This window comes from Lygodium microphyllum, chromosome 17, assembly GCF_053477565.2.
Source record: "Lygodium microphyllum isolate KBCC chromosome 17, Lygodium_microphyllum_v1.1.10, whole genome shotgun sequence".
NCBI lineage: Eukaryota > Viridiplantae > Streptophyta > Polypodiopsida > Schizaeales > Lygodiaceae > Lygodium > Lygodium microphyllum.
Window position 1 is genome coordinate 56,312,994 of NC_141151.1, and position 72,089 is coordinate 56,385,082.

General features: G+C 39.6%; 1 protein-coding gene across 3 annotated transcripts; it reads left to right on the forward strand.

The window, feature by feature from the left end:
* Nucleotides 1–26,654: 26,654 nt before the first annotated feature.
* Nucleotides 26,655–57,803, forward strand: LOC148021914 (cytochrome b-c1 complex subunit 6-1, mitochondrial-like). 3 transcript variants are annotated; one of them, XM_087697429.1, is made up of 4 exons: nucleotides 26,655–26,807; nucleotides 27,941–28,031; nucleotides 56,435–56,524; nucleotides 57,441–57,803. In XM_087697429.1, coding segments are annotated over exons 1-4 (267 nt in total). In that variant the 5' UTR covers nucleotides 26,655–26,805; the 3' UTR covers nucleotides 57,525–57,803. The 3 variants fall into 3 exon arrangements, with proteins under 3 accessions (XP_087553555.1, XP_087553557.1, XP_087553556.1); XM_087697431.1 differs by lacking the exon at nucleotides 57,441–57,803 and adding an exon at nucleotides 56,654–57,003; XM_087697430.1 differs by lacking the exon at nucleotides 57,441–57,803 and adding an exon at nucleotides 56,608–57,003 and having other exon boundaries at nucleotides 26,656–26,807.
* Nucleotides 57,804–72,089: the final 14,286 nt, after the last annotated feature.

A 72,089-nucleotide genomic window follows, 5' to 3' on the forward strand; every position in this document is an offset into this window, starting at 1 on the left:
TAGAGTAAAATGAATATGTACACATTAAAGAAGATTTTATAATCCAAAATAGGGAATATTATGGGATCAGGGGACAATAATATCTCTCTCAATCTCTCAGCTCCAAATAGAAGACCAACCTTTGCTGAAAATGTATCTTTATACTAATCCACACATCCACCCTAATGTGTTGAACCGATTGAAAGTTGTAGAAAATAGGAGTATTCATTTATGCATTAATTACAAATTTCCACAACAAACTTTCATAAAGCGTGTTGTTGAAGCTCTGGCCTCTTAGATCCCACCATTCGAGAGATGCGAAGGATTTGTTCACTAGTGATTAGCCTAGCTTTGGTGTGACCATCATCAGCCTTGTAAAGTTCATAGGCTTCGATAGTTACCTTCTCAGTTACTTTGAGCCTTCTTGCTAGTAGTAGTTGAAGCGCATCAGCATATATAGCCTCTCGCCAATATCGCACACCATTGATGTGTAACTCCCCCTCCAAAAACTTATTAATCTCTGAATTTGAAAGCGTCTTCACCACTTGAAGATTAGGCTCCTCATGGAGTGTCTTTACACTAGACACCAAGCACTCAACACAATGCCTTGACCTAGAGACTTGATGAGAGCAAGATTTATCTTGAAGCAAAGAAGAAGGGTGTATGTAATTAACTTGCTTTACCCGCATACATGCCATTTACTGATAAAGATTCTTCTTCTCTTGAGCTTCTTTTGGAGACCATAGTGATACTCTTAAGCAATGAATCCCTTGAATAGGGTTTGATGAAGATTCCTTCTTAGTGATCCCTTGACAAACACTCATTGAAGAAGATGACAACTCCTTAAATGTTTCTTCCTTCATAGAAATTGTAAAGCATAGCTTGAGAACTCCTTAGTGGGGGTACCAAAAATGAGAGCTGAAAAGATGAATGGGTTGTCTCTTACCCACCCAGCCTCTAATCCTCACTAAGAGAGCTAAAGAGGGGCACCACCTAGCCAAAGGAAGGATGGGCTAGGACATCCATTTCCTCAAAGAGAATGGAAAGAACCAAAAACACAACTTCACGAGAGAGAATTTGTAGCCCATCTTAATAGAAATGAAGATGATGGAAGGTTAAGAGAGGTAATGGCTCCTAAATTCTCCCATAAACATATATATAATATGAGAAAATAAAGATTCCCCACCAATAGAGCATATGGCAAGTCTTACTTAATAAGTTTAAGTATGAATGTAGAGAGAGAATTAGAAGAGTACATATGATTTAGACAACATATTATAGTATGAGAGAGAGAGAAAGAGAGAAGAGAAGAGAGGGAGACAAAAGGAGAAGAGGTAGAGGAAGCTTGCCATTATGCTATATAATAAAAGAGACTCACTCATAACTTACCTCAAAGAGATGGACTAGCATGAGGGTATTCTAGAGTGCTCTCATGTACTTGTGATTATTTGTCTCTTTACATCTCCATGGGCTCCTTATATATCCTCCATGAGGGATTAGATTAAGCTAATTTTTTTGATTAACATAATCTTAGATTATGTATGGCGTCTTTGAAAATATGAAGAATAGTGGATGGGACAAGTCCCCACCTTGGTCATCATGCAAGAAGCCAAGGGTAGTGGTAGACAAGCTAGAGAAAGGGAGCTAGATTACAAGAGGTAGATGCCCAAAGCACATTATTATAATATATTTACAAGAAGGATAAAAGGGGAAGTTGATGGGGTGAAAGAGAGAAGAAAATTGCATATACCCAGCAGTCTGCACCTTCATAACTTCAAACCGATGAAGAATCTGAAAAAAGTTTCTTCTGTAACTTTGTAGCCCAGGTCGAAACCGATCAGGTAGCGTAAGAATTTTCTTGAAATTCACTTTTCTTTGGGATTTATTGAAATGATAAAAAATGGCTTCCAAAAGCTACTTTGACTTTAGTTCCTCATATATATATATAAATACATATAAGCATGTGACATAGGGGGTCCATGCTTGTAAGCTTTTGTATAAGATCCAAATGACACCATGATGTGGATATTGACTTGTGTACAAGGATGAGGTGTCCTCTAATGATGGTGATAGATTCTAAATTTTGGTGATGTAGGTGGAACCCACGTGTAGTTGGAGGCTAGTCCTTTGAAAAAATCTATGCACTCACTCAACCCTTAGGTGTAATCCATTTTCATCTTCACTAAGATAGCCCATCCCTTTTACCCTTTACATTGACATCCCTCCTAAGAACTTGTTCCCTCATTTGCTAGAGTTATCATGATCGAGAAGCAATAATGTAGCCTACCTAGCTTGAAGAGTAAATCCAAAGTGATATGGTAAGGCTCTTGGCAGGGATTTTGGCCAAATTTTGTGGTAGAAATCCAGTTTGTAAAAAACCTGAATCAGGGTTTTCCCATGTCCCTTCGGTATCCTACTCCTTATGTGACCTTTTTGGCCAGTCATGGCTTCAATTCATGCTCGTAGACCTCATTACTTGACTAAAAATTGACTAATATAGTTTTAATATTTAAAACTTCTAGAATAGAATGACATGCAGAAAGAAAGTGTCTTTTCAACCAATTTTAGGAGATCTCATGCAAAAAGAAGGGCTTCCAAAATTGCGCAGCATATGTGATCACAGTTTTTAGGGAGCAAACAACACTCTAAAGGGGGAGAAGAAGAAAGATTGACCTGGAAGAATTTTGACCAAGCATACTAGGGTTTTACCCCCTTTTGGAACTAACAGAACTATCAAATTTGTAGTCTGAGTAGCAGAGAAGAAGCTAATGTCTGGTGCACATTTTTTGTCAACTAGGGAGCTTAAAGAGATCTAATGCTTGGAGATTGCTTCCAAGTAGTCCTAGACAAGGATTTTGTTTATTATCTTCTCAGGTTCTACCAATACATAGTGCTTTGATTCATTGAGCTTTGTCTTTATCTTATGTACCTCTTCTCTATTATTTTTCTTCTCTTCTATCTCATATTATCTACTTCCTTCTCTCTCTGATCCCCGATGGATACAACGTTTTAACTAAAATCCCTTCGACATTGGTGAACCCTACATGAAAGGATGTCGAAAGGAAATATTATATGAGAAAACCTTCAATCACAATTTCTTGTCATGTTTTGCACCAATTAGTGCAGAATATGAACATGATTATGGAGGTACAACAACAATAACATGTGATGCAAGCTTCTACTCAAACAAAAACTATTGTGATGAATGCTCAGCAAGGAGTAGAGTGTGAGATGAAGTTATTTAACAGTAGGAATGTATCCACATATTTGCATACCTATGCTCAAAAGATGGAGTTCTTTGGGGTGGCTCAACTTGCATGGAGCCAATATTTTGTATGGATCACTCTACATGAATTCAAAGCTCAAGTTATTGGATTGTGTATGCAAGATGCTAACTAGGTAGCTTTCAAGAAGACACTCAAGAAAGAATTTTATATGTAAGATAGTAGTTTGATTACCATCAAGACTTTCCAAGAGTGGGTTCTACAATCCAATAAGGGTCTTGTGGCTACATAGTTGTTAAGAGATTTTAAAAGTCGATTTGAGTAGTTAGATCTTGCAAAATAGTAAGCTCTTGCAAGTTAGAAAATTAAATTGTTTCTACAAGCGGCAGATCCTGAGCTTTAAGAGAAGCTTGATGATTTATTAGAGGATCACACTACAGAGACATGGTTTAAAACAGAGTGGAGACATGTTACGCAAGCTATTACCGCACTAGTGAAAAAGCACAAAAAAATAGAAAGATTTCAAGTATCTAGCTTGCCCACTGTTACAGGCAAAATAGTTTACGTATCCAATAAGCCACCCACTTTTGTGGCTAACCTTATGGCTGTACCTATTGTTCCCACTATTAGGGAAGATGTATTAGATGAATTAGTTAAAGGCATGCGAGATCTTCAGTTGAAGGTCACAAAATTGGATGACAAAGGACAAGAGGAAAGGGGACGGAGCAGCAGCCCCTAAACTAGGGAAAATATGTATGTGGTGTGATAGTTTGCAGCATGAAAGGAAGGATTGTGCTACTTATTAAGAGGCCTTGGAAGGACAACTCATCTTTTGGAAAGATGGCAAGATCCATGCACAAGAAATGGGATTGCCTCTTGTTTTGAATTTTGGAAAGGGAGGTATGAAAAAGTTGTTGGAAGACTTGGCTATCCGATATGAGTTGTTGGAAGACTTGGCTATCCGAAATGCTTATGTAGTTGTATATGCTTCTACTTTTGGTCTACAGTTGGATAGAATGCTTGGCCACAAGTGATGGTTGGTCCGAAGGCTACAATATGGACACATGCTTTGCATGCAGTTGAAAAGAGGAAAGTTACTGATAGTGAAATGTCTCATGCAAAGCAAGACATTCATGGCATAATTGGTTGGGACTTGCTAGTAGATGCATATTCAGTGGATGCATATTTAGCAAAAGGGCAAAATACATATGTGCTTATGGAAGAGAAACAGAAGAGAGATGAAGATAATGCATGAAGAGAGTGACAAGAAGAAGTGTGGATCAACCTAAAGCTGCAAATCAACCATCTCTCGAGCATATTATGGAAGGGGTTAGGTAAGAGAAAAAATAGGATAGCAAGTAAGAGGGCAAAAATAAGAGCAAAAAGCAAGGAGATAAGTTGCAGTCTAATATTGAGACATCCATGGATGCCCTAAAAGATCTTGTAGTGGAAGAGTCAGCCATTGCATCTATAGATTTTCTTAATGCATTTGAAGAGATTTACGAAGCTTATGTTTACTTGATGCAGGGACTCAGAGGGAGATTAGTGGAGTGTTGGATGTACATGATTGCAAGATATAGTTGCTATCTTTGAGATGGCTCATGAGCTAGAGGCTATGCAGATAGAGAATCTTATGTATGATGTTCCACAACTAGAAAATGTTTTGGATGCTTTGTCAGAGGCCTTGATAGTAGGCAATTGAAAGATACTTCAAGATAAGGACTATTTAATATTTTCGGTAATGGTTAGCATGTGTTGGATGCAAATGAGGCTCAATTTATGTATGATGTGGTACACAATTGTTTGTATAAGTAGATTTCCATACGTTGACTTTGAAAGAGCAGGCACGTTGCTATGTATTTATTGATGGATGCATTGATAGCATATATATGGAGATTCAATAGTCTCTAGTATATGATGCACACCCAAGGCCTAATGACCTTAGAGTGTATTCTTGGCCTATGCTTGGTATGGCATTAGAGTTGTGCAAATGCTAGTCATTTTGATCTATGATCCAGGGGGATGTCTTCTTATGTGCATGATGAACAACAAGTTGATGTTATGGATGTTGACCTAGGTGGTGCATCAGTGGCACATATAGAGGATATGTAGGTTCAGAGAGGGAGTGGATGTCGTGTTGCTATGCAGACACAATTTGAAAAAACTTGGAGTGCATCATGATCCAACTTTCTTATGAATCTAGAGAGGCAATGTCATATTAGTCATTAGTATCAATGTCCATAGTATAGATGGTTCAAAAATATGGGATTTTTGGACAAGTTTAGCCTATTTTTGATATTTTGGATATTATTTATTGTAAATATCCTAAAAATGTGTATAAAATTTCTAGAATAGAGTAACATGCAAAAAGTAAGTGGCTTTTTAGCCCATTTTCAGAGATCTCATGCAAAAAGAAGGGCTTCCAAAATTGTGTTTCTATCCAAAGAAGACACCTCCCTATTCGGCCTAATGATCTGGAAGAATTCTAAGGAGGTGTCTTGTGGTTTTACCCCCCTTTCAAAGCTAATGAAACCATCAGATTTATGGTATGAGCAGTACAAAAGAAGCTAATGTTTGGTGCACGTTTTTTAGTCTACCAGGGAGCTCCAAGAGATCTAATGCTTGGAGATTGCTTTGGAATAGTTCCAAACAAGGATTTTGTTTATCTTCTCAAGTTCTATCAATACATAGTGCTTTGATTCATTGAGCTTTGTCTTTATCTTGTGTACCTCTTGTCTATTCATTTTCTTCTCTTCTATCTCCTATTGTCTACTACCTTCTCTCTCTAATCCCTGGTGGATATGACCTTTCAACTAAAACTCCTCCAACGCCATTTGTCATGCTCCCTCATGAAGTATATGAAGTAAGAGAAGTGAGCCTAGTTGTGCAAATTCAACCTCTGTAAAACTTCGTGGATGGCCATGGGCAAGAGCTCCTTGGTCACCTGTCAAAACCTTCTCAAGCCATACTTATTTTCTTCTTGGTCAATAGAATTGACATGGATGTCAATTAAGCTTAACTAATTTCCCTTGAAAGTAATGAGCTTAAATTCAAGAACTCTATTTTGGAAAGGGGACCATCAAAAGACTTCTACTTTAAATATTGATTTAGAGGCTTCTACTTGGATTCCAGAAGTTGTGTTTCTAGAATTCACATGGTCTCTCACTTGGTGCAATTTCTCATGACTTCTTTTGTCTTGCTTCACTCCTAATCCTCTGTGGATTTGTGGCTTGATCCAAGAGCAATTTGACATTGATGGTGAACCTAACATGAATCCACAACCTAAGGCATCGGCAAGATGGAAGAATCATCCTTTTCTATAGGTCCATCCATGTCTAAAGAAATGAAGTAATTTCTTAGCACACTTATGGAGCAACAAGAGCAACACCATCAGCAGGTAGATGCTACAATAGATGCATCTACAAGGGGCTACAATGTTTTGAGCTACTTGAAACTCTATGAATCAAAGATGGGAGTTTTTGGTGTGTCTACTCACATGATAAGCTAGATTTTTGTGCAACTAGTTACTTCTTCTTTGAAGTTGCACATCAATGAGTTGTATGTTGTGAGTCCTAGTTGGGCTACTTTTAAGAAAGCTTTGAAGGAGGAATACTTCTTGGAGAATCTTGGGATGGATATGAGACACAGCTTCTGCAAGTGGGTCCATAAGCCAAAGGTTTGGTAGTGAGACCAAGCTTCTTGGAGAGTTTAAGTCCAAATTTAATGAGATACATGCTATAGAACGAGTGACCTTAGAGCTTGGAAAGGTGGAGTTATTCTTACAGGCGATGGATCACATGCTAGAAGCACATCTAGGAGAGCTTTTAGAGGACAAGATGCAGCCTATGGGCTTGAAAACTGGCTAGCATGATACAAAAGATGTTGTCACCACTTTGGTGAAGTGGTAGATAAGGAAATCACAGCTACAGAATGACATCATGTCACCCACATTCCCTCCTCCTACCATGTCTTCTTCCACTCCACCTGTAGTGGCTACAATCTCTCTACCTACACCCACTCGTGTACCTCCTCTTGTCATGCCTATACCTCCTATGCCTACAACTATTCTTCATACACCCTATGTGCACCCTTTAGCTCTTATACCTACACTTGTTTCTATCCCTATGCCTATGCTAGTTCTTGTACCTTTGACTAAATCACCAATTCCCGCTCTACCACCATTTAGTATTGATATTGGGGAGTAAAATAAAAATCTCAAAGATCTAAGACTTGATTTGTCTAAACTTGAAGGGCACCACAAACATGCACCTTCTCCTCCCAAAGCTCCAAGAAGAAGTAATAACTAGCGATGTCTTTGGTGTGATAGTCCTAAGCATTATTACAAGGAGTGTGAATCTTTCCAAGAAGCAAGAAGAACAAATTTGGTGCCTTTATAGCCCAATTTTGGCAAATGAAAATGAAGCAAGTTCTTGATTCGAAATTCTTATGTGGCTAGAAGTGATGCTTCTACCTATGATATATGTAAGTCGTGTGGAGTTCACCGAGTAAGTCTGCTTTATGGTCTTTTGCCTTGGATACAACTCACATGGAAAAGATGCAACAATCAGAGTTAGCTACTGTAGGTCATTAGAGAATACAAAGAGAGACTGGTTGGGATGCACTAGTGGACACTTACTCAGTTTATGTCTTCTTGGCAAAGACTTAGGCAACTGAAGTACAAGTAAACAAGAAGAGGAAATGAGACAATGAGGCTCCTAATACACCGAATAAGACTAGAGGGGATGAATCTTCCACTCTTCCATCTAGGCCACTTCCAGAGCAAGTTATGGAGGATGTTTAGCCCAAGAAGAAGAAACATGATACACTACCTAAAAAGTAGCCTGGCTATAGATTCTTTTCTGACACTAAGAGTGCTACAAACCTCAAGAAGGTACTTTAGGATCATGTCTCGAATAGCAAAGTGGAGTTTACTCTTGGCAAGTTCTTGGGCATCACTAAGAGGTAATTTCATGAAGAGATTATGAACATTGTAAAGCAGAAGAGATAGATTGTGAAATCTATTGAAGGATAAGGAATTCATATAGAGGAGTTGTTTGACAAGAGTAGTAATGAGTCGCAAGAGGAGAGTGTAGTATGCTCAAATGTTGTTCAACAATCACAACCAGTTTGTTATGACGAGAGTGACACATCTATCCTTGTATCTCATAGTCACTTTTCTAGGCCTCATTAGGGTCGGGCTACTACATAGAGACTTTGCCCAAAATTGGCGAGAGTGCTAATCCATGTATTGATTTACTAGACCACGGCTCTAAGATTAATGTGATTGTATGCAAGGTTTATGAGAGTGAGAGATGGCTAATGGATGTGGATCATGGTTGGCACGTGAGAATAGCCAACAACACACTAGGAGACTTGTATGTAGCATTTCCAAATATCTTAGTATTCATAGGTGATGTACAAGAGGAGTTTCATTTTTTTGTATAGGATACTTATTCATATAAAGTCATATTGGGATAGCCATTCATTACAAAAACCCACATGGAGAGGAAGGTGATGAATGATGGCTTCGCCAATGCACGAGTTTGTAGGAGAGATGGGACGAGAGCAGTTCAGTTTATGCATCAATCATCTAAGGAACGAGGACTAGTGGATGTGGATCATGGTTGGCACATGAGAATAGCCAACAACACACTAGGAGACTTGTATGTAGCATTTCCAAATATCTTAGTGTTCATAGGTGATGTACAAGAGGAGTTTCATTTTTTTGTGTAGGATACTTATTCATATAAAGTCATATTGGGATAGCCATTCATTACAAAAACCCACATGGAGAGGAAGGTGATGAATGATGGCTTCGCCAATGCACGAGTTTGTAGGAGAGATGGGACGAGAGCAGTTCAGTTTATGCATCAATCATCTAAGGAACGAGGACTCTTTGTGGGATGATCCTTTGCCGTGGTAGACATGGAATTTTGTTAGGTACCCTTGTGCCGAATGAGAAAGATACAAGGTGGGTTCAGCTGTCACCTCCTGACAATGGTGTTTTGCTTCTAGTTTTGTTGGTTTTTATGCAAATATTTCAGTCTCTTAATAGAGGATTTTTGATATGTTAAAGATTGCCAAGTAGTACATGCCAAAAAATGAGAAAAGTATTCAGGGAGATAGGTATTTTACAAGATCATGAGGATATAGATGGCTTGTTTGATGTCTTGTCTTGTGTAGATATAGTTGTAGAACTTGTGACCCTATTGAAAACTAGAGACTTAGATTGTTCTAGTGATGTCTTAGTGCATTCTCTGGAGGTGTACTATGAGATTGCTATATTTATGCTATTAGAGGCTGAGGTAGCTCAACTGAATGAGTATAGGGCTACATATATTTAGTCCGCAAAGTTGTGTGGAATGCCACAAGATGTGAGAGTAGGAGAATAGATAGAGGCCAGGGTGTTCACTAAGTACAAGACTATGGACAATAAAGTTAAGCCAATTGTTGCAAGGCCGCTACCCTTAGATAGTGAGGATCACATGAGGATTGTTGCAGGGCAACCAAGTTTAAAAGATCTTGGGTAGATTGGTCACAAGTTCTCAGCAGAGACTTTAGCAGAGTTGAAAATGGGAAATGACGAGTTTTTACTTCCTCTACAGAGAAGCAATGCTTTGTGGATATGATGGAAAAGCATGGTAGAGCATTTGCTTTTTTGCCTAAGGAGATTGGGTGTATTGATCTAGAAAATAGTAGCTCTAATGGTTATCTTTACTATTCCCCATATTCCTTGGAATCTTCGACCCATTTCCAGTGCCAACAATAACACACCTACCAAAGTTGATAAAGTTGTTAAATGAGAAGATTTGAATGGGAATTCTTCACTACAAGATATAGACCTTATAGCGACGTTTAAAGCGACGAAAATACAAACAACAAAATTTGCCCCCGTCGTCGCAAAAAGCGTCGTTATTGACGACGCCATAGAATCTTCGATATATGCGTTGCTATATGCGTCGCATTTGCGACGCATATAGCGACGATTGCAGAGTATTGGCGACGCTCATAGCGACGCCAATAGCGACGCGTGCAGTAAATTTGCGATGCAAATAGCGACGGTAACAGAGAAAAAAAAAATTGTGGCAGGGCAGCAAGCTGCCCTGCCACATATAGCACTGTGTGATGTATGAGAGCCTTACAAAATAGTTTCTGCACTGCTGCATACAAAGCGTTTGCAAACAAAAAGAATGTATACTGAAATCATAAAACTGATACATGAAATAAATACATGATATCGCATAAAATGCGATTGGTACAATCATGAAACGATATCACTAATACATAGAAAATGTCTACATAGATCGGGCGACTAAAAACTAAAGGTGTGTGAGCTCTAAGGATCCAAGGGCGAGCTACAAATCCTCGTCCCCCGAAAGCTCTTCCCGCTGCAAAGGAGCATCAAACGGATTCTGCAGAGAAAGAAACAACATATCAATCCACCATACAATAATGCATTCAAATATCTCATGGTAACTACGGACAAGAAAGATGAGTGACTTACAGGGCCGCCGCGTCTATACAATCGGTCGATCAATGCCCTGAGACCGTGCCTCTCTACATATCGAGTCTCAAGGCCTTGCGGATCGCGATTTGTAATGGAGTGCTGCAAAGAAAACAAAATGCTAACTGTTAGAAACATGATTGTCAGTACAAAGAATATCTCAAAAAAACAAATAAGCAAAACAAAAGAGAAACTTACAAAGTCCTCCAAATATGTCATGTGGTCGCCACTCCCAAGATGATATACCGATCCGGCCTCGATTCGTGCCCTCGCCGCCTCCCGCTGCTGACTCCAACGTCCTAGCGAATTTGTAGCCTCCTCTCTCAGTCGGCGCCAGTCGTCTACATCTAACCACTCGGGCTTTGGAGCCCCACTCTTGATTGCCTTGCGTGCGTCGGATCGTCTATGTGACATGTATGCACGCATACAATCCATCATCCAGCCCGTAGAGAATCTATCCACTGCAGCTAGCACCGGGAACTCCTCGTGCAAGGATGCTACTATGTAGTCCTTGCTCCCCTCCGGTATGTTCCTCCAATTATCCAGGATGTTGTGCCGAAAAACTTGTTGGCACAACTCCCTCATGCGAGCCATCACCCTCCTCCCCTCATCATTCATGATGATGGCTCCTAACCTGCCATCCACTAGGTATCCATAACCCCTAGGAGTATGCCTAAGATGGGCCCTCTCCCATCTCTATCCACGCTCCTGGGCATATCCAGGAGACCCCTGTACATCCGGTGTACCGACGGGGGTACCCTCTCCCGGAGTGCCACTCAAAGGGGTGCCACCAAAAGGCGTGCCATCTGACGACGGCTGCACAAAAGCCGGAGTAACTGGAGTGGACGTCCCCACAGGTGTGAAAATCCTGGAGGTGACGCAGCTCCAGCTGAACGACGAGACGGAGACACCGCGTCCGTGTCTCCACAGCAGCACCCCCTGATCCTCCTGCAGTCGCAGTCCCTCCCTCTGGCCCAAGTCACGAGCGTCGAGATCGTCTGCTCGAAGCTGAAGCATCTGATCGCGCTGAAGCTGATCTAGCAGAGCACCCTGACGAAGAACGAGACAGCTCCTGATCTGCCATCTCTCTGAATCTCGCGAGCTGATCTGGAGACATGCGTGCCATCATGTCCTGAAACTCCTCATCGCTCATCCCTCGACTCATCCTGAAAATATCGATACCTGCACAGATAAAAAATGATGTTAGAATAATCAATTTAAACTATAAAAGCACATTAATATAAATCATTTTTAAAAAATCCCTCTTAAAATGCATATCTTATCTACCTTTATGGAAGATCTAAACAACGAATTGAGTAATACAATTCTCCAAGAATGAAGTATTCTATGGTCCCATGTTAATCTCCTGACACAACTCTGCATACACTGGAAGGTCGATAGACATGTCACCACAAAAGAACGAGTCTGCCTCATTCTCAAAAAATTCTACGACTTCTGTACTTCCATCATTGTTAGCCGATGCGGGCTCCAAGCTTGCGGTGGCCTCCACCCCTTGTAATTTCGATCCCTCTATTTGCATATTTTCTTCATCTATGCCTGGAACATCGCTTTGATCATATACTCTCGCACCTCGAGGAGTTGAAGGTATAACATACCACCATCGAGGTTGTCGGGGGTTTGGATAGAAGATTGCCTATTCACAAACACTTACAAAGCGACTTCAAACCATTGTGACATAAACCATGTCGTATTACAATTAGCAAGCAAATGACTATTTGTACCTGTTCACAATGGGCCGGCAACACAAAGGTGTCGCGCAAATCCATCCATTTTTTTTCGGAATCTATTTCGAGAAATCCAGATGGACCTCGTCGAATTGTTGCTCCAGCTCCTCCAAGTACCACTTTGAACCACTGCACATCGAATAGTATCATGGAGAAGCTACGGTAATCCACCGTAATAATACTTGGCAAGTTCCCAAAATACTCCATCTCATCCACAACCGTGTTCGGATCCGTTGCTCGTCGCCGACTCTCTTGCTCAAACCTTGCCATGACACCACAGTCCATTGTGGAGCGCATTTGGTCAATACGCTCCACCCGAAAATGCCGTCCGCGTGACCACGCTGCACTATATATTTTGTACTGCACATTGAAACACTCAAATTAGATGTAGCAAGCAAATTTAGATACGACATATTCTAAACCCCTCATTACCTTTAGACTGCATCCCCTCGAGAACTCCCACTCCTCCATTGAGACCTCTGTCCCTTCGATGGATGCTGCGGTCAAGGCTCCATACAACCATCGTGTTGATATAAACCATGGCATCTCCTCCATGCCTTCGGGATATCGAATCGGTCAGTGACGCGTACTACGTCGGAATTCAGCTCGCGCTTCCTCTCAATCTTGCCTTGCAATCTGGTACTTGGCGAGCCACGTCTCCATGGAGGCATGGTGCAACATACAAAAGTGATTCACCTTCTCTTCCATTGAGGCATCCATTCTTTTTTCTACCCCATTTCCAACCACCACATCTCCAATCAGTCTATCATCGTCCTTCAGTGTCCATAGCATTTCATTGTCTGGTTCCACCGTTGGTAGCCATTGTGAGATATGCACTAATGCCTCTGACACCAACCAACCTTCCGCCATGCTACCTTCCGAACGAGCTCGTTGTCGCACAAAGCCTTTTAGGGTTTTCATGAAGCGCTCCAAGAAGAACATCCATCGCGTATGGACAGGTCCAGCAATCTCCACTTCATCCACAAGATGCACAAGAAGGTGAACTTGTATCGTGAGCATGCTAGTGGGCAGGTATTTCTCAAAGAGACAGACCGTCTCAACCGCTCCCCGCCTTGTGGATTCAATAGAGGACGTCTTAATCTCTTTCTGTGAGATCCATTGCACCAAAGTCGACAACTTGTAAATGGCCCCGTGAATTTCTGGAGTTAGGCATCCCGCGATCGCGATCGGTAGGACAAACTGCCACAAATGAGAAAGCATTAAGAATAATGGTCACTTTTCAAATTTCAAAATGTCCACGCTAATTAAAATCCATTCTGTTCACAAACCTGACATATCTTATGCCAATCATGGGATTTTAGCCCAGACATTTGGTCATCTTTAGAAAATGCGGACATGAGAGAACGCATCATACCCGTCGGAGTGCGGATAGACTTGATTACTTGCTTCACAATGCGCTCTTCTTTGGTAGACAAAACCCAGGGAGCGCGAGGAAGCTGCACTCCCCCTTCAGCACTCGACTGCGGCCAAAGCGCCTCCATCTTACCTACCTCCTTTAAATCCATTCGTGACCCTATAGTGTCTCTCTTTCCTGTGATGTGGTCCCATAGCAAGCTGCCCACATTTTTGAAAATATGCATGGGATCCAACAAGTGGTTGACCTGTAAGTGGGATCCAACAAGTGGTTGACCTGAAAATATGCATGGGATCCAACAAGTGGTTGACCTGTAAGTGGGTCCAATATGGCAACTCGTAGAAAACTGAGAACCGTCGCATTCCATTTGGATGTGATTCCGGGTTTACCATTTTCAGCTCGTACCAGCTTGCAGCGTTCATACGTGCTGGAGGTCGTCCAAGAAAACCTTCCCTGAGTTCATGATTCTCCGGCAAGAAAGCGGCGTGTCCTTGATATACCATCTTCTTCATGGTTCGTGACCTTCGGGAGTCTAACTGTGGCCCACACAATGGACATGCATGATAACCTAAGGTAACGAGACCTGCAAGGTGATCCACAACCTAGTGAATACTTGATTGAATGAAATAAAATATAGATATTACCAGCGAGAACAAAGGTCTGCTCACCTGAGCACTCTCCCAATCCCGGAAAGTCATGCATCGTCCACATGAGAATGGCTCAAATGTTGGCTGACCGCCAACCATCGCGCTTGCTCATATCTTGCACCGTGACCCCCTCCTCCCACAAAATCTTAAGCTCATCGACTAATGGACGAAGATACATGTCCATATTTTTTGCTTTGTAGCGGCCTGGGACAAGCAAGCTAAGGATGAGATGTCCTTTCTTCGTAGAAAGCCATGGAGGAATGTTGTAGTTGACAAGCACTATAGGCCACACACTGTAAGAAGTCGAGCGCAGACCGAATGGGTTCACACCATCCATGGCGAGACCAAGCTGAAGATTCCTTGGCTCTCGCGCAAAGCCTGGGAAGGTAGAGTCAATGTGGCTCCATGCGCGCGAATCTGCTGATATTCGTTGAACTCCATCCGTGGACCTATTCTGCACATGCCACGTTGTCAAGCTTGCCATGGCAGACGTGCGAAACATGTGGTTTATACGGGGGATGAGCGGAAAGTGTCTGAGAACTTTTTGAGGGATGGTCTGCCCTTGCAAGTCCTGTCGATACCTGTGAGTACCACACTTTGGACATGTCTCCATAGTCTCGTATTCATCTCGAAACAATATGCAGTTGTTGATACATGCATGGATGTTATTGTATTCCATACCAAGCTTTCGTAAAACATGTCGTGCATCATCACAGACTCAGGCATGGTGTTTGCAGGTGGCAATATATGATATTTCAATAACCTGAAAAAAATCATAAAACACCTTGAAAAAACACAAATGTTTGCAATAATACTGTTTTTAAAAAAAACAATGAAGTCTGTGTGCAGGGTACCTGAATAACTCAGTCACACTCGTATCGCTCCAACCGTATTTTGCTTGCACACTTAAGAGTGCAAGCAATGTCTTCAACCGAGATACTCGGCACCCATCATATAATGGTATGGATGCTTCCTCTCTAAGCGGGTCAGATGTCTCAACATCCATGGGAATCAATGCATCGATCATTGCCTCCATCTCAGGCTCCAAGATTGTAGGCAAGTCAGGAAGGTTGTCTGTCTCCTCTGGCATTGACGGTATAGATGGGCCTTGCGAGTGGTCGATTGGCTCCTGCAATCCATCCATCGCACGTCCACGAACTCTTCTAATTGGCCGCAAAGGGTGCACTCCCCCTTGGGTCGAGACATCACCCCCCTGGATACAAAATTTGCCAACAAGACCCAATCTTATTGTGTATGGTTTTCAATTAGCTTGAGAGTACAATGCATGAAAAATGCTAACTTCAAAATACCGTTTGCTGAAAATCCGCAATCGCCTGATCAATGATCTCAGATTGAAACTCGCCAAATCGTCGTACGTGTTCTATAGACAATCGGCGTTTTCGTCTAATTGCCAACTTGCATTGAGAGCAAGGACATGGGACATGCTGATTAAGATACGTCTCGCAGTCTTGAACAATAAGACCTTCTTCGTTTGCCATCTTATCTACATTACAACAAACGAGGCTTAAATGGATAGCTTTATGGAGATGTACGTTAAGTTGCAAGTTGACCATAAACCTTGCATTGTATATAGTAGTCGAGAGATTTTCCGATGTTATATCTCGGCCTTGTATCATGCTCAACGATTGTTTGTCCCAGTAGATAATTATTTGTTATATCTCGGCTTTGAGTATAAGTAATCCATTTTAAAATTAATGCGCGCCATCTATGAAATTTTATAACTATAGTAATAAAATTTATTTCAATCAATTCTACTCATAGTCATAAGACCTTAGAGAAATTATCCTATACTCAATTTAAGGGTTTCTTCTTCTATAACAATAATTTTGGGTTCATTTTGATGAAGTACGTGGGCCATGGCAAAGCACATTGCATACCATTATCAATAAGTCTATTATCTTAAATTTCCTTCCCCTCCCTCTCCCTCTCCCTCTCTTTCTCTCTTTCTCTCACCCTCTCCCTCTCCCTCTCGTTCTCTTTCTCTCCCTCTCTCATTTCCTTCCCCTCCCTCTCCCTCTCCCTCTCCCTCTCTTTCTCTTTTTCTCCCTCTCCCTCTCTATCTCTCTTTCTCTCTCATTTCCTAAACAAGCAAAAAATAAAGTGATTTAAACATCCTCCAAGCAAAAGGGAGAGGGAGAGATACAATGCACTCTCCCTCTCTTTCTCTTTCTATCCCTCTCTCATTTCCTTCCCCTTCCTCTCCCTCTCGCTCTCTTTCTCTCTCATTTCCTCTCCTAAACAAGCAAAAAATAAAGTGATTCAAACGTTAAACAAGCAAAAGGGAGAGGGAGAGAGAGAATGCACTCTCCCTCCTTCTCCCTCTCTTTCTCTTTCTCTCCCTCTCTTATTTCCTCCCCCTCCCTCTCCCTCTCCCTCTATTTCTCTTTCTCTTTCTCTTTCTCTTTTTTTCCCTCTCCCTCTCCCTCTCTTTCTCTCTTACTCTCTCGTTTCCTCTCCTAAACAAGCAAAAAAAAAAGTAATTTAAACATTAAACAAGCAAAAGGGAGAGAGAGAGAGAGAATGCACTCTCCCTCTCTTTCTCTCTCTCTCCCTCTCCCTCTCCCTCTCTTTCTCCCTCTCTTTCTCTCCCTCTCTCTCCCTCTCGCTCTCCTTCTCTTTCATTTCCTCTCCTAAACAAGCAAAAGAGAACGATTTAAACCTTCAACAAGCAAAAGAAAGAGAGAGGGAGACTCACCAATGAGATATGGCGAGCGTGGGCGGCTTCTCTTTGCAACGAGGGCTCCTCCTCTCCTTCGCGAACAGCGGCCGCGGCGGCGGCAAGTCTCTTCCTCTTCTTCTCTCACAAAGCCTTCGCTCTCTCCCTCGCTCTCGCTCTCAAAAGGCGAAGAAAAGAAAATGAAAACGGCGCTCTGGTTTCGGCCGCGCTTTTTTTCCCTGTGGCATCGCAACTGGCGTCGCTATTTGTGTCGCTATTTGCGTGGGTGGTGTCGCAACTGGCGTCGCTATTTGTGTCGCTATTTGCCACGCAAATAGCGACACAAATAGCGACGCCGATATCCGCCGTCGCTAATCGGCGTCGCTAATTGCCCAATTCCTTGTAGTGCTTGAGCCTTCAATGGTTGTGGAGACTGATTGCTTGCCTCTCTTGGGGATGATTACTAGTTGTTCTACTCCCTATATAGTGGTGCTTTGTTGGACTACATATATCAAGTCGATGAATCCAAAGTTTAAGCACATTGCAAGAAGAGAGAATCCAGTGGCTGACATGCTTTCAAGAGTCAGGTTTAATGATGAGGAATCGCTTCTTGTGGAGGACGAAGAGGTTGAAAATTCAGCCAAGGTTGAGCACTTGTGCCATGTATCTTCTTTTGAGGCTTTTTCAAAAGAGCTTTATTCAAGAGAGTGGTTGTAGATCGGATGGTATTTGAGTATGCTCACTAAAAGAACTAATTGGTCTAATGTGGAATACATGAAGATTTGGAAGCATCCTAAGAAAAGAGGTGGAATTCCTTTACATGTAGTATATGACAAAGCTATGCAGTTACGAGTTATACATGAGTTTCATCAAAGTGCATGGACTGGACATAGAGGAGTATGGGCCACTTATGAGAATATTAAAGAGCACTATTGGTAGAAAGGGATGTATAAGGATATATCACACTTTGTGGACACAGGCAAGGAGTGTTAGTTGTACTCTTTAGTACGGCATAGGGATGAGTTGCATCCAACATATCCACTTTGTATGTAATACAAGGTGGTCATTGATTTGATTACTATGCAAGTGGAACTTTGGTAGATGAGATATGTTGTGCTTTCAAGGGAATATTTTACCAATTAGGTTGAGGGAAGAGCACTAAGAATAAAGATTACTAGTGTCATATGCAAGTTTTTTCTTGAGGAAATCTTTTGCAGATATGGTTGTGTGGGTAAAATCACTACTAATCGTGGTTGGAGAGTTGCATGCAAACAAGGCTAGAGAATTCTTCTCTAGACATGGTACTAAACTATATTTGACTTGTGTGTATAATCCAAAAGAAGATGGGAAAGCAAGAGAGGCAATCCACTGTAGTAAAGGCTTTAACCAAAGCTTGTGGTGGAAGGATTAGGGATTGGCTGAGGATGTTGCCCTATGCTCTTTGGGTGAATAGCACTACTTACAATGCTACTATAGGTTTTATGCCTTTGGAGTTTATGTATGTGCAAGAGCCAATTATGCTAACAGAGGTTTGTGCACTTACTTGGAGTGTTTTACCTTAGTAGGGGGATATGTCTAGAGAGGAGCTCTTGGCTCTTCACATTTAGCAACTTGAGCAAAGGACAACGTATGAATCGAGTACAGTGTAAAATCTCAAAGAAGCTATATTGCAAAATAAGGAGAGGTTTGATAGCAAGCATAGGCTACAACCTAAAGCAGTTGAAGAGGGAGATTGTCTATTGATATATGATAGCGGCTTGGACAATCAACATATGACTATTTGCGAGATGGTGAGAAGGTGCTTTGGACCTCATAGGATGAAGCATGCATATGACAATGCTACTTATAAGCTGATTGAACTTGATGGGATGGACTTGAAGATACCTATTACGGGTAAGCATATCAAAATCTTCAAAAGGAGAGATAAAGAAGACTATACATTAGAAACTTTAGTTGAGGATGATCCTTTAGCTCAAGAGTTTTAACGAGGATGGAGTGGAGGATGTTATGGAAGGTGATGCTCTCTTTGATGTTGCGGATGAGGAGCTCGACTTGTTTGTAGTGCTCGGAGGAGATAAATATGAGTAGATGTGGCTCATCCAAGAGGGATGATAAATTTTAGAGGGGGTGGATGTCGTGTTGTTGCTAGTCCAGTTGTGAGACGTCGTTACTTGCCTTTGAGTTGAAGGAAGGAATCGAATAAAGTTTTAGGTAGTTGCTTATGAAAATAAAGCCTTAATTGCGGAGAGCCATGAACGAAAAGGGAATGTCCTTATAGACCATGTGCTTATGTTTATGTTGAAGTGCACTTTGACATATGGTTGACACTTGAGTAAAATAAACGATACCAAAGTTTTGATGGAGATGTCATTTCAAACATCTCTTGCATCCTTATGAGCTTAAAGCAAATAAAAAGTGCTTCATTTTGATGTAGTCAAGGTCTTGCATGGAGAATGAATGGCATCGTGCATATTGGGGAAGAGCATTAAATGTAACATTGTGTTAGCCCACAAGAGCAGGAAGAGACAAGAAGATGACAAAGGATGTACATCTAAGTTAACAGTACTAGAGTTAATTACAAGATGTGATTTAAGTTGACTTGACGAGAGCCAACCTAGAGGTAACCAGAAGCTTTTAGGTTGCATGGATTGGAGCATGCTTTTTGTCAAAGGGGAAGTGAAGCATGGAAGAACATGTTTTTGGTGGGAAAAAGCTTCCTAGCTTTTGTGGCATGCATGAGGTGATTGAGAAAGAAGCAAGGAATGTCGATGCAATCATAACATGAACTCTATTTGTCTTGCATTGGAGGAGACTATTGTTAGTCTTACTACAATAGCTTGACAATAGAATGGGAAATCCTAAAAATAGAATTGACAATTATTTCCTTGATGCATCTAAACATGAAGAAGAGTCTTCTCCATCTTGTGATGAGCTTCGAGAAAGTGGTAGTCCATCATTTTACTAGCATGGATGAAAGGGACTGAAGGTCTTTCAAGAGTGCAAGGTTTTATCATTGTGAAGGAAATAAGAAAATCAATGATGCAAGGATGGAAAGAGACATGAACTCAAGGATGATAGTAAAGTAATGTGGACAACAAAGTTTCTAATGAAGAACATCATGTTGGGATTGATTACAATCACCGAATGATCATCCATGGTGTCAACTTCTCTCTGTGTGATGAACACGCTCACCTGAAAGCATGGAGGCGGTCTATCATGCTCCCTCATGAAGTATATGAAGTGAGAGAAGTGAGCCTAGTTGTGCAAATTCAACCTCTGCAACACTTCATGGATGACCATGTGCAAATTTGTTGATCGCCTATCACAATCTTCTCAAGCCATACTTGTTTTTTTGTTAATCAATAGAATTGACATGGGTGTCAATGAAGCTTAACAAATTTCCCTTGAGAGAAATGAGCTTCAATTCAAGATCTCTATTTTGGAGAAGGAATTGTCAAAGGACTTGTACTTCAAATATCGATTTAGAGGCTTAACTTGGATTCTAGAAGTTGTTGCAATGAGTAGTAGAATAGAGGCAACACTATTACTACCCACATTAATTCCAAATTTGTAAGCTTTTCGTGCTTGTTCTCAAGCACATCTCATGTATCTAAGAAGAGAGTATTCGTGGACAAATTTGGGGATTTCTTACCTATTGCTGTAGCTTCTTGAAAGGAGGGTTTTGAAGAGTTAGTGACCTACTCTAAACAAGGTTGAAATAGGGTTTACTAGTGTAATAAATTTCATCATACTTCTCTTGCTTATAGGGCTCAAAGTACGAATTACCCTATTCTTGTATACACTAGATAAATGCTTTGTACATGCAAAGAGGAGTCTTTGGCTAAATTTTAGGCATCACAGGCTTGAAGATATACTGTCATAAATCATTAAATAATAGGGCTAAAGTCAATGGTTGAAGCAAACAAAGGGTTTTACATGTTTATTATACTCACTATCAGTTGGAATCGTTCATGATTAATAGTATGGCATATGTTGACTGAATTTTGGGTTATATCTTGCTTTATGAAGTCCATGTTTAGAATTGGATATTATGTATAGCATATGTTTTGATGTACTAAATAGATTATTATTTGAGCCATCGACTCAGATTGGGCTATTATCCCAGTAGACAAAGTTTGAGCTATTGTCTCAAATACATGCATGTAAGAGTTTCTATGTGCTAACTAAGATCTAATTCAAGGGCTTCGATACAGTTGATTTGGGATGACTTTGGCATCTCAAATACTTTGTCTCTTCTTTCTTCTTGAAGTTTCTTATCCCTATTCTTTGTAACTCTTCTCTATGAATCCCTTGCGATTAAGGCCTTTGACTTACTCTTCCCAAATGGCACATCTCATCTTGATGCCTAGAAAAAGATCCTACCGATAAAGACAAGGTATAACAACAATGCAATGAATCTGGCATCATGTATCTATATGCTAATCACCCAAAAGGAGAAGGCTTCACCTAGTAAGAAGATCATCCCACCTACACTCTTAGATATCTTTGGAATTGAATCATTGGATGAATTGCCAACTCAAAATTTATCTTAATGTCATGTTCCAAGGTCAAGCAAAGAAAGAGGGAGTGTCAATATGAGGACTAGCAACCTAGATACTTCTGCAATGACCCCAACCATTAGTCAAAAATCATAGAAAAGGTTAGAGGCGAGGTAGAAGAGGTCCAATTGCATCTTAGAAATGTGGACACATAGTTAAATCAAGATAATCGATGCTTTTTGAGGTTAGAACCACTCTCAATCTTAACTTATTTTAGATCAACTGGCAATCAAAATCTAACTCACCTACCTAAGAACAAAAAGTAAAACTAATCGTGTCCTTCAAGGGTGAAGTAGCGTGAAAGAAAGCATATAACTTCCTTGATGAGTCTTTGGGATGTGGAGAGCATAAAAGAACTTTGCCCATGTGTTTTGAAAGTAGATAGATCACTATGGTTGAGATGTACTAGTGGACCATAGAAAGGAAATTATTAGCAATGGTGTTTGCTACTAAAAAGTTTCAACACTACTTGCTAGCAACACCTTTCATGTTATTTATTGATCATCACTCATTACTATGCATAGCTAAATAAATTTCCAATGGCTACTATCTTTTTTTCTATTGTTATTCAAAAAGGTTAGAATTTGACCTTTTTGTTGTTGTTTGAAAAGGCAAACAACACTCCATGTTAGAGCTCATGTCAAGAATAATGAATGGAGAAACCACAAGAAAGGGAATCATGGATGATTTTTCGAATTCCCATTTGATTTGGATCTCTAAAGAAGAGTATTTGTAAATGGCAGACCTTACTCCATATTGGGCTAATGATATCATTGAAATTCTAAGGCCCAAGCATGTTCTATGTAAGACATAATCCTACCAACTAACTGAAAGCCAATTATATCAACTAGATCATGATGGTCTTATGAGAAGATGCATATGCAAACATGAGATGCATGGTGTACCTGCACACATGGAAATTGTAGGAGGACACTTTGATAGAGACACAACAATAAGGAAAGTACTTTAGTCTCAATCATGGTGGCCTACTTTATTTTGTGATGTGGCTTGCTTTGTTGAGCATTATCATGAGCATTAGTGCATAAATGTGCCAATCAAAAAGGATAAAATGAAATTGACACTGATCATAGATCATCAACCATTTGAGAAGTGGATCATTAATTTCAGTAGACCTATTAGTCCAGCAACCTAATACTCATAAGTGAAGTACATCATTATGGCCATTAACTATCTAATGAAATGGGCTAAGGTGAGGGACACACAAAGAAACAATACTTGGACAATGACAAAGTTCTTGTGGGAGTAGGTGATCTCATGATTTGGCTACCCTATTTAGCTAATGAGTGACCAAGGTACTTACTTTATCAATGAAGTGATTGCTCACATGCCTATATTTATGTATAGTCATTGAATGCCATCTCCTTACTATCCCTAAGCAAATAGCCAAGCTAAAGCAATCAACAAGACTTTAATCACTCTCCTTATTGGTGTTCATGAAAAGCATTCTAATAGTAGATACAAAAACCTTTAATTCAAAATTTTGGAGGGATTTTTGAATCAAATTAGACGTATTTTCCATTTTTATAACAAAAACATTTCAATTGTTTAAGGTTTTAAACCTTTTTCTTTAAATTTTGAATGTTTTTCTAAAATTTTTGCAATTTAGTTTACATAAAACCTCAGTTTTTCATGAACATTGCTCCTTACTAAGATAGTCTATACCTTTAGGAGTTATTATGATAACAAACTCATGGCGGTGCTTTTGTGATATCGCATGGCCTACAAGCATGCAACTAGACAAACACCTTTCAAAAAGTAATATATGAAATGGGTGCAATCTTGCTAGCTAAATTCTTTGTCCCTAGTTTACGAATTGTAGTGCCATATTGTTGGGAGGGCAAAGAAGTTTGGATCAAATGTCTCATCGAGCTTGTGTGTTTATAAAAAAAATCAACTCTTGGCTACACATGCACTGATTTGCAAAAAATGATCACCAAAAGCCATGGTTTAATAAACAAGTCAAGTAAAGAGACTTTGAGAAAGGTGTCCTAGTGCCAGTGAGCATCATAAAAAGTGATCCCAAAGACAAGGAAAGGGTACCGGATGAAGAAGAAGTCGAAGGCCTAGTGCTATCATTGTAGCAAGAAGGGACATTTGTGTAAGGATTGCATACATTTAGGGGGTTTGAGGAAGGAGGAGGAGGAGAAGGAGAAGGAGTAGTAGGATACAAACTCCTTTGCAAAGTCATCCACCTCCTCCAACTCCGACTCGAATCCTCTGATCAAGGCATAGAAAGGGTCATCATCTTCAGATCATGGAAGGGCTTCACAACTCATCCTTCTACTTTTTGGTGCAAGTGATCCGATCATCCCTCAAGACTCTCCATTGCTAGAGAGAGTGTGTGAGAGGTTAGTGAGGTGGGGCAAGTGAGCCTCCTCTATACATGTATATATGTGCACAAGTTCCAAAGGGGACTTCTCTAAAATATTAACTATAAGTCTGATAGGTTTAAGTGATGCTTGGATACAAAACAAGAAATCTCAATCGATGCCAACAACTACAAGATTAACTCATATGGGGGAAAACTGTACAACATACTAGGAAAGTGCAAAGTTATGCTGAGCATCAAGATTGAAAGTCTCCCTATAATGTTCTATGCACTAATAGAGTTGGGAAGGAAACCTTATTGAGTAGAACTTTCAAATGATAATGTAACATTAATTATGACACTCAATGCACATACTTGGCCTTACCCAACATGAAGATTACCACAAGTTTTAGGAAGGGTAATCTCATTTCTATAAATTAATATATGTCACCAATTTCTTCAACAAAAGCTAATGACCTCTGCATTGAGGAGGGTAAAACCTTGCTCAAGGTCTCGATGAAACACAAAAAAATTAATGAGAACTAGAGATCAAGGTATCTAAACCTAAAGACACCCAAGAGAAGTGGATTCACAAAGCAATAGGATATTTGTTGGATTAAAAATTTCTAATACTTATTATATCCCATTATATGCTTTTGAATGAGTTATTGAAAGTGCAATAATTTATGAAGTTTTTAATAACCTTATGTGATTATTTATTTAAAGTGATTTTTATACTACATATGCACACTTCCCTTATCCCTACTAACCCTTGACTGAGTTAGTATCATACAGGATTATTGAAAAACCAACAAATTATACAAACACAAATATCTCCCAATCTAGCTTTACGCTAACCAAACGATTTTGTAAAAGCTATGACCCTTGGGTCTATGGTATTGGTTGTGTTAGAGTGATATTGACATTGGTAATCCTAAGTTCTAGCTCCACAAACACTAAGCAGTTCTTGTGGGTGTTATGGGTACTTTGGATCTCCAACACCTCTAGCAATTTCAAATCATCAGTCCCGAAAGATACATGCCTTGCATTCTCCTCTAAGTTTTTAATAACCTTATGTGATTATTTATTTAAAGTGATTTTTATACTACATATGCACACTTCCCTTATCCCTACTAACCCTTGGCTGAGTTAGTATCATACAGGATTATTGAAAAACCAACAAAGTATACAAACACAAATATCTCCCAATCTAGCTTTACGCTAACCAAACGATTTTGTAAAAGCTATGACCTTGGGTCTATGGTATTGGTTGTGTCACAGTGATATTGACATTGGTAATCCTAAGTTCTAGCTCCACAAACACTAAGCAGTTCTTGTGGGTGTTATGGGTACTTTGGATCTCCAACACCTCTAGCAATTTCAAATCGTTAGTCCCAAAAGATACATGCCTTGCATTCTCCTCTAAGGTTAGAGGTAGATGGACATATCAATCCTTGCCTAGTTTGGAAGCAATATTGGGAACATATGTCTCAAAGATGGCATGTAGATTAGGGAATAGAACCCAAACATGGCACTTGTGTGAAGCACATCTTCAATAGAGAAGATAGGGAGCCATGGTTAACAATAAACCATGTTCCCCCCTAAATCCCATCGAATTGAAAAGAATTGAATCTTTCTCTAGTTGGAATCTAAGGACTTAGTAGAAGCTTGTACAACAAATCTATAAGGGATTAATATGCATGGAATGCTCCCTTGAACTTGTGAGATTGAAATTGTCATTTGATGGGATGAACCCCATAAAAGAGAAAAGAAGACTACTAGTAGAGAGAGCAAAATAACAAGAACAAATAGATTCCATAAGAAGATATACATAAACCTTATGGAATCTCTTGTTCAAGCCCTCTGGAGCTTTCCTTCTTACATCAATTATCTCTCGCATGTTGATTAACAAGCCTTTGGCCACTTTGGTAGGATTGAAGCTTTTACCCTTAGTGTGTGAAAAATAGCCTTCTACATCCATTGTTCCTTGGTCATCTAGCTTGCGTAGCTTGTATATAGACCCACCATCTAGCCTTTGATCATCTCCCACTTGCTTGAGTTGCATCTAGGATGAGGTACCCCTTGCATTGACACGTGTGCCGAGTTTCCCACTTGCTTGCTTGCTCCCAATTGAACCCAACTTTGTTTCTCTTCTTTCAATATATATAAAATATCTTAGACCAAGCGTGAGGGTGCACTAGGGTATGAGGGGCCAATAGGGTGATGAGCTAGAAAAAAAACAACGATCACAAAGTTTCACCAAAATTCTTCCAACATAGTGGTTTTGACATCTCAATCGTTCAATTCATTGGTGAAGGTTCAAATTCAATACACAATTGGTCCATGATGAAAAACTTTTAGATTTACAACTGCCCTTCCCCCCCCCCTCTATTGTCTTTCACTTCTACTACAACAAATATGAAAGCTCATGCGACAAAAATTTGTTTGGGAGATGTCATTGCATACACGCACCCTTGCAGAGTGCTGAAACTTAGATTGACTCTTTAAAATATGAGATTGAAGCGTCTCCATTTTGGTGATACTCATTTAGCTTCCTTGCCTTAGTAGTTGATTAAACTTGATTTACAAGCTCGCCCTTCACCAAGGGCTATTCTAAATTGTAACTAATTTTGATTTTGAAGCAGGGCAAATCATACAAAAATCCAAAAGTTTGGACACGGAGAAGAAAGTCATTTGAAGTCTCCTCTCTTTTTGGCCTGCGTATCTGCTGAACGTTCTTCTGCGGCGGCCTCACGCATCATCGCCATGTAAGGCATTTCCACCATCTCTGCCTTGCTTGATCTTTCTGGGTCTTTTTTACCTCTTTCTCATATCGGAGTCTTTCTCAATCGATTCGTTTGTCTGCTATTAGGGTTTCTTTGGTTTCCAGTCGATTTAAGGTTCTGGAATCTGAATGCACTTGATCCGCAGGGCGTTGGTATCGTTTTTCGACTTTCCGACAGAAGTCATTGAAGATTCAGCTCTCTTGTCTGCGTAATTTAGTTCGTCATGCTGCGCAGAGGCTGCCAAAGCAAGCCGCAACATTCTGCAGCATCTGCTATTACTGTAGTAATGTTGCCGCAATCACACTAAATATAATGCATGCCTTTCTGCAACTGCTTGTGATGCTGGATAAACGCTAGGTCGTAATTTTCACGTAGTTCCGATACTGCTATGGGGCCATAGCTCTCTTGACTGCTACTCCTTCCAATGCTGAGCTTGTCAGCTCATTATGGTGCTTATTGCGCAACACTAGGATATCAGCAAGTGATGAGCCTTTGTGCACGTCCGTGAGCTGCATTTGCATTTTGTATCCACTATCATGTTTTGCTGTATTTTTTTCTTGCATTGTAGCAGACAATGCATGAATTCATGTTATCAATTTCCTGTGGGGCTTACATAACCTTAGAGGATTTCCAGTGTTCATGGTTCAAGTTGACAGTTAGGGAGATACAGTGGTGCTTCCTAGGCTTTAGAAGTGACTTGTTTTGTGTTCTTGTGCTCATTTTTTAAAGCTATTTCAAAACGTCATGGATTTATTTTGGGGGTGCATGTTTTTCTCTTGCATTGTAGTACCCAGCGTGTGTCATTAATTTGCTGTGGGGCTTACATGATCTTAGAGTTTTGAGTGTTCAAGGTTTGAGTTTGACAGTTATGGAGATAAATTGGTGCTTTGTAGGCTTTAGATTTTGACTTTGTTTGGTGTTCTCTTGCTGTCTTTTTACAGCTATTACGAATAATTCTGTATTATGCTTCATGGATTAATTTTGGGGGTGGATTTTGTGTGCTTTTCTTGAATCGTTTTGATAATCATAATGTTTCCAATATAGTCTTGTCTTGTCTGTTCAATCTATAGTACTGGCTTTCTAGGACTTTATTGAAACCTTTCTTGTTTTGTCAGGTCGGATGACGCTGATGAGGTTCTGGATCCCAAGAAGGACTTGGAGGAGCGATGCAAACCAAAATGTGTGAAGCAGTGGTTAGAATATCAGGTAAAGCTACTTTCCAAGCATTATATCGTAACTTGAGTAACTTAAAAATGATGCTTACTAAAACTTCGGAGCTTACAAATGCTTGGGGGATTAGTGTAGTTATCATGTGCTTATTAAACACAAACAAATCATGATGTGTGGTTTGCAAATTGATAGTTTGGTTAATTACATCTTGTAATTGTTGAATAGATGTGGATTATGAATAAAATCATAGAAAGCAAGCAAGCATGGAGGGATTCATGAGGAATAGGATATGGCAAACACACGTATACACATTTGCGAGGGAGGGCAGTAAAAGAAGTTGAAGAACTTGTACTACTTAGAGTTAAAATAGTATGCAAAGGGTGCCTTTATATTGACAAAGTCTAGGGATTCAAAAAAATGTCAAAGTAATTTGCAAGGTATCCATAGTTTCCTAAAATGGCATTTCAACAGCTTGAAATGGAAATGCCAAAGTTGGAGTGTTGTCGGAATTTTAAAACACCTATTTAGAAATTTCAAGGGTGCATAGGTGTCCCCTTGCCAAATCTTGCCACCACCCATTGCATATGGATGTGGCGTAAAGTATCAATTAACAAATAAGTTTATGCTTCGGCCCACCATTATAACTTCTTAAAATAAGCAACTCATTAAAAAAAAGTGCAAATAAATATATGCCACCAATATTAACTCCTTAAAATGAATGACTCATTAATAAAAAAATAAAGTACACATTAAAATAAGTGACATCAAATAATACATTGAAATAGCGAGATACGTATCTTGCTTTGAAAATGCAATATATAAAATGTTTATGGAAAGGTGAAGGAGAGCCTTGAATGTCGGAGTATGCAAGAAACTTGCTAAAGATAATAACCAGCTAAGTGGAGGAGTAGCTATAAATAGCTAAATCTGCCCAAAGTTGGTTGATTGCATGAATCTGTGGTAAAAATTGTTGGTGAACTTGATAATCAACAAAATAATAATAAAGAAATGTTGATCTCTAACATACAGTTGGTTGCTCATTTGACTTAGATTGAGGGGCGTATGCAAGAGATGATTGTGCAAGACACAAGACTATCAACAACTTTCTCTCCTTTTGCCAAGTGACAACATTCTAGACTCTAGTGTAGACTTAGCCTCTAGACTTTGATTTTCTAGTAAATAATAATTGTGGAGATTAAAAATCCTCTTATCCTTGCCCATGAATTGGTCGTTGTCTATACACATTTAATAAGCTAAAGCCTTTGAACTTGAAAGTTGTTCCAACTTTCATTAACCTTAGTCTCGACATTGAAGGTTTAATTTTTCCTTAGTCCAAATGGTATCACAAGTCATTTCTAAGGGCCCATTTAATGTACAAGACCAAGATTGCCACTAGGCATCCACTACTACTTGTCCAATATAACTTTTGAAAACTTTTGCAAATGTCTTTCATTGCCCAACATAGGTTTTGGATTGTTACCATTTCCAAGTCAATTTGCAAATCACATAGGGTTGGAGTACATAATACTCATGCCTCTAGCCATTGTAAAGTTGATCATGAACATCCCAAAGTTTGAATCAATTGCATATTACTCTTTCATGACATCCAACTGAGTGTGATAAATCGTAGCAAGGTATTGCTAATAATGCATCAGCCACAACATTTTTCTTACCACTATATGCATAATTTGAAAGTGAAACATGGAGAGAAAATTTGCCCATCTCATATAAGAATCAAGATTGGTTTGGATATTGTGAAATTTGCCCTAAGAAGACGGTGTTTCCATGTAGATAATGCATGAATTACAATAAGCAATTATTTTCCATAAATCTATAAAGTCTTCTCTCCACCATGGAGAATATGATTCTCATAGACAACCGCACGTGCATCTTGCATCAAAGCAATCCCTATGTTGTTACCACATGCGTTACACTATACATCGAATGACTTCTTGAGATTTGGGAACACAAGCATTGGATCTGAAGTTAACTTTTCTTTTAACTTGTCAAATGCTAAAATTTTCACAATTGTTTATTTGAAAGATACACCCTTTTTTCGCAAATCATGCAATAGAGAAGCAATTTCAGCAAAGTGACAAATGTACAATCTATAATATGAACAAAGTCTGAAAAAATTGTAGATCTCATGTACGTTTTTCAAATGTAACCATGAATATATAGCTTCAATCTTAGTAGGGTCCATACTTACACAATCAACCTATACAATGTGCCTAAAAAGTAAATCTTATGCAAGAAAAATTGAATTTTCTTATCATTTGTAACCAACTAAGTCTTTCTTACCTCATTCAATATTGTAACCAAGTGTTTTCAATGCTCATCTTTATGCTTTGAATAAACAATCATGTCATTAAAGAATGTATCCTCAAATGCTTAGTAGGGTCAATGCTTACACAATCAACCTATACAATGTGCGTAAAAAGTAAATCTCAGGCAAGAAAAATTGAAATTTCTTATAATTTGTAACCAACCAATGCTTTCGTAGCTCATACAATATTGTAGCTAAGTGTTTTTGATGCTCCTCTTTTCATGCTTTGAATAAACAATCATGTCATCAAAGAATGTATCCACAAATGCTTTGTATGGCTTAAAAATTCTATCCATCATGCGATGGAAGGTGGTTGGAGTATTCCTGAGTTCAAATGGCGTAACCGAAAAATCATACAAGCCAAAGAAAGTGTGAAAAGGTGCCTTAGGCACATCCTTAGGCCTAGTGCGAATTGGATGATTTTAAAGTGTATGGGATTGAAAATGATAGACTCTTACAATTTGTCCATGATATCATTGATCTTTGGAATCGAAAGTAATTCTCGATTGTGATCTTATTCAAGGCTCGATTGTCAATGCACATATGCCATGAACCATCCTTTTCTACACCAATAACGCGAGAGTAGTATGGAGATGAGTTGGGCTGAATTAGCCCCTTTTGCAACACTGCATTAACTTGGCTTATAATCTCTTGTTGTTGGGTTGCACTCATCATATATGGTGGTGTTAGTAGGATTGTCAGCTCATGTGTGAGTTAGTGAATGCCAACTAGGGTTGGGCACACTTGTCCTTATTTTAGGCATTTTATTGTGATTAATTTGTGTGGCATTTTATGCTAGTCGACTAGCATTTAATGTTGGCCAACCAGTGGCTATTTTAGGCCTTTTTCATGCTTATTTGTTGTGGGGTTCCTCCTCTTTAGTCATCATCATTCTTCTGGTGGACTTTTTGTTGGAGAGAGGAGTTGGTGTCAGTGCCCATGCAACCAATGGCTCACTAGCCAGTGGCTCGCTATTGTACGCGACTGCCTCGTGTTTGGTATGGTATATGGATTTCGTTTCTTGAGCACATCTCTAAGTTCTCTTCCTTTGCAATGTTTGTCAGTTTTCTTTCTCTTTTGTCTTGTGTTCAACAGGTTATTTCAGAACTTATCCATGCTTCCATTGCTGCTCCACTTTTGACATGGTATGAGATTGTCTTTGGGATCAACGTGTGAATATTCAATATTGTGTGCGAACTCTCTTATTCTATATTTTTTGATGCTTGGTTGGCTACCTCCTCTCTTTGTCTACCTTCTATATGCTCTTTTTATCCTCTCCATATGGCTCCTCTCTGTACTTCTATAGATGATAAGTTACATGGACCTGTCTATCTTACATAAAGTGTTGTGATGAAAGCTTGGTTTGTGTCGAAGCGGATTTGCTATATTGTTTATGGAACTATTCCTTGTCCTCAGTGTCCTTTTCCACTTCTCGAAGATTTTGATGTGAGGACAACCATGAGGAAGTTGTGCTTACATGGGATTTGGATGATGCGCATGCCTATTTTGCTATTCTTTAATGTATCTTAAAAAAAGTTTTACCGGCGATTATCTCCTATAGAACATCTCCTGATGTATGGTCGAAGCTTCAAATTTTGCACGTGGCACCTTTCACTATGCATGTAGTGACTCCTTATTGCCAGTTTCAGTAGATGAAGTTTGAGCCTAAGGACACCATTTAGTCATTTTTGCTGCATGTTATGCAGGTATAGGACCAACTTTGACACATGGAGTGTGCCCTTTCAGAGGTACATCAGTGCCCACATAGCCAATGACTCACTGTTGTATGACTATCTCGTGTTTGGCATATGGATTCCATTTCTTGAGCACATCTTTGACACATGGAGTGTCCCCTTCCAGAGGTACATCAGTGCCCACATAGCCAATGACTCACTGTTGTATGACTATCTTGTGTTTGGCATATGGATTCCATTTCTTGAGCACATCTTTGAGTTCTCTTCCTTTCCAGTGTTCTTCTGTTTCCTTTCTCTTTTGTCTTGTGTTCAATAGTTTATTTAAGCACTTGTCTATGCTACTTGTCTATGCTTCCATTCTTACCCCACTTCTGACAGGTGGCTTATTTTGCGAGGTATTGTTGGGAATCAAATCTATGGCATGATCCTTAGGCTTTTTAGGTGGTAGTTGCCTTAGTAACGACTATGAGAAGTAATCAATATACTCTTTTAAAAATGGCACACGATCTTTGTCTAATTTAGACACATTACCCACCATTTCATTATCATCTTTATCCTTTGCAAACACTAAGTAAGTTGAAAGATGATTTTTCATTACTTTGTAAATAGTAGAAGTGGATACAACGAGAATAGATTTCCCTTTAAGCTTAAGTCTTTGTTGTTGTCATCACTTTGAATGTGCGACTAAAGCTTTCCAATGATGGGTATGACAAGTTCTACATAACCTTTACATGCCATACCAATTTCTCCCATGGGTTTCATCTCATCTTTTGTGATGCCATGACATGCAACCATGTCTATGGAGATAAAGTTTGCACATGGATTTAGATCAAAGAAAATTAATGTGTGTTGATCTCTCACTTTACCCCAAGCTTTATGTAGCTCCGTTACATCATTATTAGGTTGTTCGCTAAATCCATCGGGGACGAGACTACTAGTGGGTTTTGGGCTTCTTTCCCTTTTGATCCCTTTTGATCACCCTCATTTTCAGCATTTTCAGTTTGTTGCCTGGTAGGGTAGTCCTTAGCCATACGCCCCTCTTGTTTACAAATGAAACATTTATTTTGGGTAGCACTTTTGCATTTTCCCCTTTGTTGGTTTTGCCTTTTTCTAGCCTCAAAATCAAACTTGCTTGGTTTCTTAGTCTTGGAAGACTTCCTTTTGGGCTTCTCATTGTCTCCCTTGAAGTGAAAAGACTTACAACGTAGCAAAGCATATGATATACATGCTGTTTCAATTTGTTGAGACATGCTGATTAGTGTTGTTTATTGCAAAAATCTCTAATTTCCTTGGGCAGCCTACAACAATACTTCTCTATTTGCTCCAAAAGTGGGACAACACAATAGGAGAAGTAATGGGCAGTAGTGCCTCCCAAAACATTTAATTATATTTCTCCAAGTTCTTGCATGGAGAAGCATGAAGCTTATGCCAAGCAGTCATTACATCAACTTCAAAGGCACTCGTCAACCATGTAGTTGCAAACACTTGCTTAAAATGTATCCAAGTTGACGGTGCTCTACCTTGCATAAGAAGTGATGTCCACCTTTGCAAAGCATTATGAAACCAAGCTTCCTTCTTGGAATGGGTGGTGATAACTTGATTTAAGAGTTAATTACAGCAATAAATAAATGCACATAAAATGAAATACACACTTTGCCATAACATTCTTGGACAGTAGACACCCTGTTGGCCCCAAAATTGGTGCCCCTTGCGGTATGTCTTTAGCTTTCATTCAATTGGAAGGAGTACAACTTGAGATTCTTCAATCTCCTCTTGCTAACCAATTGCTCTTGCTGTCATAAATGTCCAGCAAGCCTTTTCGGTCATTTGCCCCTTGTTTCGCCCAGGACTTCTTCTCCAATTTGACCCTTGGCTAGCCAAATGCTGCCCCAAATCGATTCGGGATGGGCTGGCTCCTGAAATCCCTTGATAATATTCAATTATCAGCTGTTGATTTCAGTCCCTTGAGCCTTCAATCTTTGGCACGGATCCCAATGTGGTTGCTAAACCCTAATTTCTGCTGTGAATTAGGGTTTACTGTAGAAATTACAGATCAGCCCACCAAAAATGGTTGAGATCTCCTCCGAATGGCTGAGAATTGCTGAGAATGGCTAAGCATAGGTTGAAGGAGATGAGAGAATGTTGTAGAGAGAGAAAATTTTGAGATTTGTTGCGAAGAACCAATCAAAATCAGCTGCTGCCTTGCTGCCTTGCTGTACCAGCCCTAAACGGATGCACAAACCACAATAGGAGCATCAGAGACTGTGATCTTCAAGAGAAAGTGCATCAGCAGCAATTGTCAGCTTCCCAAGGTCAAGAATATGCAATCTCCATCACCAAAATGGTCTCTAATGGTTGGGAATTGGCCCCAAAAGCTGGCAGCAAACAGTCCAACACCTCTTTCCAACAGCTCCAAAATGAAAAAACGAGATTTCCCTCTCTCTTCAGCCCTATTTAGCCATTCCCCCACTTGCATGGGAAAGTTTTGCCAAGTGGCAGCTTTCTTAATATATTTTCAGCAATTTCCAGCCATTTAATTAATTTTCAAAATTAACTAATTTTGAAAATTAATTCAGCCCTTAATCCATGCCCAGAAAATTGACCTTGCCTATCCAAAAATTAATTGGCTAGGCCATTTGCAACCCAAAGTGGTCCCATGCATTAATTGACCCTTGGACAAGCATTAATCCATTAATTAATGCCTAGTCCTTAGTGTCAACACTAACACTTAATGGCCAATTAATAGTCCTAGGGGCAGACTGACACCAAAATTCACCTAGAATCTAACAAGTGTAACTTGTTACAACTTTTGCCTTTGACACCTATCTTTTTCATAGGGTCCTTCGATCTTCAACTGTGAGAAAGTAGCGTGCACCTCACATGTGCATCTTTTAATTGCACATTTGATTAATCCTTTAATTAAATGTCAATTAAACATAAGCAAAGCATCAAATTTTCACGTCTTCGTGAAACATTACCCTTCAAGAAAGTGGTTGCCTTGTGCACTTTAGATGACTCAATGAAGTTCCCTCTTGAATAGGCAGCATCAAATTGTTGAATGGAGATTAAGGCCTTTAGCTTATCTTGTGCACTAGTGACAACTTCAAACCTCATTGCTTTGCCACCCTCATTAAAGTCTTTTGCTTTCCCTTTTGGAGTCACATCATCATAAATAGGTGGCCCCAAAAGGGTGCATTGGCTGGATTTACGTCATCATCAATATCAAACGAAGCATTCATTGAACCAGCAATCATTCCATGAGCCCCATATACACTGGGGTGGCAGTTACATTCCCAAACATTTCTGTTTTGTGCATAAGGAACCATGCCAATGTAATTACACATTGGATTATGCATAACTCCAGCCATTCTTGGATACATTGGACCATGCATTTCATGCATTACTTGTAGCATACAAAAAGTATTTGGGCCATACATCATTAGAGTTGAATTATGACTAGCCTTTGCATGGTATATGGAGCCACCTCCAAAGTATCTTGGATGCCTGACATTGGGATGCATACTTTATTGTCCAAAAGACATCGAATTAACATCTCCAAGATTGCCATGCATCTTCTGTCCTTGCCCTATTGCTAAGATTTGGTTATGCTTATTATTAGTGTTTTGTGCTTCTTGAGGTAGAGCTGCCTCACTTTTTGGAAACTCATGTTGATCCGAAGCTTTAGATGACTATTTCTTCTTTTTGCGCTGCATGTCTTTCTTTGGAGAATGCAAAAATTCAGCAAACCAAGGATTCTTAGCAAGTTGAGCGAATATATATCAGATGCTATTCTCAATTGTGCCCATAGTTGTCAAGAGACTTGTTTCTTAAGGTTAAGAAACTTGTTTCATACCTTGGTGTTTCAGAAACCTATGAAACAATTATTTTAGACTTCCAAAAAGGCCGTACCCTAAAGAATGTGAATCAATTTTTGTCATAGATTCATTGGATACATTGACATGGATATTGACATTGATTTTAATAATTTTGTTGGAGTTGTTGTCCATGATGCATGTATATATTGATGGCCTCTTCTATAATTAGAGCTAATAATCATGGATAACGTACCATGATGCATACAAATATTTTGATGCTATGTTGAATCTCGATTTGCATTGTAGAAGATAATGGATTATGATAAACTACATTATATGAGTTGTAATCTATACTTGTAATTCTATAGTTTTCTTCTATCTTGAATGAAACTCATTTCTAATGTTTTAGGAAACTCCTCAAAGCTTATGAAAATTGTGTCATACCTCTTGTTTTAGAAACCCTTAGTAACTATGGTTGTCCCTTAAGCTGGGCATTAATGTTGGGTGTAGCGCTACTCTCGTGTATATATATATTTACACATGTGAACACACGCTTGCGGATGTTAGTGTACCGTATCCTAAGTATAAATACATTCTTCTATTCTTTGTATTTACCACATTGGTATACATCCATCTCTTGACTCTTCACTCTCTCATTGCACTGCACAGTTGAACACACTTCGATTGATGTGCACACTACTTGAGTGTTTCCTCTTGTGCCCTGAGTATTGGCAAGAAAGTGTGCGCTTCCGAGGATAGAGACATGCAGTCATGGTCAATCGGTGGTCAGTTTGACCAAAAGGTTTGAGGTGACAATCGGTGTGACAGTCCACAACAGGTGTGATCAGTTAAGCGACAACGTTTCAGGTTGGGCGCAATCGTGACATGTAGCTCGTGTTTTCTACAGGCAACAGTTGTCAAGAGTAGTTCGAAGGCAGGTTGAACAGCAATGGGCAGCACTTCAGATGGACATGTGACGAGTAGTATAGTCGCGGACATAGTACGGGGGAGTTTCAGAAACGTGAGAAATAGAAATGAGAAAAACCGGAGTTTTGGCCAAATTTTGAAAACGGGGAAATGACTTTTCTGATTGTATACTAAAAAAAATACAATATTATGTGGGTATGTAAATATATCAATACCTACAACAACATATATCTAAATTTCGTACAAAACTTTAAGTCTTTATATCATATGATTGAAATCATGATTCATTACACATTTCACTTCTCACGACTCACGAGTGAAAATTGAGGAGTCAAGACTGAGGACTCGATGGTTGAAACTTAAGACAACTTAACACAATTAAGACTCAATTTTAAGGCAACAAAATGAATTAGAATTTATGACTCATGAATAATCTATGATCTAAAGAGTAGTGAAGACTGACATCAAGAACAATGGAACAAGAATCAATATGCATAATAAGTGGAATCAAGATACAATGATCCATATAACTATGTCTTGTGAATAATTTGTCAAAACTCCAAAGTCCAGTGAGGCTATAAGTATCAATATCAATAAACATCTGGCAACTGTAGTTTGGACTTTGCACTGCTAAACTGACTCTTGTATATCACAAGTCATGACTCATGACTTATCTAGACTTTGAGGATTGATACACCATCTCCTCGTTTGACTCCGAGGACCCTGGTCAAGAAGTTGATGAAGTAGCCTCAGCCTCATTCTCAGACTTTGGCTCTGACCTTGTCTGTGATGCACGACCACGTGTGGCACTCACTCTAACCCTTCTCTGTGCAAAAGTCTCATGCACCGGTGCCAATAGCTCCTCATAGAGCATGGAGTAGATATCTTGCTTCTCCTGTGGTATCTGAGGAATGTCACGCACCTTCTCTATATCAATCTTGTCAACATTCACCTGTAAAGGTGAACGAGATAAAGATATATCATATGAGAGGAGATTTAATATATTCAATGTTCATACATATCACAATTTACAATCCAACTTTCAAGCAAATTAGCAATGTCAAGTGTCAAGGACTCGAAGTGAAAAAGTTAATTATATATAATACTAATCATTACCAATTTATCTGTGAAGGCTTAGGGGATAGAGCGGTTCTCTCAAGAAGCTAGAGATTGCAATGGCAAAACACGAAACGCTCTAGTTGGGTAGTTGTGAGGTGGTTTCTCTTTTTGGTATGGAAGAGGAACCCTGTGCTCCAGTTCCTCTTAGTAGGCTCTGAACTACAATCTTGCGAGAGGATCTGAATAGCAATGTGTTTCTATTCAAATTTAAGAGATTGAGGTTAAGTACTGGGCAATTGCTAATATGCAAGCCGCAAAATCAACATTTGAGTGGGTAATAGCTAGGTTGGATAATGCATTAGATAATCAAGATTCAAAATATAAAAGTCACCAGTCACATATCAAAGTAGGAGCACAATTGCCGCATTTCTCCCACTAAGAGACAAGTTGAAGCTGTCTCTCTTGAAGCCTAGTTGTGGGTCGGCCAAAATAAAGAGAATGATTGCGGAATGCTAGCAAATCATGCTCTACTCTTCTCATCATATCTATATCATTCCTTGTGAGGTGCCTCATCTACTTCATGAAGCCCTCCTCTAACTCCTTACTAGTATACTGGTCCTCGTCGTGCGTCAAATGGGATGCAAGATATATGTGACATGGATTGGTTTATGGAACCAATCCCATCGTGCATTCCACATTGCACGAATCTCATCGACCCTATAGATAAAATAAGTTAAAAACTTGGAAGTTGGAATAGTGATCAATCATCAAGGAGTCATTAATACCAAATAATTATATGTATAAAAGCTAAACAAAAACTTACTTGTCTTGGAGCAAAAAGCTATTGCGAAGCAAGGCCTTGCTAATTTTATCCATATACCCATATAGAAGCCCCAAAGTACTCCCCTCTATATTAGTGATGCGTAATACAGTGTAAATAGGAGCGAGACTTTTCACCAGTGTCTGTCTCAACGCACCAACTCTCATTTAAAATATTGCGTCTAAAAGCAAGAGCCTTTGGAAACTCTCTTACTCCATGTGGCCATTTCTATCATGAAATGGTTCGTATCAAACTTGGATGGACCCGTATCAACCTCTCCAATACAATAAACATATAAGCAAATCTAGTGGTGGAGGGCTTCGATAGCTCAAGTGTGCTATTGGCTCGAAATATGCTTGTGATAGATGGCCTCTTCTTCACAAATCTTACCATGCTTCTTGCTATTTTGAAAATGTCATCCACCTAAGATATTTTTCCAACATCTTCAATAAGCAAGTCAAGGCAATGGGATGCACATGGAGTTGATACTATGCTAGGAAACTCCTCCTCAGGCATACGTCCCATAGCCACACAATTGTTTCCATCATCTGTCACCCCATGCACCACATTTTGGACTTCTACGTCTATGATGACCTGTTGCATGTGCTCTCAAATGAAAGCTCCTGTGATGGTAAGACCTAAGGCAGAGGCATCGATGGCCTTAATAAACATGGTGTCTTTACATGAAGACACCAAAACATTGTAAACATTCCTTCGGTGCATATGTGACCATCCATTGCATAATATTGTGCATCTATATTTCACCCATATCTCCTTCAAGGACTTCAATTGAGCCTCTATGGATGCTTTCTCTTTTCGAAGCTCTCGTGTGTGTAATGCATCTGCGGATGGGCCTTTCCACTCACACCTTATGTGGCTTATTGCCTTGATTGTCTTCTTCCATTGATGTGTAGTGGCCACATTGAAAGGGATAGCACATGGAATAAATAAGCGTGTGAGTTTTCTAGTTGTCTCCACAATTGCTTGCCTTTGAAGTCCTGCATGGGCACTTGGACCATGCAAGGAGCCCTTTTGCCCACCACCACTAGGAGATGACAACGGGGTTCTTTTTGCACGTGGACTCGATACGGATATGGATGCACTTCTTTTTGATGGGCCACAGGCACCTCCAATTTGGCTAGTGTCACTAGGCCCACTAGCCTCTCTGTTCCCCACTTGTGCTTCATTAGCCCGATGTGGTGTTGGATGAGAGGATTCATCCTCTTCTAGCCCAATATCCATAGGCTTTCGGCGCCAAGGATGGAGACTTACCGTTACTTTTGCCGGCACATTTACGCAAGGCCCGATGTCTTTGTTGGGAACACATGCCAAGTGGTCTTTCACACGCGTTATGCTCCCCGATTTCTCCAATGCACAATAGTTGCACTGCCACTTCTTTGATCCGTTGGAGCCTTTGTATCCCTTGATTGGAGTGATGTGCCTCCAATATGGGTCCGACGCCATGATATGATGATTAGCCTTTGGGTAATGGATTATGGGAAGAAGAAGAAGAAAAGAAGAAGAGGAAGAAGAAGGAGAAGGAGCAAGAGGAGCAAGACTCAGGAGGAGGAGGAGGACCCAGGAGGAGGCGGACCCAGGGTCTGGCAAACCTGCTTCATATGACCACTTACGGGTCTTTGGTTACGAATGCTATGCCCATGTACTTAATAATAGTAGAACCAAACTTGACATGAAATCCCATGAAGGCATCTTTATGGGTTATGGAGATGAAGGTAAAATGGGTTATAGAGTTTGGGATTCAAGCATGAAAAAGGTGCTACGTAGGTGAAATGTGGTATTTAATGAGTCAAAGTTGCTGAAAAATGCCACATCTAGTGATTTGGACAAAAAAAAAAGTGAAATTTCAGCATGATCAGTCACTTGAATAGGCATTAGCCACATTGAAAACTCAACTCCATTTGATGCTGGTTATGATAATTAGCGTATCATCATTGAGCCGGATGAAAATGGGGTGCAAAGAGATGCTGAAAATCAACTTGAGCAACAAAATGAGCATGCTAAAAATGAATTATAGCAGCCTGAAAATGTATTACAGCAACTTGAACATGTAGTTCAGCAGCCAAATAATGAGGTTGTTGACATTCCCTTGGATGTGGATCCATTGCTTGATAACATAGATCATTGGGTGAGAAGGTCTACACGTGTCAGGAGACGTACACAGAGGTTTGATCCCTCTTTGGACTGCATTTTACTCATAGATGAGGGTGAGCCTCTCACATATAAGGAGGTATTATCATGTGAGCTAAAGAAAAAGTGGGAGCTAGCTATGCAGGAATAAATGAAGTCATTGTATCAAAATGATACTTCGGATTTGGTTCCATTGCCCAAAGATAGAAAATCTATTTCTAACAAATGGGTCTATGAAATCAAGGGTGTGGATAGCAAACCCAAATACAAAGCCAGGCTTGTGGTTAAGGGCTATACATAGAAAGACGAGATTGAATTTTAGGAAGTCTTTTCACCTGTTGTTAAAATGACCACTCTTCGGATATTGTTTGCTACCGTAGTATCTATGGATCTTGAACTTGATCAGGTGGATGTTAGAACTGTATTTTTGCATGGTGATTTAGAAGAAGAGTTGTACATGAAACAACCAGAAGGTTTTGTTATGCCAAGAAAGGAGCATTTAGTGTGTAGGCTTAAGAGAAGCTTGTATGGTTTAGAACATGCTCCTAGACAGTGGTATAAAAAGTTTGATGCCTTCATACTCACATGGGTTTAAAAGAAGCAATGTAGATCACTATTTATATATAAAGAAGGCCGATGATGGAAGTCTTATAATACTTGTGCTTTATGTGGATGATATGCTTATTATTGGTAAGTATAAAAGCTAGGTTAATACATTGAAAAGACAGTTGAATTCAGCCTTTTCCATGAAGGACTTGGGTCCAACTGAATACATTTTGGGCATGTGTGTGACAAGAGATAGAGAACAATAGCTCTTATTTCTCTCATAAGAAAAGTACATCAGCAAAGTACTTGATCGTTTCTCAATGGTAGATGCTAAGCCACTTAGTGTTCCTTTACTACCACACCTTAAGCTTAGGAAAGTAGATTGCCCAAAAGATGATAAGGCAGCTAGCTTTGTGAAGGTGTTCCTTATGCTTCAACTTGTGGGTCACTCTTGTATTCTATGGTTGCCATTAGACTTGACATTGCTCATGTAGTGGGAGTTGTGAACTGGTTTATGTCAAATCCTAGCAAAGCACATTGGGAAGCCGTGAAATGTATCTTTCGGTACCTTAAGGGCACACAAAAAAAATGTGTTTGCTATGGAAAGGGTACGCTAGATCAATAGGGATATTGTGATGTAGACATGGCAGGTGACTTGGATACTTGCAAGTCTACTAGTAGGTAGATATTTACCTTGATTGGTGGAGCATTTTCTTGGTGCTCTAGCTTGTGAAAGATAGTAGCACTTTCTACCACTGAGGTTGAATATATTTCAGCCACCACTGAAGCTTTGAAAGATGTTGTTTGGCTTGGTTGTTTGATCAAGGATTTTAGGTTGTGCACCAAAACACCTGTACCTAGATGTGACAGTCAGAGTGCTGCATGGCTGGCTAAGAATGCCATGTTTCATGCACGTACTAAACATATTGATGTGCGGTATCACTTTATTAGATAGGTTTTGGATGATGGTCTAAGCACACTGACTAAGGTCTAAACACAGGATAACCCTATAGATGCTCTCACTAAAAGTCTTGCAAAGGCTCAACATGAGCATTGCATTCGATTGGTGGGAGTTGTTTAAAGGTTCGCTAAGGACCTTTAAGTGGGAGGTGGTTGGGTGTATAGGCCCTTATGGTACTCCTATGTATATATTTATTTATGCATGTGAACGCACCCTTGCGGATGTAAGTGTACCATACTCTTAAGTATAAATACATTCTTATATTCTATGTGTACCACATTGGTACACACCCATCTCTCGATTCTTTACTCTCTCATTGCACTACATAGCTGAACACACCTTGATTGATGCTCACACTACCTAAATGCTTCCTCCTGTGCCTTTCAATTAAAAGCCTCTTCTTGTTGGTCTACAACATTAGGAGGCCTTGAGGGATTGGCCTCATGATCATATCCAACATTCACATCATGTTGCCCATGTTGTGTGCCCATTCCAAGATTCAGCATTGCTTTTCGTTGAATGCTTTGTGACCCTTTCATAGTCACAAATGATGACCTTTTTTGGACTTGAGGATTGTAGAGATGGCAAGTTTCTTTTTGTCATGTGTCCCAGTCCATGTGACTATATAGTCAAAAGTGATGGCAATTTCTCCTTGTCCCTCGTTCCTTGTCCTTGTCCCGTTTTGCGTCACTTGTGACTATGGATCCTTCAGATTGTGATGCATCTCCATAATTTGAAGAGGATTGTAGAGACGGTAGTTTCTTTCTATCCTATGTCCCACTCCATGTGACTATATAGTCAAAAGTGATAGCAATTTCTCCTTGTCCTTGTGCCGTTTTGCGTCACTTGTTACTATGGATCCTTTAGATTCTGATGCATCTCCATAATTTGAACCCTACCATTGGAGTACGATGATGACATGCTTGTTGATTTTTCACACAATTGATCACAAATTCAAAAAATTGCAATATCATATGCTTACAATTAGGTGTCTCAGGTCCATGTACTCAAAGGAGTTGATGTATCCTAGCAATAGAACCATGAAATCAGCTTGCCTTCTTTGATAGGGTGGTAATTAACCAGATTAATCAGCTATTACAGCAAGCAATAAACTCACCCTTACCACTTTAATTTGAGATTGACACTCGATTGGACCCAAAACTAGCTCTCCTTATAGTATTTTGTTAACTTGTGTTCTACAAATTTGTAATACACGGAGATGTCAACCATTCTCTCTAAAAATTTGGGAACAATGGGTTGCTAAAAATAACCAATAGTGAAGCATCCCTCTAAGATCCAATTTGCACATGGGACATGCCGCAAGCAAAACTCACCATAAAAGGAAATGGACATTAGACTCACCTTCGAGCCATAGAGACAAATGAGATCACTCGTGAGCTTGGGAGCTAGCAGTATTTTGGATCATGAGTGCATCCCAAGGGTTGGCGTCCCATACCACTAGCCCACGCTATCTTGGTGTACGGAGGTGTCGGACAATGGGCCAAGAGTCCAAGAGTAGTGATCACACAATGAATGTGCACAATGGGGCCTTAAGTCCTATAAATAAGACTCAGCTGCCCTAAACCTAAAGTGCCCTCAGTGCATTTGCACTAAGTCACTTCACGACCCTTGTGACCAATGTTACTAGCACCCATCCGGATGTCCAAGGACATAACACTTCCCCCCTTATGAACGATAGCTGTCCTCAACTATATCCTCAGGGACGAAGGGAGAAAAATGACTCTTCAATGAATATACTGGCTCCCAATTAGCCTTTGCCTTCGGTGGCTTTTCCACTTGACCAAATACTTGAGTTAAATGGTGCGACAAGATTGTTTAGTGTTAAGGTCAAGAATTAATTGGGCTTGAGTGGAACATAACGAGTAGTATCCTGAAGCTGTGGGACTTTCTCGAGACAATCTGCTCAACTTATCCTAGTCGTTCTTTTAAATGACTCACATGGAAGATATGGTGAACTTGGATTTCCGAAGGTAAGTCTAACTCATAGGATATTTGGCTTATCTTCTTGATAATTTGGAAAGGATCGCAAGATCTCGAAGATAATTTATAGCACTTGTCGATATCCATTGAATCGGAGTCCTTGGGGACTTTTAAGGTATAAACCCACATGCCTTCTTGGAGCTCCCTAGTAGTACGATGTTGGTCAACATAGAATATGGCATGATCTTGGTCCATTTTAATGGTTTTCTTAGCAATCATCAATATCTCTTGTATATTATGTAGAAAATCGGCTATGGGCCAGATTTCCATCCCCCTGAGCTCTCTGGCAATCAATGGCTTTGGCTCATAATCTTACATAAGTATAAACAAACTATAACTAGTAGCCGAATGCTTAGCACTATTATAAGCAAATTTAATGAGGAAGATAACATTCCCAATCAAATTGTCTACAGGAGACATATGCACGAAGCATATCCTCCATGGTTTGATTCGTTCATTCGGTCTACCCAACGGTTTTAGGATGTTCCGAGGATGACACGATCATTGAGTTTCCAATTTTTGAAAGACCGTTTGGAAGAAATGGCTAGTGAACTTAGGATCACGGTTACTAGCTATTTCATTGGGCAAACCATAAAGTCTATAAGGATATTTGACAAAAAGATTGGCCAACTCATGGCTTTTCACGGTCATCTTTGTAGTAATGAATCATGCCATTTTGGTCAATTTCTCGAGTACAACTTAAATATTGTCGTGACCTCGATTCGTATAAGGTAACCCTACTACAAAATCCATAGTAATGCTTCTTTATTTTCTATCAGGGATTTGTAAAGGATGCGACATCCTCACTTGTCCGTGTCGTTTAGCTTTGTTAAGTTAATAGTGTGGGCACTCGTGCACATAAGATATAGTCGTGATATGTAGTCAATAAAAATAATGGGTGATCAAGGCATCATGTCACTTGTATAACATTTTCTTGTGGATATTTTGATCATTGGGCGCACACTTTGCCTTGTTTAAAAAGTAATCCATTTCGAATGGAATACTTTTCCGTCATCTTTCTCTCAATAGTTTTTCTTCGGGCATTCGGACCACCCAAGCTTCATGGGCTACTAGCTTCCTCTTGAACTAGTTGCCAAATCTTATCAAAGTGAAGATGGTTTTGGCAACACCCTTTGAGAGAAAGATAAATCAATCGAAAGTTTGAAGGAGGACAATGCATCGACTTTAGGAATTTGACTAAGAGCATCAACGACTATATTAATTGTGTTACGCTTATCATGTTCCTTCTATGTTTTGGTGTGAATACTCCCTTATCTCACGAGCACTTTTTACCTTCTAATTGGAGAAGGGTTTTTTCTCGTGTGATGTTAGTGGGTGTGGTACTTAGTATCTTAGGGATTGTACTTTTATTCATTTTCACATAGCGGATGTGACCTTCCAGCTCTCGCTTCTCTTGCTGTTCACTTATTCACTGTGAGTGTGTGTGCGTGTTGTTGAACCCTAACCTAACAATGGTATCAAAGCCATACCTCTTAGCTATTGCCACTTTAGAGCGTACCACTAAAGCCACTATTGAGCCTTCAGCTCGGCTGTTTATTACGTTCTTTGACTTGCGGATAGGTGCTTGTTTGTCCCATCTCACGTGCTTGCAATTTGCCTTAGTAGTACCAGGTCAAGCCTACATTGACAGTCCTATCTCATACCACATCACCTACGCTTGAATCCCTGATACTGGACAGACTGTCTTGCTCATCACTTGCCTATATTTGTAGTCTGCGTTGACCACAGCATGTGTAGCTAATCACAGCGCTAGTAGTTTGTTTCCCCTCACGTTTGCTCACCAAATTAACTGTCTGCCTATGTTAGCCTATTCAAATATCTGATAGCTCCCATGCCACACAGTCCAACAGCTGCATGTGCGCTGTCAGCCCTGTCTAATTGTTGACATGTTTTCCACCTATGTTTGCCTTATTAAAGGCTCAACAGCTTGAATGGATTTGACCTCTGATGCCCAAGAGACATATATTTAATTATTATTGTTTCCCAAGCCTTAGTCCACATTAAACCATTTAAACTTACTCCCGTTCAAGAGTAGTGCTCTTGTGAAGCACAAATTTTGGGGATTTAACATCAAACCACAAATTTTCCAAAATTTCTTTAAAAAATTTGGGGTTTTTGCCTAAAAACCTCAAATCTTGCAAACCTTTTGAGGTTTTTAAATTTGGTGTACAAAAATTGCTCAATTTTGTGCCAAAAATTGGGGCTTTTTACATTTGGGCTTCAATTTCATCAAATCTGTTAATTAAATTTGGGGCTTTTGCAAAGTTTCTCCAAATTCATCGACATTGATGCCAATTATACCTTCTTCAACGGCATTTGTGCACATTGGAGCCCTTTAGATTGAAAAATCTTCATCGATGCTATCAATTTTTCAAGAGATTGTGAGTTTTTAGTATTTTCTTTGCTCTATTTTTGTGTTGCAACTGCATTTGTACTTTGGACAACAGCTAGTTATAGAAAAACTAGAAATTATAGCAAGCAATGGCCAGATAAAATGATTTGCTCAACATGTTTGGGGACTTGGATAAATTGAATGTCGCTAATTATCCCATGTGGATATACATGATGAAGCATGTACTTGTTGCCACGCAGCTTGGGGTTATGCATATGGTTAAGAAGTTAGGCTTGCAGACCCTTCTACATAGAATGACACAGGTTCTTTGAGCTCATCCACAATCACTAGTGGATCTTCAGCTCTAGCTCCTTTGCATCTCCCACATCAGATTAGTTAAGATAGGATATATGTGATGCCCATGCTCATGCTTTGAGTGCACTTTCATGCAAAATATAGGTTATCTCGCATATTTGGTTGTGCGCAACGGCCAAGGATGCTTGGGATAAGCTTGCCTCATTGTATTAGGTGTGCAATGAGGCTCGTATAGTCTACTTGCGTAAGGAGTTTGAGATGGAGTACATGACAGAGGGTAATTCTGTGGATGTCTACATTACACGTGTCAAGGATATTACAGAGCAACTTGCTAACATTGATGAAATCATTCCCAATGCATCTCTTGTATCTACGGTCTTGGTTGGTCTACCTAACTCTTATTAGAGTTTTGTCACTACACTTCGCTTACTTGCAAAGGGAGATGCTAATGCTTACACATTTGATGTATTGGTATCACTATTGTTGCAAGAAGAGCAATCACCGCTGAATTGCTCTAATATAAGTATGGATAACAACTTGGTTGATGTTTTATGAAAGCTCTCTCTTAGAGAAGTTCGAAGCCTTTTGCAAGGCTCTTGGCTTGATAACTTTTGGGGATTGATTTGTCTATTTCATGTATACATTCACATCATTCACTCGAGGGGGGTTTGTTACACTTATCGTATTCCTCCTATGTTTTGGTGTGAACGTTCCCTTATCTCATGGGCACTTTTTGCCTTCTAACTAGAGAAGGGTTTTTTCCTGTATGAATATCCGCCAGTGGGTGTGGTACTTAGTACCTTAGGGATTGTACTTTCATTTATTCTTACATAGTGGAAGTGACCTTCCAGCACTCCTCTCTTGCTATTCACTTGTTCACTATGAGTGTATATGAATGTGTGCGTATTGTTGAACCCTGACCTAACAAGTTGTGCCATTCCTAAAGCAAATTTCAAAGTCAAACTCTTGTAGAAGCTTCGCCTATCTTGCCTTGTGGCCCACAGAGATTAGGCTGTGATCACACATGTATAATAATGAGTGGTGGTTTGTCCAAATAGTAAACATGGCATCGTACAAATAATGATGCTATACTTTAAGCACATGGATGATTGCTAACAATTCCTTCTCTTGGGAAGTATAATGTGTTTGGGCATCGGTGAGCTTACGACTCTCGAATGTGATAGGTTGACTATCTTGATAAAGGATGCCACCTAACGCATAATTACTCATATTGATATGAACCTCAAAAGGTTTATTTAGGTCGATAATCTGCAACATTGGTGTAGTGGTAATAAGCTGTTTCAATGTTTGAAAACATTGATTGAGCTCACTAGTCCAAACAATGGACGGACTAATGTGCTTCTTGCTTCCGATTGTTGGGAATAAAGGCATGCGTGCCTTTAAACGTGCTCGCATGTAAACATACCCTTAGCACTTGTACTTTCTCATATATATATATCTATATATCTATCTATCTATCTATCTATCTAAAAACCTAAAGTGGTACACTCGTCATTGTACCCAAAAATCGTGCACACTCTCTACTTTGCTCTCTCACTCTTTGTCTCGTTGCGGCTAACGAACACTAATTGTCTTGATCTTCATGCCTCCCGATCACTACAAATCGGTATTAGAGCTGCGGTTAAGGTGTTCTGTTTCTCGAAGTCCGTGCAAGTCAACAGGTCATGTTTCCGCTAGGTGACAGTTCTAGGTTGTAGGCATAGGTTAAAAACACCATTTCTGGTCAGACGCGTGTCAAAACGTCACCTCCTGGTTAGGCGCAGTTACGTGACTGCGGGTGCAGGTCAAATGACGTCTTTCTGGTTAGATGCAGGTCATGCGATCAGACGATAGGTTGGCGGCTGTAAACAGGGAAGTTTTTTTCCTTTGCAAAAATTTTAGAATTTTTTCAATGGTTCCTTGCAAGCAAGCCCTCTGCTCACTGACAAGCGTTCGTGCGCATAAGCACAAAACTCAGTTTGTGGAACTTTGCATCCGAAAAGTTGGGGCTTCTCCCGGATTTGGGGACCTTAACGCAGAACTGGACAAGTTGACTCAGAAAATGCAAAACTGGTGCACATTTGCCTGGGAATTTTGGGACTTTTTCACATTTTAGTGAAATTTTTTCAATTTCATTGAAATTTGTGCACATCAGATCTGAGAAATTTGGGGATTTGTCTAGATTTGGTGCGAGCAAGACACAACAGTGATATTTGTCTCAGAAATTTTAGGAATTTGTGACATTTTGCCTACGACATTTGGGGCTTTTCATGTACATGCAAAAATTGGGCTGAAATTTATCCAATTTCTCGATATTGATGCACATTGGACATCGTGCAATTTGGGGCTTTTGTAGTTTGGGCAAAATTTGTGCGCCATCTGGTCATTTTATGTGCATGCGGGTTTAATTCCATGCAATTTGGACATCTAACACTTGGAAAAATTTGGGGGTTTTGTTGAAATTGCTCTATTTTGGCAAAATTGACCTGTTCTATACATGTCAGAGACAATGCAGATGTGTGGTTGATGCTTTGAGCACAAAAAATTTGGGGCTTTTGACCGTGCGTGTCAATTTTTATGCCCGTGGGTACATGAACAACAAAAATTGCAGCTAAAATTTGGGATTTCTCATGTAATGTGATGTATATGCTCTCGGAACAACTGTAATCAGTTGTGGAATGCTATAGCACATGGTTTGATGCTTCTGAAAATTTAATTACAGATCTGAAATCTTTGCTTCTATGTGGTCATTTATTGCTGGTTGGTACTTGTTTGTACCTTGGCTACTTGTGTGACAGTTTGGGCCTTATATTTGTTGAATTTTTTGATCACATTTCAATTTTGGGCTGAAAATCATGGCTGGCAGTAGTGACAGCAGCAATCTCATGCACATAAAGAAGCTTGAAGGAGCACATAACTTTGTTGTTTAGCAAAAACAGTGCTACAATATCCTATTGCAAAAGAAGCAAGCAAAGCCGATTAAGACCAAAGGGGCAAAGCCCGCAGATATGGAATAGGACGATTGGGATGAGTTAAATGAGCTTGCACGCTCAACCATCGAGCTATCGATTTCTGATGCCTTGTTCAACATTGAAGGTTCGGATTCTGCATATGCTATATGGACTCGACTGGAAGAATTGTATGCTTAGAAGAGTGCCGCAAGCAAAATGTATTGGCTGAAAAAGCTTATGGATATGCGTATGAAAGAGGGTACATCAATGTCTACTCAGTTGAGTGAGTTTAACTTCATTTTCAGCTAGCTGGTTGCCTTGAAGTTCTTGATTGATGAAGAGTTTAAGGCTACGTTCTTGCTAAGCATTCTTCCAGAGAGTTGGGATACATTCAGAACTGCTATGAGCAATTCTAATGCAATTCTTTTGTATGTTGATGTAGAGAGTGCTCTACTCATGGAAGAAATGAATCGGCAAAACAATGCATCCAGTAAGTCTTCCAGTGCTTTGTATACTAGGGGTAGATCACAGCAGAAAGGAAAATTTAATACCTAGGGACGCAGTAAATCACGTGGTAAGGATGTTGAATGCCATCATTGTGGCAAGAAGGGTCACTTTAAACGTGACTGCTACAAATGGAAGAAAGAGAAAGGAAAGGGAAAGAAGACGGCTGATAGCAAGGAAGAGAAGAAAGTGGGTCAACCTAAGAAGAGCAATGTCAAAATTGAAGAGGTGAATGCAGTCACTCATGACAGTGACAGTGGGAATGACGTACTCTTGGTCTCTTCACACTTTGGTGCACATGCTTTACTTACAGATACTGATGATGACATGTGTACCTAGATTCTCGATTCAAGTGCTTCCTTTCATGTCATCCCTCATCATGAGTGGTTCTCTGCCTATACATGGGGTCGACCTGGTGTTGTCCATCTTGGGGACAACTATGCATGTGACATTGCAGGTATTAGTAGTGTGTAGTTGCAGTTTCAGCATGGTTCTGTCTTCACACTTTAGCATGTACGGCATGTACCTCAGCTCAAGAAGAGCTCGATTAGCAAAGGGCAGCTAGATGATGATGGATTTCATATCACCTTTGGCGATGGGAAACGGAAGATCTGTAAGGGATCTAGAGTGATTGCAAGAGGTTGTAAAAGTGATAGCTTGTATCCTCTCCATGTATCTAATGTGAGTGATCATGTTGTTGCCATGACCGAGCAGCCAAGGGTTTCTTTGTGGCATGGCCGATTGGGACACATGGGTTAAACATGAATGAAAGTGCTTTCTCGTTTGGGTTACTTGCCTTGTTTTCGTTATGCTGATTTTGAGCATTGTGATCATTGTGTTTATGGTAAACATGTACATACGTCTCATAAAAAGTCCCTTTTGTTGAAATCTTCTTCTCTAGAGTTAGTACATTTAAATGTATATTAGATGCTAGGATTATCTTTAGGGGGAAATAAATATTTTGTTACCTTTGTCGATGATGCTACATGGAAGGTATGGGTTTATCCTATTCGTAGCAAGGATGAAGTGCTTGACACGTTTAAAAAATTCTTGGCATTGGTTGAAAATCAGACTGATAAGACAGTGACTTCGCTCTGACAATGGTAGGGAATATGTGTCCAAGGCCTTTCAGGCATTTTGTGACAGCAAAGGGATAAAGAGGGAGCTCACTACCCCTCATAATCCACCCCAAAATGGAGTTGGAGAGCGTACGAATCGGACCATATAGGGTAAGGTCCGTACGATGTTGTCTCATGTTGCATTATTCTATGGTTTTGGATAGAGGTTACGATAGCCATACACTTGATTAATCGGTCACCAAACAAGTCTTTTGGGGCGGGGGGGGAGGGGAGGAGTTCCTCAAGAAGCGTGGTCAGGCAAGCCACCTTCATATACTCATCTCAAAGTGTTTGGCTGTGAGGCGAGGCTTTTGTGCACAATAGTAAAGAAAAACGCAGCAAACTTGAGCCAAAGTCCTGTAAAGGCATTTTCCTAGGATATGGTGACGAGGGTGAAATGGGGTATAGATTATGGAATCCTGAGAAAAGGAAAGTAGTATGCAGCAATGATGTTATCTTCCTGGAAGATTGCATGCATGAACAGTCCGAAAAGATTGAGGAGGTATGTAGGGTTGTATTCTGGGAAGAAATACCTTTTGGACAGCAAAATGTGCCCACTGTACAGTAGCAAATACTTGCTGTAAATGAACTTGTAAATGCAGAAAATAATGCTGAAAATGATCAGCTAGCTATTGCCTATGATAATGAGCCACTACATGTGCAGGAATAGCAAGGACAACAAGCTGTTAATGCTGATTTGCAGGTTGAAATGCCAAGACAACATGCTGAAAATGAAAATTTGCAGGAACAGCCATCAAACAATGATCATTGGGTCAGGAGATTATCTAGGGCTACTAGACAATTTGATAGATTTGTTCCTGGTGCAAACAATGTGTCTGATTATGTCATGTTGATAGACTGTGGTAAACCGTCTTGCTTCAAGGAAGCAATGGACAGACATGACAGCAAGAAATGGTATAAAGCCATGTTGTCGGAAATGGAATCTCTTGAGAAAAATGACACTTGGGACTTGGTACAGTTGCCTAAAGGGTAGAAAACACTTTCATGCAAATGGGTTTACAAGATGAAATTTACTTTTGGTTCCTCACCAAGATTAGTTGCGAAGGGACACAAGCAAGAACATAGAATTGACTTTGATGAGATCTTCTCTCCTGTAGTCAAGATGACTACTTTGAGAACCATTTTGGGCTTGGTTGCAGTTGAAGATATGGAGCTCATACAGATGGATATAAAGACTGCATTCTTAGATGGTGATTTGCATGAAGACATATATATACAACAACCTGAAGGGTTTGTGGAAAAAGGGAAAGAGAAGATGGTATGTAAACTCAAAAGGAGTTTATATGGGCTGAAACAAGCACAAAGAGAATGGTATCATAAGTTTGATACATTTATGGAGTTCCAAGGTTTTCATAGAAGTCAAGTGGATCACTGCTTGTACACTAAGAAGATAGCAGATGGCCGCCTAATTATCTTGGTTTTGCATGTTGATGACATGCTAATTGTTGGCAGGGATACTCATGCCTTGGACTCACTGAAGCAAAGTCTTGGTGATGCAAATCACATTCTTGGCATGCGAATAGTTAGAGATAGGTCAAAAGGATTGCTCTATCTATCTCAACAAGAGTATATCTCCAAGGTTTTGTAGCCAAAAATCGTGCACACTCTCTACTCTACTCTCTCTTACTCTCTGACTCGCTGCTACTAATGAAGACTAACTGTCTCAATCTTTGTGCCTTCGGTTCACTACACGGATACCCTTGAGCAAAGGTGTTAAGGGCTCAGTAATAAGAGCATAGTTTTTAATGAATTTGAAAAACCCTAGTAAAACCTAAAATATTTTACTTGCCTTACGGTCTCTGGAATAGGCTAGTCAAGCACTACTCGTTTCTTTTTGGGATCAATCCGAATGCTATTAATCGAGATGACATAACCAAGGTATAATAGCTTCACGCGAAAGAACTTGCTCTTGGATAGTTTGATAAACAATTGATCTCGTCTTATGAGACATAAGATGATATGCAAGTATTTGGCATGCTCCTTTAACCGTTCACTATAAATAAGGATGTCATTGAGGAAAACGACTATTCACTTTTGAAGATATGGATGAAATAAATCATTCACTATTTGTTAGAAAGTTGTGGGAGCATGGGTCAATCCAAAAAGTATGACAAAAAAGTGATAATATCTATACCATGTTCAAAACACAGTTTTAGAAACATCCTTTGAAGCTATGCGTATTTGATGGTATCCGAATCTTAGATCAATTTGGATAAAATAGTGCGTATCACAAAGTCGATCAGTAAGGTCATCCATCCTTGGCAACATAAATTTTTTTTGATGGGCAGCTTATTAAGAGCTTTGTAATTAACATAGAAGTGCATCGTGCCATCCTTCTTTTTGGTGAGAAGGACAGGCGCGTCCCATGGAGATTTACTCGGTGCAATATAACCCTTAGTCAAATAGTCTTGAAATTGCCCAGCTATCTCGTTTCTCTTTTGGGCTAAATCTCTAAGGTTGTCGTGAGATGAGATGGCTGTTGGACAAAGCTTCAATTCTATGGTCTAAGACTCCATGAGACAGCGGAAGTCCATGAGGTAGATTAGACGTTGTTTGCTGTTTTTGTGACAACTGAATCTATCCCAGATAAGTTGGAAACTACATCTAGGTGAAGTAGAGTAAGTACAAACTAGTGTGCAATTTGTATCTTAATGTATAAGTAGGTAGAGGATGATGATAATTTTATTTGGCATGACAAAGAGTTTTAATGGATGTAGAACAAATAATTCAAAAAGCTAAGGCTAAAAAGTTAAGCTAAAGAAAAGCTTTTCAAAATGCAGGGTCACGGAAATTTTTAATGAAGAAAACATGCACGTCTGGGGGATACATCAAAGGAGGGTTGTCATCTCTAAGTGAGCGGAACATGCTGGCTCTACCTGATTGTTTGTGTTGTCTTTCAAGGTGGAAATCCATTTTAAGAGCAAGTTGTATACTTTCTGGGCTTTCTTCTTTGATTGACAACAATGCAATTTTTACGGGAGAGGTAGAAGATTGAAGATACTATCTTTGACTATGCTCATGGTGGTAAAAAACTCGAAGATGATTCTCAACGTATATGTTAACTGGAAGGTGGATCAGCAAATGGTTAAAAGCACACGTCTTGGATACTTGACTGGGAAGAAACGATCCTTGCTAGACAATGAGAGAAGCCTCAGGATTATAACCAGAATATTAACCGTAGTTTGAGAGGTGGCGAAGGGATTGATTTAGTGAATTGACTGCTTGGCACTTGTGAGTCAAGGGTGGTGATCCAATAATATTCAACCAACGATGTTGGTTGATAGAAGAGTTTCTGATAGTGTGATATTGAAGTTGGAGCCTTGTTGATTTGGTGGTCTCACTTTTGCGAAGATGAAGTTGGTCAGAGATCATCATTGTGTCATCGTGTTTTTGGGAACAATGAATCAATATAGTCAAGGGTGACAGTGGTTTTGCTGAGAGAGGAGAGAATTGATAGAGGAGAGAGAATCAGCTGAAGAGAGAATGTTTCAAATAGTAACTCTGATGGCGATTTTGATGGTGCCAATAGCTTCAAAAGGGGGGCAGAATCCTAATGTGATTGGTGAGCTTGCCTCTTCTACTACTACCTCTAGTTGAGGTGGAGAAGAAAATTGCTGCCCCTGCCCTTTCACACACGTTGTTGTCACATGTCTCAAACCTAATCCACCAGCCCACCAAATGCACACAACAGCAGTTGCCTACGGCAGAATAAGCCTTCCTCAAGCCTTAGCCAGCCCCCAATGGTCTCATGCAGCCTTGCATGGTGTGCTCCTTCTCCTTTAGACAAGTGGCACACCTTCCAATGCAAGACTAAGCCTCTAGAAATGAATTTCCAGCAATATTAAAAATCGTGGAACATAAAAAATTCTCTTGCATTGCCCACAGTGCCCATCCACAATTTAATGTGCTAAGCCCTTTGAACTTGAAAGTCTCCAAACTTTCATTAACCTCAAGTCTTAGGCATTAAATGTTTAATATTTCTTTAGCCCAATGACACCACAAGTCATTTCCAAGGGCTTGTTTAATGCCTAGGGCCAAGATTGTCAATAGGCACCTACCAGCACTTGTCCAACATAACTCCTCACAACTTTTGTCAATGCTCCCCACTGCCCAGCTTGGTTTTTTGAATGTCACCATGCCCAAAATAACTTGCACTTTTTCATATGTGCACCTCACACATGCACAACTTAATTATGCAGCATGCCAAAGCAATGCAATAAAAATACACATCCCCTGTGACATTGACTACATGTGATACCAGCATAGGGAAATGTAGTTGGAGAGCTACAGCTAGCACACATGAATTCGGGTCTCTTCCTTCAAGGCACAATAGAGGCATTTGTATCCTGTGGTAGTGTTGGCAGAAGATGGCTGGATGTTGTACTTAGTATCTCTAAACTATCTGCTTCTTGTACACCATATTTACTGTTGTGTTGTAGTGAGGAAGAATTTTTTGCCAATTGTTTTTACTCTCTTTCAAGTTGTGCTTCTAGGTGTGTCACACACACACACACACACACACACACACACACACACACACACACACACACACAGATGTCTCTGTTTTCTGACCAGTGAAGGTGTATTTATTTTGCAACACTGCATCAGTGATATATCCTTTTTCCTACATGTGTGAGTATATGATATTGTGTGTATTGGATGCTTGTTCTTGTGAAAGCTTTTTCACGTTTCTTGTATTAGCAAAGGAGAAAGTAGAACTCTGAGGTGGCATAAGGTTGTGGCTACATTGAAGTTGCGGAGTGCAGTTTACAATGAATGTAACTGTCTCCTTTTGAAACCTATAAAAGCCTAGAAACATGGGTCTGAGTCTATTGCCTGCATACTTATCTGAGTTCTGCTTGCAATTTGAAACTTGGCAGGCGTGTGTGAAGCGTATTGAAGCAGATACAACAGGGCACAAGCACTGTACAGGCCAATACTTTGATTATTGGCAATGCATTGATAGATGTGTAAGTTCAATGAGATGCTTTCAAATGCTTTTATCTTTTTATGTCATCCTTGTGTGTCTCATGCTCTTATATGTGATGAACAGGTTGCATCAAAACTTTTCAGCCGATTAAAATAAAGGTTTCATGCAGGTCTAGTGCTTGAGTGAAGGAAACTCCAATTTTGTTTATGCTTGTTCTGGCGGGCATGAGTTTACAGGTTCTGATTGACTGTTATGAAATTTTCATCTATTCATTGAATATGCATTTGGACATGGGAATAAAAGTTTCTTATGTCAGCATGTCAGCTTGAAACTGATGTAGCTTCCTCTTTTCTGCAAGTTGACTTGCTGAAACACATTTGATAGCGGTTGCTCTCTGATTTCACATTTTTTCAGAAGCAGCTCTTCACGTCTGTCTCGTGAAAATGAAGTTCAAACAGTCAAATGTTTTAGAAATGGTGAAGGCTCTACGATATCAAGGCATATGTTTCACTATTTAAATGTCTGGCAGAGTAGCATAGCAGTTGCTGTGAGTATAGAAGTTTAGATGGCAGGCCATATGAATGTGTAGGCATAGGTTGTATTGTGGCATCTTTGCTGGGGTTGTCTGTCTGTCTGTCTCTTGGTTGCTGTTGCTGCACGTGCCTAATGTGAAAGAATTATTTGTGCATATGACAAAAAAAGTCGTGTAGCAAAAACTATATTCTTAACATGTGTAGTCAGAATCAGTGTATGCTTTGGTTGCAGTGTTGTAGTTTGAGCAATGTGCCAGGTTCTGGGAAATAGTTTCTGTTGAATCATAATTGAAATCTTCTAGTCCTTCATTGGCAAAGAGTTTTGAAATTTGAATCCGTGCTTTCTCTATGTTCTACAAACTCATAATGAAGGCTCCATACTTTCTACTATTCTATGTTTGTTTGCATGCACTGTCCTTGCAGGAAGCTAGAGGAAGGAGACTGTGTGCGTGCCATCAAAGCAGGATGCCCTTGTCAGTCAAATGTAGTTTTGTTGAATGTTCATGAGTGGACGAAATGGTCCTTGCATATCATCACTTTGCCATTAAATTGGATGTTTATTGGATTTGTTTGATGGATGTCTTATTTTCAAATTGATGTTACTAGTTTTATTGGCAGAGATGTGGGTATTTTGTAAGCAAGTAGTGCCATAATGGCAAGATGCGTGTGTGCATGGTACTTGATGTGAATAATGGTACATAGATTCACTTCTAGCGAAACATTTGTACAACTTTATATACAATCACATCATTGATTTGTAGATGTCCATTGAAAAGGGGAAGCAAGGGTTGATTGTTCTTGCTAGGCACATCCAAGAAGTGGGTTTTGTTTTTCTTCCAAATTGGAATTGTGATCGAAGGGAATGTGGGGATTGATGGATGTTGAAGTCTTGAAATTTTGCTCAGTTGTAGTTTCTTGTGTCATAGTTGTGATGGTAGTCTGTGTTATGGTTTTGTTTTCGTCTCTTCTAGGTACTGCAAGATGCCCGTTGTCTACATTACATTTGCAAAGATATTCTTATTTGTGTTCATTAAGTGGAAATGCAGTTAATTCTGAAGTTAGAGGTGAATTGGTACAAGGTGTCACCAATTTCTCAAAGGAGTATCATTTTTACTGGGTATAATGGATTCTATTCTCACACAAGCTTCTATGCACTTTTGCTTGCGGTTTTCATAAACATGCCAAAGTAGTTTGGATACAATAGAAGTTGGAATCTCCTTGATTTACCACATTGACATTCATTGTCTAAAAGAAGGGGGAGGGATAGAATGCCAAACATAAGAGAACACAAGGGTTGGGCAACTCAATGTTACTATGTAGAGAGATTAATTTCTATTGAGGCTAAAATCAGCCTATGAAACAAAACCATGTCCAATGTTGATTATCACACTAGATATGAAAGTGTGGCATGCTAAAGGATGATTAGTGATATACTATAGCAAGAAGCTAAGGTGATGTACAAGACAAAATAATGCCCATGTAGGGATATAATAGGAGGATGAAGTAGTGCATGTCTACTTGTGTGAATGAATAATACATAGATATCTAGTTCCATCCATTGAGGATCAATGGGGTAGAGTATGTTATATTGCTCAGATAAAATAGTACATGGGTAGCATTTGGACTAGTTCCTCATTATTGTTAGATGTTGCTCACGCCATTGGTGGATCTTTCTCTATCCCTGGTGTAGCATATATATATATATATATATATATAGTATCCTTATATTTGTGGTCAATGATTATTTAGATCTCATCAACTCTTTGGATGGTCACCCCTATCCATATATATCCATGTAGGTGTTTTGTGGTCATTGCCCATAGAAAAAATCGTAAGTTGTGTCCCCTCTGTATAATGCGTGTTGATTGTAATGATGTGTGAGCCTTTGAATCTTGATTAGGAATTGACCCTAGTTTGGGGACTCTATGAATAGTTCGAGGGAGATGTCTCCTCCAAATAGCATCTAGGTGTATTTTTGTGCTCATCTCAAATGATCATATTTCTTGAATATGCGTGTAAAAAGTGCAATTGGTACCAAATATGTGTATGTTCTTTGAGTTAATGCTTGGCTTCATAGAGCTCAATATGTCCATTAAAATTTTTGTACTACACATGCACAAAACCTCACTACTCCACAATGGTCACACCATTGAGATTTGGTGCATGCATACACTGAAGGATTCTACATTCTCGACTATCGTTGGGTAGCATATACTTGGATTTGTAGAAAAAACCAAGATCTTTAACGAGTTGCTTAGGCATACATACCCCTTCAAAAGTAAGTCGACCAATTTCTATATGATAGCACTTGAAAACACATGTAAAACTCTCAATATTTTACCACTCATAGCAATTCAAAAAGTATGCTTTTATAAACATAATGAATTTAGTCATGTAGATATGATCAATTTCTCGTCTTCAATACATTGTAAAGACTTGGTATTTGCAATATTTTGTTGAATGTTTGTTGTGTATGTAACATGTATTTATTTGTGCATGGATACATGTTGCACTAGTATCTTTGTCACAAGGTCAGAGTCAACCTTTGTTAGAGAGCCAAAATCCTACCCTTCTAGTCTCTTGATACATCTCCAATTTTAGATGCTTTCACCTTGAAATATCCCTTTATACTTGGATGCATGTGTACCCAAGGTGAAAAATGATAAGTACCAATGATCCATTTCCCTTCCTCATCTTTCCTATTAATCATTTCTATTGAAAAAATTTTCATCATTATCTCTAGCATTACAATCGAGACAATGCATGTAAAGAATCATATGTTATCAATAAATGATATGCATTTTAATACTCAGTGACTATCACAAATATGCCATACAAAACAACTATGGTATGAAGCGGCATTAGTATTTTTGTAATCAAACATAAACATCATAATTGAAATACAAATCCTTACATTGACACAAAATGAAAATTAAATATGAAAGCACCACATTGATCAACATATTTACACAAAAGAGAATGGAAAAAGTACTTAGAAAGATAATGGTGTAAAACTGGAAATTATAATGTTGAATGGTTTCAAAATTGACCTAGAAGATTGTATGAATACATGAATAATATATCATAGTGATTACAAAGATGACAACCAAATTGCATGTAATTTGAGCAAATACTTTTGACAAACACTTCAAATGATCTATGACCTAAATAGGCACTTTCAACTGTCACTTCAGCTTATTTGTGACCTAATAATGGTGCAAAAAAAGAAATCATTTTATCAAATAGTATCTCATTAGATTTGATACATTATGTGAATAAATAAATAATATGCCACATCAATTATATAAATGCTAGCAAAATGACACATAGATTTGAATAGACACATTAGACTACTACTCAAAATGATTTGTGAAGCTTGATTTCTAATAGAACCAATTTATCTAACAAAAAAAAGGCACTCACCACAACAAAGTAGATTATCTTCGTATTATTATCACTATGATAGTGTTTTTTATTGAATCTAAGATACCCTAAAGGCCCATACTCTACATATCACTATATTATATAGAGCATAGATACTCCATTATATCTTCTCGATGTTAGGGTAAAGGTAAAAAAGGCCGGCCACACAAGAGAACTATCAACAACACCAAAAATATAGATCTCAGAGATTGATATCTACTAGTTAGTTGGATGACTTAGGATACTCTACTATTTTTGGGTGTCAATCATGGAAAGTCCATAAGGGATCATTTCTTGTTCTTGAAGGGAGCCAAATGTGGCATTTTGTAGCCCCTTTACATATCTTCTCTTAAAAATTATGTAGTTATACTAATCAAACAACGAAATGTATATTTTGGCATCCTTGATTGAGATATATGTCGAAGAAAGGAATGTAAATGCAATCTTCTTTGGGTTGCTTGTCTTCTCTTGAATTTTTGATTTTTCTATTTGTGAGCATTACATGTATGGAAAGCATGCATGTTCAACCCCCATAAGAAAAACCTTAATATAAAAAGGAGCAAGCCACTTGACCTAGTGCATAGTGATATATGTGGGTCTATGCCTACAAAGTCTATACTAGGGGGCATCCTATTTTATCACATTCATTGGCAACACAACTAGAAAAGTGTGAGCTTTCACTATCATGGGTGAAAAAGATGAGGCTTTATCTAGTTTGCAATTTTTTTTGACAATTATAGAAAATCAAGATGGCAAGATACTTAAGTGTCTCAAAAGTGATAATGGTGGAGAATATGTCTTTGATGAGTTTAGAAAATTTTGTGAAGCAGAGGGGATAAAAAAGGAGCCCACTACATCTGGTAGTCTCAGCCAAAATGTATTGTACAGCATATGAATAGGATGATAAATGAAAAAATGTTCAGTATGTTATCTAATGTTAGCCTTACTCAAGGACTTTAGGCTAGGGCTTTGGCAACTCATGTACATTTGATAAATAGGTTTCCTAATACTACTTTGGATGGTAGCATTCATGAAGAGGCATGGTCAAGCAAGAAGTCCTCTTATGATCGCTTAAGAGTGTTTCGTTGTGTGAAGCTTATGTGTATGTAGCATAGGAAAAGCACACCATGTTAGAACCAAAATCCACTCTATATTTATTTTTGGGCTATGGAAAGAGTGGCATGAGAATTAGCCACTTAACTTCATGTGACTTGAACACCATAGAAAATGGAACTTGTTGGAGCAAATCAAGTAGCTTTAAAAATATTGCAATTCCATCAACTAGTCAAAGTCATCACGACGTGTCAGACGACCATTCATGGCACAAGAACTCTCTCCCCTTGAAGGAATCTTCCCTCTCCCTTGCAATCCATTGAATTGCTTGGAATGGTCAGGTCCTCGTAATGTAATACTTATGTGTGATTGGTTGACTATAAGTGAAGGGTCCCTCCACTGCAAGAAAGAAAACTTGCATGTGGAGGGGCTCTTAACTTGAGTAAATTTGCCCACTTTTAAGTTCATATGTGTGGATTTATTTCTTTTATATATATATATATATATATATATATATATATATATATATAACTATCACTATGGGATATGAAAAGAAAATCAATTCCTCCATTTTATGCATCATCTCCACACACACACACACACACACACACACACACACACACACACTCTCTCTCTCTCTCTCTCTCTCTCTCTCTCTCTCTCTCTCTCTCTTTGTGAGTCTTATCCAAGGGCATTTGCAAACATCTACACCTTCTTTGTGGTGCGCCGCCATAAATATAATTGTGTGTGTGTGTGTGTGTGTGTGTGTGTGTAGGAACATGAGTCCCTCTCTCATAGGTAGTTGTGTATTTCATTGTAGGAGTCTCCAAAAGTAGGCATGCATGCACTGTAGGAGTCTCTTTGATATGTATGTGGGGCATTAACACCTCACGTGGTGCTGTCACACTACAAAAATGAGACTATAATGATAAGCTTTGGGGAGTGTCCAATTGCCTACCTAAAGGCTATGGACATGGCTTTGCTAACCTAATGGAGTTCACATAGTTCATCCTATAGTGCATGTAGGTCCCTTTAAGAGGTAGCCTTCCCTTAGAGAGATGGGACTCTATCCAAGAATCTATCCAATTTGGAATTTGATGTAATTGTTGAGGACAAGTGGTAACGATGTAGTTGTTGAGGAGAAGTGGCTACCTCATCTTCTGTTCAAGAGGAACACAAGATCTCTAATGCATGAAAGAAAATATAAAGCTCTCCAAAGTCATTATAATGGCATCTACAAATCTAGCCATCAAAGTATCTTCCCCAATCTCGTATTGTTTATAGTGATTTGCTCCAATTTCCATAGGAATAGGTCAAATCTCCAAATGAATAGATTCTTTCAAGGTTCTTCATCTACAAGAAGGCCTTTAATGATTACTTGAATTGACATCACTCTACTTTAGAAATCCCAGGCAATGGTAGTCCAGACATGCTCCCATAAAGGAGCTTCTAATTAATGCTAAAAAAGAGACTAGCTAGAATTTTGAACCACTGTCAATCCCAATAAGAAAACTCAAGTATCCCATGTCAATCTTATTGTTATTTGTTAGATAACCAAATGAAGTGATTACAAGGTCTTCAAAGCCATATGCTTGTAGCAGTTGATAAGGGCATAGAAAACTATATAAATAACCTCCATATTAGCAACAACAAACAAAGTTGCAAAGCTTTCGGTAATATTTTGTCTTAGGAGAAACATTTGGAATCTTTTCAAAGATTCCTTGGAAAACTACCATTTTTTATATAATGAATCAAAATCCCATTTTTTGAGTCAATATATTGAAAAAATGATATGAAAATGACAAATCTTTTTGAACAGTGTCATATTTCTCATCTTGAAAAGTATCTTGATTTTGAAAGAAAAATTAAAAGGGGACAATAAGGGAAGTACATGAATTTTATCCATCACATAGAACTTATTATTTATATGAGACTCCGTATACATATGTTGGTGAGATTTTTAAACATTTTCTAAATTTATATTGATGGAAAAAATCATAAAAATTTCAACAAGAAGAGTTAGGAAAACAAGGATAAATTTCATTGTTGTAATGCATTTAGTCTTCTTTATCTTCCTCTTCTTCTGTTGCACCATCAATATCACTAGCTTTTGTCCATTCACCTTTTGAACTAGATGATGCATCCTCTTCTCTATTATCAACAAGAGCATTGCTTTCATCTATATGTAGACCTTGCTATTTCAAGTTTTTGGCTTTACTTCTAGTACATCTTCTTTTCCTAGACTCATCATGATGAGCACCATCATCATCATCCTTATGTAAACTAGGAACTTTCTCATTAATACTTGTAATGGTTGACTTTCTAAGATGTCCAATTGTTGTAAGGGAAAAATCATATACTAATATAGCCACCCCTTCAAGTTTCAATGTGCTTGTGCATTGGCTTGAAATTTCTCACTTTATTTTTGTTTTAGGAGTTCTTGTAGAGATCATGGCTAGTGTGTATGTACTTGTAAGTATCCAAAATGGATGACCCATCTCATAATCCTCACCTAGTGTTGCCACACGTGAGCCTACCTTAATACCATTAATATTACCCTATCATATTTTTGATAGCTTCTCAATTGTTGTTCTTGATCTTCTACTACCGATATATATCTTGCTCCTTAGGATGTAAGATCTTTTGGATCTCCTTTGACATTTCTACATTTCTCCTTGCAAGAGGATTTGTTGTACTCAAACTTTTAGGCCATACAAAAGTCTTTGTTAGCTGCCAATCATCATTTTGTATTTCTATAAGTATTTTCTCTTGGTCCCATAAGAAATCCTTCCACCAAGTCACATCCTATATACATGCATATTTCTTGATTTTTAAATAATTGCATTTCATTCTTGTATACATTTGGCACAGTCAACACTTCTTGGATGCTTCTTTGTTAGGGAGCTACTCCTTATTGAAAGAGAATTGCTTTCCATATAGATGTACTCTACCACTTTCCTTTTTTCTCTTTATTAGAAATGCATGTTGAAAGTTTAGGTCCTTTAACTTGTGCAAAGATTTTACATTTATTCCTTTCAAACATATGCAAAAGGATTGAAATCATATGTTTCTCTTAGGTTGATGATGACAACTCGTTTTGGTTTATAAGAATTCTGTATTATACACATCATTTGATCAATATGATCATGTGTAGGATACACAATCAAAAAATTCACTTTTACTTTTTGAAATTACCCCATGTGTACAAGCATATTAAGCTAGCCCAAAATGGTTTGATTTTTATTCTGTCTTGCTATGTTATTCAACTGCAATTATAGAACATGTGGTAAAGCACCTTCCTAGCTAGAGAGCACAATGTTCAGAATTGTGATCGTAGGGTTAGGATCATTATGAACATTTGGATAAGTAAAGAATAATTTAGGGTGAACTCTTCCATAATGAAAGGTGAGAAGGATCGAAGCTTGCTTGGAAGTGAGCTATGGCAGAGAGAAGAGCGAGAAGAGAGAGAGACACAAATGGGAACTCCAACAGCCACAATGTGTGTCCGGGCCTTCCTTTATTCAAACTGTCACTAAAAGAATAAAGAATAAAGTGACGGTGACGGGCGCTCGCCATTTGCAGTTTGCAGTGGCGGGTACTAACAGTGTAGTAATACACGTGTGGCTAGGAATATGCGCCTTTACCCCCAACAACCTCCCACTTAAAGGTGAATTTTCCCCAGTGAGGAGTGAAAAGAAAAAGAAAAAAATACAGTACAACGTACACATGTACAATAGGATGAGGAAAAATGTCATCCCATTCAACGCCCATCAATCTATTGAGGAAGGCAAAGCGCTCAGTAGTGAGGCTTTTTGTGAGTAGATCTGCAAGATTTTTGTCAGTGGAGATCTTGACAAGGTCAATAGACTTGTCCTCCACGACCCCACATATGAAGTGATACCTTACCTCAATGTGTTTCGTCTTCGCATGGAAGACCGGATTCTTGGATAGCTGAATAGCACTCATAGAATTCGAATGTAACGTAGGTCTATCAATCCCAATGTCATGAACCAAACGACCCAACCATATGGCCTCCTTGCAAGCCTTGGTGGCCGCAATATACTCGGCCTCAGTGATAGAGAGAGCCGTACACTTCTAAACCCTGGACATCCAATACACAACACCTCCAGCATAGGTAAAGACATAGCCGCAAGTGGACTTCCTACTATCTGCATGTTTTGCATAATCAGAGTTTGTGAGGCCCACAACTCCTGTATCTTGGCTACCATAGCAAATACACATATTTGTTGTGCCCTTTATGTATCTCATGATACCCTTTACGGCATCCCAATGCTTTTTGCTATGTGTAGCCATATAGTGTGGCACAACACCAACTACAAAGGCAATATCTGGACAAGTGGCTATCATGGCATACATCAAACTGTAGATGATGCATAAGGGATCTTGATCACCTCAGCTCTCTGCTCATCCATTTGAGGACAATCAATCTATGAAACCTTCACATAAGAAGGTAATGGACAGCCAATAGGCTTTACATCCTGCATGCGGAAACGCTCAAGGGCTTTATGAATGTACTCCCTTTGTGAGAGGTAGAGTAGTCCTTGATGCCTGTTGCGCTTAATGCGCATACCAAGAATGTGAGAGGCGTGTCCCAAATCCCTCATCTCCAAGCTTTTCTTTAGCTGAGATTTAAGAGCATCCAGCTCATCATGAGCTTTCCCTGCTATCAGCATATCATCCACATAAAGTACCAAAATAAGCAATGAGCCATCACGGGCTTTCTTCTTGTAAAGACATGGATCCATAGCACTTCTGCTGTAGCCCTGTGACTGCATAAAGGCATCAGACTTATGATACCACTCCCTAGGTACTTGCTTCAAGCCATAAAGACTTTTCTTCAACTTGCACACAAGGTGCTCCCTCCCAGGTTCTGCAAAGCCCTTAGGCTGCTCCATGTATATCTCATCAAGCAAATCCCCATGCAAGAATGCAGTCTTGACATCCATCTGGTACAAGTCCAAGTCAAGCTGCGCGACTAAGGCCAAAACCAAGCGTAGGGTGGTCATCTTGACCACACGAGAAAAGATTTCATCAAAGTCAACTCCATGCTCCTATTTAAACCCTTAGTGACAAGTCTTGCCTTATAAGATGGCTTGGGGTTTCCAGGGGTACTTTTCAGCTTGTACACCCATTTGCATGGCAAAGTATTCTTGCCCTGAGGCAAGGTAACCAAATCCCAAGTGATATTCTTGTGCAAGGAGTCTATGTCAGACTGCACAGCCCTCTCCCAGGAGTGACTACCACCCCTACGCATAGCCTCATTATAGGTGAGAGGCTCTCCTACATCTATAACCAAGACATAATGCATAGAGGGGTCAAATCTATCAGGTGGATGTCTATCTCTAGTAGACCCGCTCTGCGGCCGGTCCAAAACCCTAGCCATGTGTACCAATTGTTGTTGCAGGCTGTCCAACTGGCTGTGCAGGAGCACGTGGCTCCTCTTGGAATATAACCCTGCGTATCTCTACCACCTTCTCAAGCAGCCTATGCATCGTGTCTTCATGGAAGACTACATCACGATTGCGGATGACTTTCCACGCTTATGGATCCCAAAGGTGGTAACCCATCTCGCATGCATCCCCATAGCAAGGGAAAATGCATTTGACACTCTTAGGATCCAACTTAGTACGCTTTTCTTTGAGCACATGGTAGAATGCCTCACATCCAAAGACACATAGATGCGTATAAGATGGAGGTTTCCCAATCCATACGTCCTCTGCAACCTGGAAATCCAAACCACTAGAAGGTGATATATTTATGACATGTACAGTTGTACTGACTGCCTTAGCCCAAAAGCTCTATGGTAAGCCTGCATGGCTAAGCATATTGCCTACGCACTCCTGGATGGTTCTATTCATCTTCTCAGCCAAACCATTTTGGGGTGGGGTATAGGGGGCGGTCAACTGATTTTTAATACCCCTCTTGTCACATAGTTGCTCAAAAGCACGTGACACATATTCTCCCCCATTGTCAGTCCTAAGGAATTTCAGCCTATGCCCAGTCTAGTTCTCAACCAATGCAAGTCATCTCTGAAACACATCCAAGACTTCAAACTTAAGCTTAATGGGGTAAGCCCAGACTTTACGCAAAAAATTGTCAATGAACGTCACAAAATACTTTGCACCACCCATAGACTGATAGGGCATGGGCCCACAGACATTCGAATGTACCAATGCCACGGGCTCACTCATGCATGTCCTACCAGACTTCTTATGCGTATTCTTACTCTGTTTGCCATAAAGACAATGCTCACATGAATCAAAACATGCATAGTCACGGTGCGGTAAGTACTGCAAACCAGAAAGCATTTTCATTCCTTTCAAGGACATATGGCCCAAATGGGCATGCCAAAGAGATACATGTGGGATGGAACTCACTGACAAAACATGGTCAATAGATGACCCATCAACTACAAGAGGATAGAGGCTGCCAGCTTTGGCACCTCTAGCAAGCACAAGTCTGCCCACGAGTGATCTTCCAAGCAGAATCCCCAAATAAAACATGAAACCCAACATCATCAAGCTTCCCTGCAGACATAAGACTACATGTAAGCGCATGCACGTGACGTACATCCTGTAACAGAAAAGTATTGCCAGTAGAGAACTACAGCTGTACGTTCCCAATGCCAATAATAGCAAGTGACCTATCATCACCCAAGCGAACTGAAGCAGAGATAGTGCAGTAGGAGTGGAACCACTCACGACATGGTGTAACATGAAATGCAGCACCAGAATCTAAAAGCCATCACTGCACATACATAGAGTGAACATTAGTCAACAATGTAGCATCACAAGAACTAGCTGCAAGTATGTACTCCTCATCGAAGTCATCAGTCTGCATGACATTTATCTCCTCAATTTTCACACTGGATTTCGCAGGCGTAATGCTGCAATCAGAGGACTTTTCCTGTACTTTGTCTTTCCCCTTCTCTTTGTGCTTCTCATTGTGCAATTCATGACATTGTGGGCGTATATGACCCTTTTTGCCGCAATGATGACATGTCACATTAGCATTTCTCCCATGAGACTTGCTGTATGACTTACCATGCAACTTAGACCTAGACTTCTGTGAGTCTCTGCCATGGCCATTTCCACGGTCATTCTTGCCATTACCATCTCTGCCTCTAACAGTCAAAGCATGCGACACACGAGAGGCATCCAAGTTCTTACAGTTGATCTCTTCCTGTTGCAGAAGAGCACTCTCTACATCAGGCAAGTTCAAAATAGTAGTAGGAGTACATAAGGCAGTGTAGAATACATTCCATGACTCACTTAGAGTCCCAAGAAAAAACAATGGAGTAACCTCATCATTAAAGGTAATACCTTGCAAAGTCAAGTTCTTGAGAATAGCATGGAGCTGGCTCAAATGAGCAGACATTGTCATATTCTCGTTCATGCACACGCCCATAAGCTGCTTCAGCCACCCAATACATCTGACTTGCTGGACTTTTCTTGTCATAGAGGTTCTTAATTTTATCCCAAAGCTGCCAAGCACTCTGTGCTTCCTCAACCATTGTAATGCACCTGTTCAGTGAGAGACAAGATGAGGGTGGACTTGCATAACTCATCAAGCTCATCCCATTTGGCATTAGTCATAGTTTTAGGCTGCTCACCATGCATCCTTAGTGACTTTATCTACGATTTTTGCACCAATACCTGCTAAACTTGGCTCTTCCAATAGGCATAATTCATACCCTCAAGCTTAGTGATATTGAAGATAGAACTGTCAGTGGAAGAAGAACCCATAATGTAGTCCAAAACAATGCAGATAGTTCAAAATTGTTTGCTTTTTTCTCTTATAAACAACAAAAAAATACCACCAAAATCAAGGCAAAATGACCACAAAGTGATAGGTAATGTAGCCCACCAAGTACCATCAGAAGTACATAAAATTAGGATGATTCAGCATGAAAATTCCACATCAGTCCATACACAAGTGCTTGCCGTAATAAATTATAGCCAAGTACAATAAGAGCGAACTATAGGAAAAATCAATGCACCAAGTCAACCACGGACTGTCAAAGCATAACCAGCATTAAGAAGACATAAATCAACATATGACAGTCATGCGAACATTGAGAAAACACCCAAGTATGTCAAATGAATCCGTCAGTAAGTCGGCACACCCCCTATGTAATAGGGCAAAGTGTATACAACACTAGCAAGACCTGACACAAAGAGGTGTATGCTCAGGGAGTGCAAAGCCCAAATCAGCCCAAGTACATGTATGCGGACCATGGCATATCAACCATGCAACATCCAAGTGAAGAAGATCCCAGTCTCAGAAGACTCAAAGCTCAATAGCATAAACTACCTGCTCAATGTCTGTCAAACATCCAATGATGCTCCCACTAGCACAAAAGCCGTATGGATCAAGTCAAGAAGCTCAAGAAGGGCATATGAGAGGACCAGTGAGATGAAAGATCCAAGACTAGACATCAATAAGACATCATGAGCATATAGGCTTTGTAGCCTCCAATTAGAGCATCCATAGATATCAACTATATCCCAAAAACAACTCTGGCAAGCCAATAAATATCCCAAGTAAGTTCTCGGAAGCGAGATGTAAGCCAAGACAAGGCACTAGTAGCAATCGGCTCCAAACAATGTAAATACCATGTAGTAGGACATAGGCCAAGCATGTCAAGACCAGTTAGACATAAGTAACATACATGCCATATGTACATCCAAGACGGAGCATTAAATGCATTCCAAAGCTGAGCTCAAGCTCAAATGAAGATCCGGAACCAAAGACAAGCTCGATGTCATACCTCGAAGGTCAATACTTAATTGCATATCCCAAAGACATAGCCTGAAACCAATAGGCATAACCAAATTGGAGGTAAAATAACCTGTCAACCAAGGTAGCATAAATCCCAACCAACAATGAAGTGTCCACATCCAAATTAAGGCTCAATAGCTCTCAAATAGCATATTCAAGCATAAACCATGATGACCAAGCATCAATACATCCAACATGACACTCGAATGTCAACAAAGAGCATTATGCATAAGCCGTCCCTAATAAAACCTTGCTGCCCAAACAATGTACAGCTGTAAATCCCTGCATAAATCGAGTTATGGAAGCTCAAACTAAGTCCCAAAGCATCTCAAAACATTGGGCAAACATCCCCAAAGTATTTGGGCATCAAATATCAAGCCTCGGGAGCATCACATAAGCTAAGAGCATGACATTTTCTTAATGTAAATCAACTCAGATCTGTTGCAAAAAATGATATGATCAGAATTTGGCAAATCTAACATCACCATCACATCTGGAGAGTGCAAAAACCCCAAGTTAGACTCTTACCTTACCTAGTTGGGTCCGGGATGCCTAAGATATGAGAAAAAATGGGATTTTTGAGCCAGTTTTTGAAACATGTGCAAAAAAAACGTGAGCTAACTGTGGGGCCTGTGGATTATACTGAGGATAAGGGAGCAAATGGGGGCATACAAGGTGCCCAATGAAGCCAAGGAACACCTGCAAAGAGCCTATGAGGGCTGGGGAGGCGGGAGATGAAATCTTACCTCGGGGGGAAGAAGCCATGGCTAGCATTGAAGCTCCAAGCTATAGGTCTTCAATTCGGGCTAAAGTAATGCCGGGCCAAGCTCCATGATCAAGCTCTAATCCAAAGCTCTGATACTAGTTGAAAGGTGAGAAGGATCAAAGCTTGCTTGGAAGTGAGCTATGGTGGAGAGCAAGAGCAAGAAGAGAGAGAGACACAAATGGGAACTCCAACAGTCACAATGTGTGACCAGGCCTTCCTTTATTCAAATTGTCACTAAAGAATAAAAAATAAAGTGACGGTGATGGGCACCCACCACCTGCAATGTGCACTGGTGGGTACTGTCAGTGTAGTAATACATGGGCAGCTAGGCAGAGGTGCCTTTATCCCCAACACATAATACACAAGGCATCCCACTAAATGCATTTGTATAAGACTTTCTTCATTGACATCCTTTGGAAGAGGAGAAAAAAGGAGGTAATCATGACTTCTTTTAGTCCATACTATCACAATGACAAGTCCAATATATATTTGTGGTATACCAAAACACTTATGCCTATGGTGCGTGGCCTTCTTTCTCTTTGTTGTTTGCTCCTCCCTATGAATTTGTAGTGCTTCCTCTAGAAGAGGAGAAAAAAGGTGGTAAGTATGACTTCTTTTAGTCCATACTATCACAATGACAAGTCCAATATATCTTTGTGGTATACCAAAACACTTATGCCTATGGTGCGTGGCCTTCTTTCTCTTTGTTGTTTGCTCCTTCCTATCAATTTGTAGTGCTTCCTTTGCCATTGCAAGCTCCTTTTCATTCTTTTGTGGAGCTTTTAAACTTGGACAAATGTTGCAAACTCCCATTTCGACTTTCCTTGGGATTGATACATTATTAAAGAAAGACTTTCATAATTTGGTAAAATGTGGATAGCTAACAAACTTGTATACATTTTGAACAATGACTTGCTTGTAGATGAAATATACTTTAGCCCTAGTAGAGTTATTTGCAAGATGCAAACTCCTAGTTATTGTTGCTTGCATAACTTCACAATGTGCCTTAAAGTACATTTCCATCAAAG

Coding starts and splice junctions, on each gene's coding strand:
- LOC148021914 (XM_087697429.1), top strand. Junction 28,032..56,434: donor AGCAGTGGTTAGAATATCAG/GTAAAGCTACTT, acceptor GAAACTTGGCAG/GCGTGTGTGAAGCGTATTGA. Junction 56,525..57,440: donor GGCAATGCATTGATAGATGT/GTAAGTTCAATG, acceptor CTGTCCTTGCAG/GAAGCTAGAGGAAGGAGACT.